Genomic DNA, 67,098 nt, shown 5'->3' on the forward strand with positions numbered 1-67,098 from the left:
TCCCATAGCATTTACTGCATATTTAGTATTAAAAATTATCCAAGGATGATTTAAAACACATGGGAGAACATGGGTACTTTCTATGCAAATACTATGTGATTTCCTAGAAGGAACTAGAGTATCCTTGTATTTTGGTATCCATAGGGGTCCCAGAGCTAGTCCCCCATGGGTACCAAGGGATGGATGTATAGGCCAACTTGGGGTCCCTATTATCAGCCAACCAACCAAGAAAATGTGAGAACCATTCCTAGCCCTTCAGTCTCAAACACTGAATCTCTGCTTGGTGGGTCAATAGCCATAAATTAGCCTGACCCAACTTTATATAATTCTACCTTGATTCAACCATCTTGGTACCCATTTCTACACATTTTCTCCAGTTTTCTGCTGATATAAACTGGAAGCAGAAATTGGTCATTAGTTGGGTGTGTATTTCACCTTCTCATGTGTGTCTCTGTACCTGACCTTTTGGGTTCTCTTGAGCCTTGAATCTAGTTAGGTTTTAGGAACAAGAAGAGGTGGTAGGAATAGGTCACCCAGGAGCATCAACAGTGCCTTGTGAGGCAATTACCTTGGGAAGACCATAAGAGTTTCTTCAGGCAAAGGAAGACTCACTTTGCAGGCAGAGGTAGAAGGGCTGCTTTGATCTGCAAAGAGATGGCAGAAGTTGAGCGATAGCAGAATTTGAGGTTGGAAGTTCAGTGTTTGTTGTAATCACACCCGCAGAATTAGACTTGGGGTTTGATTTTCAGAAAGCTTAACCCTGTGACTATGGGAAATGAGAGTTTCTTTCAAGGCAGACACAGAAGCTTTCAAGTTTCTTATCCAGAACTTGAGCTGGGAATTTGAAACTCTGAGCTCATTACTTTCTTTCCCCACATTTTCCAGCATGGTTAGAAACAAAGAGCCAATCCCACTATCCATCTGATTTTCACAAAAATGTGCTATGGAAGCAGATGCTCAGTCATTCCAACACAGGAAGCTCCAGGTGATGATCTGAGCAACTCTTTTGCCACTTCGTGCCATGGGCTCTCAGCGTCCCCTTTTATCACTAGAAAGGTCATTAATGACTTCAAATCTAATTAGGTCTGAAAACCAGTTCCAGAAAACCCAGAATTCATGATAGGATTCTATTCTTCTGGAACACCACCCTACGTATTAAATTCGGTATCAGCAAAGATGAACATTTTTTAATTTTTTTGGTGCTGGGGATTGAACCCAGGCACACTTTACCACTGAGCCACGTCCCCTCTTTCAGTTTTATTTTGAGACAGTGTCTTGCTAAGTTGTTTAGGGCCTGGCTAAATTGCTGAGGCTGGTCTTGAACTTGCAATCCTCCTGCCTCAGCCTCTCGAGTTGCTGGGATTATAGACATGCATCACCACACCCAGCAAAGCTGAACTTCTAACTTACACACACACACACACACACACACACACACAATCTAACAATCCAAGCTTTAACAACTGTGGGAATCTGTCCCTATAAAGCTGCTGTTGCTATGCTTGATGCTAAAGCCCACACGGAAGGAAATCAAGAACAGAACATGGAGGCAAGTTCTGGGAGAGGAAGGAACCAGCTGGAGCCCACCAGGATAAACAATCCCATGTTGGTTTTTGTGGCCTCTGTCCTTGGTGGTACACTGTCCTACCAGAAAAACAGCCCTTTTTCACAGGGCTAATCATACCCACATGGCCCAGGAGTTGGATAAGCTGAAGAAGGAATGAAGAAGGTAAAACAATTGAGTCTTGGTTGCTGCCTTACACCTACAAGATGAGCTGGCAGAAAATTGGCAAGTGGTATCATCTACAGAATGGCTGCCACTTCACCTCTACCCCACAAAGATGTCTCCTGTGGCCCACCATAACCAGAGATGGGTAGCCATGTAGGGAAGGGAATTCTGGGAAATGTAGTTTAACAAAGCTAAGTTAACACAATACAGAGCCATCTCAGACCGTGTTTAATCAATCTCCCACCATCAGGAGCTGGAGTCAGCAATTCCCCAACCCCCTTAAAAGCAAATATACCTCGCAGCTTTGGAGGTCCCTCCCAACACCCTGCACAATCGAGTTTCGTATGAAAAATCGGGTTCCTTCCAGCTAATATGATTTGGCCTCAATTCATCCAAAACAAGACAGAATTATACTCAGGAGCCTGGCTGAATTATAAGAGCCTCTCCATTAGCTCTTGGCAAGAAATTTCTCCCCTCATGTCAGAGTGGAGGAGGAGAAGGCTTCATTGCAGAACATGATGCAACAGAAAGTGTCCTGGGCCAGGAAGGGTTTGAGCAGCCAAGAAGCAGGCCTTGGGAAGCACAGGAGGTCCTGCTGGAGAGACTTCTCCCAAGTGGGAGATTCAGGGTTGCTGTGCCCTGCAAGTCTGAATACCCCCCAGTCTTAAGTCTTTTCCTTTCAGATTGGGGTATCATTGGCTTGAGCCGCCATCTCCTAACTTGGGGGAAGCTCAGTGCCCTCCTCAACAAATTCCTAGAGCCTGTGGTTTTCTCTGATGTCAGCCAGGTTGTCATGGACTCAGCCAAAGGACATTTCTTAGTTTCCTTTGCAGATAAAGGTGACCAATCAGAAGTAAGTGGAAGTTTGGGGGGAGGAGATCTTTTTAAGAGGAGCAGAACCACCTCGTGTTACCTTTGCTGCCCCACAGTTTTTGCCCCTGGAGTTGGCATGATGGCTGAGACTCCTGCAGCTCTTTTGTGGCCAATGAACAGGTGAGCCGAAGTGACGTGTTTTCCTTCCCACAGAGGCTACAAGGGCCAGTGTGTGCCTCTTTTTGTTCTCTTACGTTTCTGTTAGTGGCTTCTGCATCATCTTGAGTCCCCCCGAAAGTTCCATTGGTGCAGTGGGAGAGGGAAACAAGCCCTTGTTGGAAGCCACTGAGATTTGGTGACTGTCAGATTTAAGCAAAAAACGATCTGGTCGGATCCGGGGATTAGAGTCCATGACATCTCTGGAAAGGCTAGTGGAGTGGGCACGAGACTGAGATCCTGGAAATGATCCCCAAGATATGACCCAACTGACTCACCAGGGGCGTTTCTCCCTGAATCCTAATCAGGAGCCGCCACTGGACACGTCACCTTCAGGATCCTGTTGCTCTGCCTGAGATCAGGGATCAGGAAGTCACCACCACCCAGAACAGAACTGCCTTTTGGGTTTTGATTTCTTTGTGTCTAACTTCCACGTGGTGCAGATCTCAATTGGACAGTTGGATCCACTCTGACGGGTGGATAAGGAGGGGTAACCCACACCACTGTGAGGGTACAGGACATCTCAATCCTTCAAGAGGTTGCCCTAATGCCTCTTGGCAGTCACCCCGTTCCGTTGCTGTGGACATAAGAGAGCCAACATCATAATAGTAGAGGCAACCACTACCCTGGCTTTTGTCACCATTGATTTGTTTTGACTTTTTTTTTTTTTAATGGTCTTGCTTTTTGTCCAGGCTGCCCTTGAATTCCTGGGCAATCCTGAGTGGTTGCCACGGTGCCCAGCTTCTGTCTATCCGTTAGTTCTGCTGATTCCAGAACTTCAGGTCCATGGATTGATACGGTCTGTGCTCTTTTTTATGGGGCTTCCTTCCTGCAGATGAATGTTTCTGAGAGGCATCCTTGTGATCGTGTGGATCCGTGTTTCTTCCTTTCACACTTGGTACCCAGAGACATGAAAAATTGTGCTCTATATGTGTAATAAGAATTGTAATGCCTCCCACTGTCATAAATAAATAAATAAATTAATTAATTAAATACCAGCTTTCTGAAATTATTATAATCAATTTATTCTCCTGGGGAAAATCCAGTGCGAAAATTCCAATTGTTCCATATCCCCTTCAGCACTTAGAATCATTAGTCTTTTTAATCATAGGGTGTATGTGGTGCTGGTTCATTGTGATTGTCATTTATCTTTTACTGATGGTTAACAAAATTGAATATCTTTCACATTTATATTGGCCATTTAGATATTCTTTTTGTGGGCATAATTGCCTTTTTCATTTTTTAATTTGATCTTTTTAGATGTTCATGACAGGAGAGTGTCTTTTGACATATTATACATACGTGGAGTGTAACTCTTTTTTTTTTTTTTTTGGTACTGGGGATTGAACTCAGGGACACTGAACCACTGAACCACATCCCCAGCCCTTTTTTGTATTTCATTTAGAGACAAGGTCTCACCAAGTTGCTTAGGGCCTTGATAAGTTGCTGAGGCTGGCTTTGAACTTGCAATCCTCCTGCCTCAGCCTCCTGAGCCCCTGGAATTACAAGCGTGCACCACTGCAGTTGGCTAACTTCCCATTCTGGGGGTTGCACATGATGTCGAGCCACACTGGTCGTAGTATTCACATATGAACACAGGAAACAATTGCCTTTTTATGACCACAAGGCAAATGACTGGACGCTGGAGTGGTGTAGTAAAAAACAAAACAACAACAAACAACAACAACAAAAAAAAAAACCCAAAACAAAAAAAACTCAGTCCCTTTCCAATCATGCTAGACTGCAGAAAAGAGCCAATTATGGAGAAAGGTTCTCTCTTGGTCTTTCAAATCTTCCAGGAGGGACTCTATTTAGAAGAGCTAGATCCACGTTCTGAACCCCAACTCAGGATGCCTCTGGGAAACATAGCTTTGTCATCTCCATCCCATGGGGAGCTGGGATGAGGGGGGTCTGGTCCCTGAGCCCCGCTTCCAGTTGTCCACAGGTGAGCTGGTGTCTCCCACATTGCCGGGCATTCTCCTGAGCTGAGGTGGTAGCAGTGAGCTAATTTCAGGTCCCAGACGATATTAAATCACATTGCATTGTGTCACCAGAGAATCAGTCACATTGCATCACCAGAAACTAGTTTGTATGCAGTTCATGGTCCACTTTACTGATTTAATCCACCAAATGATACAAAGGAGAAAGTGTCTATAGAGAGAAGAGCCCACTGTACCCTGACTTTGAATTAACCACACCTTGGCTTTGCCCTTGGCTGCTGGAAGGTGATTGCTGGGCCCTGGAAAACCTCTGTCTGGTGTGTGGCTTTCTTTATATGGGGGCCTCGGTTCACATCAGCTGGTTTCTAACAATGCAATTTATGGTGGGGGCTTTGGGTCACATGGATCAGCAACACCCCTGAAAGGGCTGGACACTCAGGTCAGCCAGATGGGAAGTCAATCACGTCTATATGACTGAGCCCAGAGTTTGTACACTCTTGACCTAAGGCTTGAGTGAATGGGCAGTACCCCTGGGGAAGTTAGCATCGTCCACAACGCTCCACTCTGGGAGGGGACAGGGAAGATTTGTGCTGGGCACACTCCCAGGTCCTTCCCCATGTGTCTCTCTCCCTGGTTGATTTGAATGCGCGTCTTTTCATCGTTGTCAACCGTGACCATGAACCTAACAGCAATCATTGCGCTCTGAACCCTTCTGGCAAATCATCCAACTCAAGGATGATCTTGGGGGTCCTCAGACCCACATGGGTACCAGAGATGAGGGCAGTCTCAGGCCTCCCAACCTTGCAGTGTCTGGGTGGTGGGTACTGACCACACCCGAGACTCGATGGTCTCCCTGGCCCAGCCCTCGATCAGCATCTTCGTATCCAGTTAGGACACAGCGAGACTCTGACTTCATTAGTTTTCATGAGATTCATCTTTATGGGTGTCTTCTATTTATATCAAGCTATATTGATTTCCTATATATGATTGTGCCTTTTAAAATAAATTTATTTAAGTTAAAAAGGGAATTGGTCTTTTTTTAAAAAGTGATGAATAATACAGGGGGTGTGTGAAAATTGGCAAAAGAACATGCAACAACTGAAGATTGGGAAATAATACCTCACAAACATCCCACACGCTGGTGTGGCCGCCCAGCTGGGGGCACATGTGCTGCCAGCAATTCCTGGGGTCAGAAGCGGTTTTCCCTTCCCCCCCCCACAACCTGCAGCAAGCCCTTCTCTGGTGATTTTCATCTATTTATTTATTATTATTATTATTTGTATCATGGATCGAACCCACTGAGCCACATCCCCAGCCCTTTTTATATTTTATTTTGAGACAAGGTCTCCCTGAGTTGCTTAGGGCCTCACTAAGTTGCTGAGGCTGGCTTTGGATTCCTGATCCTCCTGCCTCAGCCTCCGAAGCTGCTGGGATTACAGGTGGGAGCCACTGTACCTGGTGTTGCTTTTCAGTGTTTTTAAAAAGCAACCTGTGATTAGAAAATACACTTTATATCATCACCATGATGTATATCGTTAGGTTAAGTCATATGAAATCACTCTTTCTGCATATCAAAACTATTTGAATGGTGACATTTTCAAATGGTTCAGTTTAATATGTATATGACTATAAATAGATCCAGATAGATAGATAGATAGACAGATGACATTCCCTACTGACTGGGGTAGGCATCTATTCTGATTAGTAGGTGGTGGATGTCAATTACAAAATATTTTTAGTATCTCTCATACTACCTGTGTAGTCTTCCCTTGGTATTCAAAGGGGGTGGTTCCAGGACCCTCTGAGGATTTGAAATCTGTGGATGCTCAGATTCCTTATATAAAATGGTCTGCAAATATATATTATGTATATATTATTTGCATATAAATATATTTTGCAAACATATTATTTGCATATAATCTATGGATACTCCCACCCTAAATCATCTCTGCACTACTCATAATTCCTAATGCAATATAAATGCTGTGTAAATAGTAGGTAGCTACACTATATTTTTGAGGAAGATCATGAAAAGAAAAAGTCGGATATTTTATTTTCTGTGACTTCTTTCTCTCCCGTCTGCAGCTCGCGGCTCAGTAAACTGACTTGGTGGCTGAGCCGTCTGGGACCTGGATCTCTTTCCTCTCTTGACTTTGGCTGGGGCCGGATCCGGAGCCCGGGGTGGAGGCGCCTGCCTGCCGGCCGCACCTCCGAGGCCCGCCCTGGCCTGACGGCTGAGCCCCTCCCCAGGCTTCGGAGGCCGCGAGCCTTCAGGAAATCCTGCTGCAGATTGTGTGCCTGGTCCACCGGCTCTGGGTCCCCAGGGGAGCCCCCTCCAGGGCCTGCAGGGCACTCGGGGCAGACTCAGCCCTGCGTGCAGAGGTCATTGCGCCCAGGGGAGAGTGGACAGAGTGCAGGGGCAGGCGGAGGAGTCCCCACTCGCGTGTGAGCCTCCTCGAGGTGCAAGAGGGAGGCACAGGGGGTCGCCAGGTGTGGGGGTGTGCATTTGTGTGGGGGGGAGCTGGCCCTGGACACCTGGACCAGGACAGGGGTGTTACATGGATCCTGTGGGACTCACTGGCACGGTCACCCACCACCTGCATCTCCCCCGGGCCACGCCCCTCCCTCCCTTCCCAGCCTCGACTCCGGAGCCCGGAGCCCCCGCCCACCCCTTACTTTCCCTCCAGAGTCCCCAAGGCCAGCCTCGCTTCTCACTCCCGCTGCCCAGTGGCACGATCGGAGGCCGCGGGGGTGGACCACGTGCTTTATTTTTGTCCCAACAGAGCGGGTCACTTCAGGGGCGGTGCCCAGGGAGCCGGCAGCCCCCGGGGCGGCAGCGAGCAGGTGGGACTCGGGGGTCAGCCCAGGTCTGGCTCCGTCCATCGGGGTCTTCCCTCTCAGGCGGGGCTTCTTCTACTGACCACTCTGTAGGCTCTTGGAGGGGAGGGAGGGAGGAGGCTGGGTGCCAGGCACTGGTCGGGGCTCGCTCCTGGAGTCCCCGTGGGGTTGGTGGCCCCCACTTGTTTTGGACTCACCTGCGTTGATGCCGGCACAATTGGGACAGCTGCCTGCACTTGCCACCTGTGAAGGCAAAGGAAACGCGCCATATTGATCCTGTGTGTGCTCTGGGGACCGGGGAGAGGCTGGCGGATCCTCCTCGCAGGAAGCACCCAGGTAGCTCCATAAATAAGCGACAGAGACAGGCATGGGAACAGCCCAGGGAGGAGCTCCCCCCAGCCCCCAAATGGACAGGCCCTTGGAAAATGCAGACTATTTTGTGCATTAGGGATTCATTTACCTACTGTGTTCCAGGTACTGATCAGGGCGCTGGAAATATAGTGGGGAACAAGAAAGGAAGAAAAAAAAATCCCTGACCATATAGAGCTGGCTTTTCTAGTAGGGGAGACCAGCAAAGAAAAAAATCACTAAGTCAAATGTATAGATGGTGCTATAAAGTAAAAAAAAAAAGGACTCAGTGAGGCCCAGGAGTTGGGTACATCCACATGGACCTCCCTGAAGATGGCATGGCCACCAAGGAGGTGACATCTGGGCAAAGACTTGAAGGAGGTGAGGGGGAGCCAGTTGGATATGTGAACAGTGTTCCAGGCAGAGAGAACAGTCAGTGCAAAGGCCCTGTGGTAGGACCGCTTGGATAGGCTCAAGGAACAGGAAGGAGGCCAGAGTGAGTAAAGGGGGGATCTTAGCAGCCAAGGATGACATGAAAAAAGAAACCTGCTCCCAGCTGCCACTTTGCCTCCCCCAATCCTCCCTTGCCTCCTTTCCTCTCTCTGGCTCACTCTGCCCCAGTGCCACCGACCTCCTCCTGCTATTACTGCAACAGGCTCCCTCAGTCCTGCCCCCGGGACTTTACACCTGATGCTCCCTCTACCTGGGTTTTTTTTTTTTTTTAAATCATCTTCTCATCATTAGGACTCAGTTCCAGTTCCTCCTCCTCAGAGGTGCTCCTCCCTGGCTCTCCATCTTGGTGCTTGATAGACATCTTTTTCTCTTTGCACTCTGCTCATTCCGGCATCTACTTGCTTATCGTCTCCCCATCAGCCTTGAGCTCCCAAGGACAGGGGTCAGGGCTGCTTGTCACCACTCTGCCCCCAACATCATCCAGCCCAGATCGGGCATAGAGAAGATACCCCAAAATATTTGTCAGTGGAAAAAAAATATGTGGCCCCAAATCCAACACCCAGTCTCTGCCCTCGCAGACCTGGGTCCGGGCCTTCCCTGATTCCCATGTGCTGTGCGGCCCTGGACAGAGGCCAATTCTGCCTTTTCTTTTTCTTTTTGGTACCTGGGATGGAAACCGGGGCACTTAACCACTGAGCCACATCCCCCAGCCCATTTTTGGATTTTATTTGGAGACAGGGTCTCACTGAGTTGCTTAGGTCCTTGCTAAGTTGCTGAGGCTGGCTTTGGATTCCTGATCCTCCTGCCTCAGCCTCCTGAGCCGCCAGGATGATAGGCGTGTGCCACCGTGCCCGGCTCTGTTTATTCTTATTAGTGTCCTGCCGCCCAACTTCAGGCAAAAACGGTGTGTCTGTGTCCATCTTCCTGATGAGCAAGGTGGATGCGAGAGGCCTTTGGCATGGGTCCTAGAGCTCAGCTGAGAGACTATAAAAGGAGCAGCCCTTGTGTTTTATTGCACACACAGAATTAAAAAAAAAAAATTTAAATCAGCCTCTCTCTTTATTAGCCCCCCTTTGCCCCCCTTCCTCACCCAGCCTGGGGCCCCAGGAGGCGCATCTGACAGGCCACCTCCCCGGGGCCGGCACCCTCAACCTCAGCACTAGCAGAGGATGGGGTGGGGTTGGTTGCCGCATCCCTCCACCTGTTACAGGGAGGCCGTGGCTGGGCCCTCTCCCTGGGGCCACTGCTCCTGCCAGAGTCCCTTGCTGTGTGCTTTGGACATGTTCTGAGGTGTCCCTGGAAAGGTTCATGTGTCAGAAGCGCGGTCCTTGGTGAGCCAGTATTGAGAGGCTTCGGGACCTTTAAGAGGTGGGTCCCTGGGGGTGTCACCTTCAGAAGGGGTGAAGTGACGCTGATCTCTCGGGGGTCAGCAGTTCTCCAGAGAGTGGGTTGTAATAAAGAGACGAGAAGGGCCCTCCCACCCTCACTTCCTGTTCTATCATGTGATCTCTCTTCTCACCCACACTCCCATCATGATACTGTCCACCATGATGGGATGCAGCCAAGTGGCCCTCACCAGAGGCCAAACCCATGTGGCTGCCTGATCTGGGATTCAGCCTCTAAAACTGTGATAAAAATAAACCCCTTTTCTTTGTAAGTACCCCCACTCAGGTATTTTGTTATGGCAAAGGAAAATAGATGAATACCTCTTCTTTTAAACCTTCAGTTAACCTTGTGAGGGTCCATCTGTCACTTGTCATGACCCTGACTGTCACAGCTGCCAACGGGTAAGCATGGGAAGATTTTATAGAAACAATAAGCTCTTGAAAAGGTCACTACTCTGCAGCTCCAGGCCCCTATTCTAGTTCCACTGGGTGGCTGTGGTTGCTTTGGGGGTCATCTGGTCCTCCTCCACCTTCTCCCTACCCAGTCTTGTTCACCCCTTGTTCCCTTCCAGGTCTGTGCATGGCTATGTTGACTAAATGGCCCCAGTTTCCTAACCCTCCCTCTCCACGTCCCTCTTCCCTGCAATCTGACTCTGTCTCTCCCTCCCATCAACAAGGGAAGCCTATTTTCTGACCTCTCAATGAAGCCAGCCCTTGTGACATGCTTTGATCCACAGAATGTGGCAGAAGTGACAGTGGCCAGTTCTGAGCCTGCAAGCCGTCACCTCACAGAGTCTAAGAACACGAGGTGAAGGATCAAGGGGTCCCTAGAAACACTGCTCCCAGCTCCCAGTAAACAGGCACCACATGCATGAGTCAATACAGCCAGAAGAACCGCCCAGCTGAGCCCAGCCCACATTGCCCCGTGGCAGCCACGGGAGCCAAACAGATGCTCCTCTCTACACCTTGCTCTCCAGGGAGGCTCAGAGAGCTGCCTGGTCCGGAGCAGCCATTTCCAGGGACCTTCAGGAACCTGACCTTCAGGTGCAGTGCGGGTCAAAGCCTCCCCCAGCCCGTCTTGGTGCCCTCCTGCCATGCCCCGTGCTCACTGGTGAGGATGATAATGCCCGTGATGAACAGCACAGCTGCCACCAGGAGTCCCCGCCTCCGGAGAGTGGCCTCATCTACAGAGAGAGAGGTGGAGGTGGACGATCAGAGGGGCCTCTGGCTTTCCTTCTCCCACATCTTCCCAGGGCGGACTTACCGTAGTAGAAGGGGTTGTCCTCATCCAAACCTGGAAGAGACAGACAAGGCACACGTCATAGTCTGGCGGAGGCTTGTGGAGTGAAGAATGAATGGCAGAGTCAGGGAGCAGATCCACCTGGGTCTCTCACTCAGCCCTTCTGTCCTCACAATGAAACCCACAGTCCTCACCAGGCACACGATCTGGCTCCCACCACCTCTCTGAGTACCCTCAGTTTTCTCCTGAACCTGCTTTATTTTTCTGGATAGCAAAGTAAAACCACCTGCTATGTATTATTACGATTATTATTTGCTGTCTTCCCCCGCCCCCAGAATGTCAGCCCCCTGAGGTGGAGATTCTGTCTGTCTTGTTAGCTGCTATACCCCCAGCTCCCAGAACGGTGCCTGCCACACACAAGTTTCTCAATGAACCTCTGCTGAATTAACAGAGGAATGGGCTGAGTGGGCCCAGCCTTTCCATGTGGGTTGAGTGGGCAGGAAGTGGAGGACAAGATTGCCAAGAACCAGAGCTTCCTGTGGACCCGAAACTGATCTCAGTCATGTGAGCAAGCTCAGCGGAGACCAGAAGAACCAGCCGGCTGAGCCCAGCCTGTCTCTCAAATTGCACCATCGGGAGCTAAATAATCGATTGCCTTTTCAGCCACTGCGTTTTGGCGTAGTTTGGATGCACACACCTTCATCCGTTGGTTCAGACATGACCGTGCCCCCCCCCCCCCCGCCCAGGCTGGGAGTCATTCACTACCCCCACAGGTGTGTACTGAGGACGCCTCTGTCCTGAGCTCGCTTTAGAGACAGGAAATGCATAGTAACTGGGAACCGACCGTCTCTGGTCTGGGAAGGGAGTTACTGACCTGATGAGCTGGGGGTCAGGGGGTCCATCATGACATCTTTGCTTGGGGATGGCCTCCCAGTGAGCTCTGTGGTGCCTTTGGTGGGAGACAGACAGATGGACATCACTGCAGGCCCCAGATGGGGAGAAAGCTCTGCCCCAGTCTCTGCACCTGGTGTAGGGGCACAGGTGTCCCACCCTCCACTGCAGGGACCATAGCATCGGTCTGCACTTGCTGGTCAAAAACAGCTGCCCCAACCCCCTGCAAGACACCATGAGGCAAGAACCACCCCTGAAGCCTTGGCCCTGCCTTTGACGTTCCCTTTAAATGAATGAATGGAGCCACTTTCCAACTGTGTGGCTCCGGCTTCCGAGGGGCTGGACTGTCAGGTGCTCTGCTTCAAAACTACTTTTCTGACTCTGCGTCTTATTTCTTCCCTGATCATTTCTGACTTGTCTTCTCAGGTGGGTTATACCCTCCTGGGCAGGATAAAGGACCCCCCGTGAGGCACTGGCAGCCCTGTGATAGCCCAGGACCCTGGCTCAGCCACCCTGCACACACAACATCTCCAACATCCCCCAGAGTCCAGTAGGTTCTCAGACACAAAGTCAATCCCCCAAAGAAAAGGCCTGCGTCCCCACCCTAGTTATATATGGACCCAGCACCTTTATTTTGTGTATTATTTTTACGTGGTGCTGAGACTCGAACCCAGTGCCTCCCATGTGCGAGGCAAGTGCTCTACCGCTGAGCCACACCCCTAGCCCCCACCCTGGCTCTAGGAAGCACCCACCACCCCACGGTTCCCCCAGCTTTTCAGCACCTCGCCCCTTCAACATGGCCTGACAGATGATGAGGGGATCCTGGGGAAAGCCTGGTCCAGGGGAAGATGTGAGCAATAGAGAGCCCCCTCCCCCTCCATCTAGTCCCACGGTCCTGACCCGTGCCTGCTTGTGACCTGGGTTATGACTAGGGGACCCCCATCTGGTTCCTCCCTGAGAGTGACGACTCTGAGGGACAGCAAGCCCCTGACCCCCAAGGTCGCGGCAGTGCAGCCTCCGGGAGGTAATTAGGGTTTGATGAGATCCCGAGGGTGGGACCGGAGGCCGCTGGCTTCCACCTGCACAGACCTGGGAAAGACACGGCTAGAAGGTGGCCATCTGTGACCCACACGGACCCTGCTGCCACCTCCATCTGGGACTCCCGCCTCCAGGACCGTGAGAGAGAAATTCCTGCGGCTCAGGCCCCCCAGTCTGTCATCCTTTGTCATGGCCACCAAAGCAGACTAAGTCACAAGGGGAGCTAGGAAGCTGGGGGCTGGACTCGGGCAGAAGCCATGTCCCCACGAGGTGCAAGAGAGAGGCCAGGATGGAGGAGGGAGAGGCCCTGGGCAACCCTGGACTTGATGACCCCGTCATTGCTGCTGACTTCTGTCCCATGTCCCAGGGTGGAGGACTAATACCCGGAGGAACCCAGCCCAGCGAAGGCTCCAGAGTAAATTAAATGATCAGCTGGGAAATGCAGGCGCAGCTGCGGTCTCCCAGAGGGGCCCTTTGGTGCAAAATGGAAAAGCTTCATTTCCCAAGAGACTTTATTTTTGTCTGTGGTGAAAGTATTTCCATAGATTCTGTAGGAATGAGATATTCTACTGTCACCACTAGAAAATCAGAATATTTATGAAGATGGACAAGGGAAATGAGGTGACCCGGGAGGTGGTGCTCTTGTGCAATGCTCAATCTGTACAACTGTGTGCCTCTCAGCCCGAGTGGCCTAGGCTAACCCTAACCCTAACCCTAACCCGAATGAGGGTCAATTCTGGGCTTTGGGCTGGAGTTAAGGAGAAAGAAATTCTCTGTAGATACCGAATTATGAGACCAAAAGGAAAAAAAGAAGGAGGACAACACAGTCAAGAGCAGGAGCGATTCAGTCTTAATGACCGTGCTTAAGCCCCTTGATCCAGCTATGCCTGAAACTGTTGACCTCCAGATTTCATAGAACTTACATAGCTAATAAACCTCTTTGTTTTAATTGGGTGTTCTATATTTTGCAACCGAAAAGTTCCTTCCCTCACAGGGGGAGAGTGCACACAAAGGGAGCATCGACAGTCAGTCATATCCCAGCACCAGCCTGTGAGGGGGTGCACAAAGGAGGGTCACCAGCTCCACTGTTTTGGGGAAATGCTGCCTTCCAGAGGCTGCCTCGCGGGACGTTTGGTGCAAATGAGCTTTTATGGAGGTGCTGAGAAGTCTTGCCATCAAGATCCGTGTTTAAATTTAACTCAGAGTTCCCTAAATATCTTTGACTACACACCAAAAAAAAAAAAAAAATTTCCTTTCCTTAAAATTAATTAGCAATTCCCCAAACAGGTGCTTGAGACTCGTACCGTGGGAGATGCTGACCTAGATAGGGAATTAAGCAAGAGCTGGAAGTTGCTGCTCCCAGTCCCGGGCTCTACCTTCCTTGCTGCTCGTGAGCGTCCCTGGGTCTGTCACGTCCATTCCTGTCCCTGGGTCTGTCACGTCCATTCCTGTTGGCTTCTGGGTCTCGGTCCTGTTCTGGCTTTGTGTTGTTTCTACTCAGGTCAGAAGAACAAAGAGGGGAGGATAAGAACTGAGTGAGCCGGGTGTGGTGGTGCACGCCTCTAATCCCAGCAGCTCAGGAGGCCGAGGCAGGAGGATCACAAGTTTGAGGCCAGCCTCAGCAGCTTAGCAATGCCTATGTGGTTCAGTGGTTAAGCACCCCTGGGTTCAATCCCCAGTATGAAAGAAAGAAAGGAAGGAAAGAGAGAGGGAGGAGGGAGGGAGGGAGAGAAAGGAAGACCTCAGTGAGCCCGCGACATGCAGGTCTATAGAATTGTATCTCCTTCCCTCCATCAATTTGGCAAAAATCAAAGGTGTCAATATAGAGTGTCACTGTGGGGCCAGGCAAGGGGAGCTGTCTCTGCATGTAGCCAATGGTGTGGCCATTTGAGGATGCAACTTTTAAAACAAATTTAAATGTTCATGACCTTTACTCCATAGCATCCTGGATCAAAGCCCTGGCTCTGGAGCCAGATTTCTGGACTCCAATCTCAGCTGTGGGTCTGTCTTGCTGTGAGACCTTGAGCAAGTTGCTCTGAGCCTCTGTTTCATTATCGGTAAGGTAGAGATAATGGCACTTTCTACCTCAGGGTTCAGTGAGGATGGTGCATGTAAATGCTGTGTTTGCTCAAAGGTAAGAGACAAGGCTGCTCATTGTGGCACCATATGTGGCATAAAAAAACGGGAGCAAACAATGTGAGCATCGGGAGGTGTGTGCCTATATTCACTGCAGCCCCGGCACACTGGAATACTAGACAGCAGAGAAGAAGGGCAGCATGAGTTTTTACGATGTGAGAACAACTTCCAAACATACTATTGCTTTAAAAAGACAAAGCAAGGCTGGGTACGGTGGTGCATGCCTGTAATCCCAGCAGCTCAGGAGGCTGAGAAGGAGGATTGCGAGTTCAAAGCCAGCCTCAGCAATGATGAGGCGCTAAGCAACTCAGTGAGACCCTGTCTCTAAATAAAATACAAAATAGGGCTGAGGATGTGGCTCAGTGCCCCTGAGTTCAATCCCCAATACTCCCTGCCACAAAAAAGACAAAGCAAGTTGCAGGACATTCATGTGATATACTTTAACTCATAGAAATACACCAACAGTATATTTTCTGTAGTAATTTCCATGTGATATCATAGGATCAGGGAATCACCCCTAAAGTTAGCTGTGGGGCCTCCCAGAGATGGAAAAAGAACAAGGACGGGTTGGGACGGGTTGGGGCAAGTTGGCAAAGGGATTTAGTCTCACGTCCTCTATTTTTATTCTTTCCAAGGATAATGTGTTTAGGTACTACGTGTCAATAATCATTCACCAAAAAAATTCAGGGGCACTCTTTGAATTATGTTATACTCCAAGAAAAAGTATAAATAGTTTTTGAAAAAATTTAAAAAATAGATAAAGAGAGGAATAGAAGAAATGAATCGGGTTGGCATACAGGGAGCGTCTGTGGGGCCCTGGTGGGGCTCTGTTCTTTGGTCTGCCTGGGAAGCCATGCAGGGGTTCAGCTGGCCACGGCGTACCTCTCTAGGTGGGTGCTTTGCTTGGTACACGTAAGACTTCACAATGTCCAAAGTTCCCTTTGTTTTGTCTTTAAAAAGTGGATGGATGGGAGGCTGAGGCAGGAGGATGGGAAGTTCAAAGCCAACCTCAGCCACAGAGGGAGACCGGCTCAGGGAAAATAAAAGGGGGGTGCTGGGGACGCGGCTGCGTGGTTAAGGGCCCCTGTCTCCCGTCACTCACCTTCAGTAGGCTGGGTCCAGGTCTGAGGGGTGGACTGGACTTCCAGGTGGACTGAACCTGGAGTTAGGAAAGCAGGAGTCAGAGCAGAAGAGGAGGAGGAGTGAAGGAGGCCAGGAGCCAGATCCGGTTCCCGCAGCAACTGCGTCTCGATGTCAGGGAGCGGCCTGAGTCTCCTGCAGTGCTTTGGAGGTGCCCGGGTCTCCCCGGATCCCAGCACCCCTCCTCCTGCACCAGCCACCCGAGTGGTTCTTCAGGGGACGAATGCTGCTAGTTGGCTTTATTGGGACTCCCAGGTCCTGTCTAAAGAAATTTCCCAAATACCTCTGACCACCAACCAGCACCCAGCTGCCTCGATCAAAGCCCTCTGGAACTTTCTTTGGGGACCATCCTTCCCGGACTTTTGGACCACTTTTTTCAGAGGTGCTGCCATCAGTCATGGTGGCCATTGACCAGGGGATGCAGGCCCACCAGTCAGCTTCCTGTGCCTGCAGCCATGATGATCAGCTCATAGTTGGGCACATGACCTGAGTCTGACCAATGACAGTTCTGGGACATCTGGTAGATTGGGGAGGTGGAAATTCTCTTGTCTTTGGATTCTTAGCAGTCCTCTCAGGGCCATGTTGGCCCGTAAGAAGATAAGCTGATGGAGAATGGAGCCAACCCAGAGAAAACAGAACCAAGAGGTAAGTTCTCGATGGCAACATTTGAGCACCTAGACCAAGCCATGCCTGAAGGTCTATCCTTAGTCTTTTGAGTCACATGAATCCATAAATTCCTATTTGGTCTAAGTTTGAGATTTGTGTTGCTGGGGTTATTGGCACTGATGGGGTGTTGACCGATCTGTCCTCTTTCCTCACCTGGGACTTGCGTCGGGCCATGGGTGCCCAAAATAGTTGGGTCCACTGTAGAAATGGATGTGGTCTCTTCCAACGTCTGTCCTGGGGAACCAAGGAGAGGTCAGAAGGGAACCTCGGGTCCCCCTTTTCTCATCTTTGCTTCCACCCTGCCCGACCTTCCCAGACCTTGGGGCCGACTCCAGAGGTCCTGGGTGTTGGAAGAGCCATCCAGCTGTGGCTCCTGGACGTTTTCAAGCTGTGTCAATGTCCCAGGACCCTCCCTCCACCCCGACTCCTCACCCAGGCCTGTAGGACGCTCTAGTAAGCCAGGAGCTAGAGGCACAGGTCCTGGATTCAGGACTCCCAACGCCTCGACGCTGTGTGACTTACAACCAGCGAACCCTCAGGGGTCTAGTCTGCAGGGCGGGGATAATGGTGAGATCTGCCTCACGGGGCTGCAAGGAATGAGACGGTGCCAGGCAAGTGCCCCCCACCGCCTGCATGTAGTTGGCACTACACGTGTCCACTGCCCTTGCCCGGCTCCAGCCTCTGCCCCTCCCTGGGTGACCTCTATTATCCAACATCCCCTCCTCCTGTGACCTAGATGTCACAGGAGACTCTCCCTGGCTCCTGCTCCTACGGTCTGTTCCCACCCACAGTCAGGGGGAGCCGGGGACCTCCTGAGTCAGATCACGATGCTCCCGGGCCTGAGCCCTGCACCTCACTCTGGGTAAAAGCCAAAGCCCTCACCTGGCCCATCATTCTCCACTCCCTCCGGCCCCCCAGCACCCCCTGAGCTCTTCTAGCAACTCTGCCTCTGCTCACCCCAACTCAGCCACTGACTCTTCCTGCTTCTCCCAAACTCCCCAGAGAACGTTCATCCCCAGAAACCTGCACGGCTCCCCCTGCTCTTCCAGCACCCGACCTCCCCTCTCCATGACCCCCTCTTCCTCTCTCCAACCTCAACCTGTGGCTGAGGTTGGCTTTGAACTTGCCATCCTCCTGACTCAGCCTCCACTCCATCCACTTTTTAACACCTTAGCACCCTCCTCTCTTTTCCCCAGAGCACTGTCACCTCCCAGCACATCATACAATTTACTGATTAGCCGGTTATTGTCTGTCTTTGCCCCCAGAAGCTTGCATGCAATGTCTTGTTGCACTCACAGCCATTCCCTCCATGCATAGAAGACCTGGTGCACAGTAAGTGCTCAACAAATGGCTGTGGTCTGGTTGGAAGAATACATGCTCATCCAGGAGAAGCGGGGCTCCTTTGGTGAAGCAAATGATCTGGATTCTGGCAGCGGTGGGGCCGTGGCAACCCCAGGTCCTCCACCCAGTAGCCTCTGGCACAAGGCACTTCTGCCCACTGTGCCTCAGTTTCCCCATCCATAAAAGGGGCACAGCAACATGTATAAGCAGAGTAGAAGTAAGGCCTCCATCAGCCCAGGTGGAGGCACCTGCCACACAGGAAGCATCGGCCATGGCTACTGCCCTGGAGACCCTTCTCAGGCAAGGCTGAGTGTTCTCCTGGCCCCAGCGTGACCCCTTTGCCTGGGAGCTCATTGTTAGGGGACCAGGGATCTGCTTTACTGGGAGCCCAGGTTTTCTGGCTGCCAAATAGAAAACGGATATCAATCTCCAGGCCAAATCCAACTCAGCGAGTTCTTCTTGGAGGTGAGGTGGAGGATGCTCAGCAGGACGGGCTCTGGCCAGACTCTCTGGAAGCAACCACCCAGGTCTGAGGTGCCCAAAGAAGGTGTAACCCCAGAGTGCCCAGGGATCTCTACTTCCTGATGCCAACTCAGGGGAGGGGGCACCATGAGGTGACAGGAGAGAGCAGCCACACTCTCGGGCCACCCACCCACCCACCCACCCAGCAACACACTGGGGGCTCCAGGGCAGGGTCTTACCTCTGGTGGGGAGAAAGAGGCCGAGGACGGTGAGGAGACACAAGCGGCCAGAGGGCGACATCTACGGGGTGAGTGGGAACCGGGGTCAGAGAAGCACGTCCTGCGGGGCAGCCCCGTTCTCTCCCTGGATCAGGACCCCTGGCTTCCAGGACCCCTGCCAGGGCTGACAGCAGCCACTGGGAGAAGTGGGAGGATCTAGAACGTGGAAGTACCAAGCGACACCCTCCAAAGAAAACAAGAAGCACCGGGCCAACCTGGTGTCCCAGCAGCACACAGGGCACAGGGACACCCCCAGAGCAGAGAAGCCCCTCCGTGCGTCTGCAGGCCGGCAGCGATCCTCACTGGAATGGATGGCAAAGGCGCAGGGCGGGCCGGGGTCTGGGGCAGGGTGATGGGGCCACTCTCTGAGGCCCAGGAGCCCGCAAGTAGTGGAAAGAGGAAGAGTGAGTAATGCCTCCTGATCGCAGGGGAAAAAGTGAGTTGGTGTTGGGCTGCGCTGCGGCCCGGGCGACCGAGTGCTGGGGGGATCTGAGAGGGACCGGTCTGCGAGCGATGGAGGCGAGCTGGGGAGACTGAGGCCGGAGGAGAGGAGGGAGCGGGCGTCTCGCTGGGAGAGGAGGTGAGAGGCGAGGGCGTGAACGGGACGCGGGGAGGCACCGCCAGGCCGGTCTGCTACCCACCTGAGCCCGGCGCTGGGCAGAGGGGCAGCGGCTGGAGGTGGATCGAAGGAGGGACTTACGTCAGCGCCGGGGGTCGGGAGCCCGCAGCCTGGAGGATGAGGACCGCGGCGGGAGAGGCGTCCGGGCGGAGGGTGTGGCCAGGGGAGCGCGGGCGGGCGGGGATCGAGAGGCCCAGTCATTTCCTCTTGGGTTTCCTGACTTCAGAGCCGGGTGGGAGCAGGAGGGGCAGGCTCAGGGCGACGTGGGGCTGGGTGGGCGGCGGGGCCGGGTCTCCGCCCACCCGCGCTGGCCTCGCGCGGGGACCGATGCGGGACCAGATGCGGGACCAGCTGCCGGACAGGGGCTGGCAGGTCGCGCGGGTGGGTGGGGCGTCTGGCAGAGGCGGGAGGACCCGGACGGCCCCTCCCGGGGTGTGAGGGAGGGTGCGAGGCGGAGGAGGAGGTGTCTGGGGCCGGGGGTGGGGCGCAGGGGGACCCCTGTAGGCGCGCAGGGGACAGCTGGCCCAGGTGCGCTCAGCCCCACCTTGTGCGCCCACAGATGAGGACACGCAGACAGAACAGGGGACACCAAGTGCACATTTATTAAGCTCGAGACGTGGACGTTGAGGGGCCCCGGGGAGCGGATCCCCGGGGAGGAGACGAGGAGGCGCAGAGGGGCGGCACACGGGGGTTGGGGGGCGCTGGGGTGGACTCCCGGATCCCAGGAGCTGGAGGCCTGAGTCCCTGGGGCTGGGATGCAGACGGGCTCTTTGGGGGATCGTCATTGCCAAGGCCTGGGGAGGGACAGCGGGGTGCAGCGGCTCCAGCCTTGGGGTGGGTGGGGCGGCTCATTCGGGGGAGCGCTCCCCGGCGTGAGGCTGGGCTCCCCACCGCCTTCACCCGGTCCTCAGGCGCCCGCGCGCAGGCAGGGACAGCTGTGGAGGCTCCCGGAGCTGCTCTTACACGCCGCCGCCGCCAGGGGCTGGGAAGAGGAGGGGCCGCGTTAGCAGGGGGCGGGCAGGGAGACTGGGGGTCGCAGCGAGTGTAGACTGGGGGAGGTCACCCTTCCCACGGCCAGAGCCAGGGGGCCCCCATCGACCGCCACCATGGAAGTCAGACCCCCAGGATTCTCACCCCGACCTGGCACCCCGCCCCTCCCCACCCCCCACACACCCTAATATCTGATCCCTATGGGGACACCTTCGTGGCTGTCAAAGCTAACCTGAGCTTCTGTGGGGAGTCCCCCTACCAGCAGGGAGTCCCACCCCTTCTACACCCCCATTCTCCTCCTACACGCTCGCTCCGCTCCTGTACACCGCATCCCCAACATTTGGATGCAACAGGAATGTCCCCAGTTCCCACCTACTCCGGGTCAGTGTCCTGCAGGGTTCTTACATTATTCCCCAAGTACCAGGGCCCAGACACCCTGCAACACCGGTGTCCACAGAGCAGGCTACCGATGCTCTTAAGTATCATTAACAGAACATGAAACAGGCATGAAATCCTACCCGCAATAATTCCCTCCCAACACGGGATCTTCCTAGCCCCTCCCCTTCTTTTAGTTCTAAGAATTTTTTAAGAGGCAGAGAGATTCCCGGCTCTGATTTTTTTTTTTTAACAGTCCCTGGAAAGGACGCGATTCCACTAAAAACAGGTCAAGATATTTTTACATAATTAAAATTAACACCCCCAAGGGGTCACACTCTTCCATCTGCATGTTTATCTCCCTCGTCATCCTCCACCCCTCCCCATCTCCCCTTCCACCTTCACGGCACCCCTCCTCCAGCCTCCAGCCTCCAGCCTCCAGTCTCCACTTCTCTCTCTCTCTCCCCCTGGGGCCTCCCCTCATCTTCTCCTTCCTATACTCCCCCTTCCTGACACCCCACACCCTGGGATGCCTCCATCCTCTTCATGATTTACCCCTCTTCCATCCGCCTGTCTTTCTCCTTCAGCCTCATGTGCCCAATCCCACAGGTCTTCCCCCCCCCCCCCCCGCCAGTGAATTTTTCTTTTTTTTTTTTTTTTGTACTGGGAATTGAACCAACAGGCGCTTAACCACTGAGCCACCTCCCCAGCCCTTCTTCTTATTCTTTTTTTTTTTTTTTTTTCATTTTGAGACATGTCTCACTAAGTTGCTCAGGGCCTAGCTAAGCTGCTGAGGCTGGCCTCTAACTTTCGATCCTCCTGCCTGGGCCTCCTAAGCTGCTGGGATTGCAGGCTAGTGCCACCCACCTCCACAGCTCTTTTTGTCATTTGATACATTATTCCCAAACCCATCCTCTCTCCTCCCTCCTTCTCTTTCCTTCCTTTCCCATCTTTTCCTGAGTCATTTCATCCTAGGTCTGCCCAGCTGAACAAGTAAGTCTGGACCGCATTCTATTCTCTTATCTTCCCCGTGCTCTGACTTCCTTCATGTCTAAGGCCTGAAATCCTCCCCCACCTGGGGTCCCTCTCTTTGCAGGTGTGGCTTTCTTCCCTGGGAAATGAGCTCCTCCTTGCTTTGGGGGACGTATGCGTTTGTTTCTGGCAGTTTTTTGTGGCCCCTTTAGGACACAGGGAATCCCACGGACCCCTGTGGTCTAGCATCTGCCATCTCAGAGACCCAGTCTCCTATGGGACTGTCCCAGGTGCGACCACCAGGCCCCACCCCGGGACCTTGCAAGGACTTCTCTGGCTGCTGTCACTCAACAGCCTCCCGCGGCCTCACCTGAGGAGGGGAGCTCCGACTTACAGGATTTGCATGTTGGGCTGTGGAGGCAAAGGGAGAGGGAGGAGCGTGAGGAGGACCTGCAGCCCCGGCCTCGGCCACGCCCTCTCCCGCCCCGCCAACCGGCCCGCCACGCCACGCCCACCATCCTGCCACGCCCCCGTCCGCCACGCCACGCCCACCAGTCTGCCACGCCCCCGCCCGCCACAACACGCCCACCCGCGGGGTGGGGGCCAGACCTCTCCGACCTGGAGTCCGCCTTCCTGCACTTCACCTTCTTGCCTGTTAGGAGAGGGAGCGACACAGACAGGACACAGGACATAAGGATGGGGACAAAGGCTAACCCGGGGCAGCAGGCAGCCCACGGAGGACAGACTTACTGAGGATGATGATGATGCCCAGCACGAACATGATGGTGGCCAGAGTCATGCCCACGGTCTGCACGGTGGCATAGTCTAGGGGAGATGCGGGACGTCAGGGCATGCAGGGGACACACCCCAGCCCCGGGGCCTCGGGCCTGGGTTTAGGCCGCCCGGCCAGGGGCCTGGAACCCGGGGGTGCTGGATGCTCCTCCAGGAGATTGGGGAGACACAGAGCATGGGCTTGGGGAGCTCCCCTGGGCCTCCCTCCCCTCCTCTCCTGCCCTCACCCTCTGTGTCGCCTTCTCTCTGCCCCCACCCCACCCACAGGCACAGAGTCAGATCCCAGCTCTCCCCAGCCTTCCCCTGGCCCCCAGGGCTCTCCAGGTAAAAGCCAAGGCTCACCACAGCCCTGGAGACCCTGCATGATCCCATCCTGTTCCTCCTCAGTTCTTCACCCCCGCCATGCTGGCTTCCCTGTAGCTCCTGGAGTAGATCCGGTTGTCCTGCCTCAGGGCCTTTACACTTGCTGCTCCCCTACTTGGAAAACCCTCCCTCTGAATATCCACAGGGCTTCCTCCCTCCAAGCTTCAGGAATGTCAGTGAAACCTCTGGTTGTCCTGTTTAGAATTTTCCCAGCCTCTCCTCGACCCTTTCTAGTAAATGACGGAATTCTGGTTTCCCTCTGTAAGAAACACTCTGGCTTTATATTCTTGTCTAAAAAATAACTTTGATTTTTGAGTGTGCGTCTCCCTCCCACGGAGGGCAGGGTCAAGGAGGGCAGGAAACCTTGGCTGTATTGCTCACTGCAGTCCTCCAAGGGCCTGGAACATTGCCCACACAGAGCCAGTAACCAGCAAATATTGGCTGAAGTGTGAATTTGTGGGGCCCCTGGTCCATCCCCGCAGCGGCCAGGCCTCTGCCCTCCAGCAGGGGACGCTCATGCTTGATTAAGCACTCATCAATGAACCAACCAAACAAAACCATCCAGTAAAAATCCAAGTCATGGCAGGGTGTGGTGTGGCTCCTTCTGCCAGGGAGTCAGAGGAGGCCTGTCTTACAGAGCAGTCATTATTTGATCTGAGGCCAGAAAAAGGGAAGGGGACTTGGCCAGCTATGTGGTGAGCTAGGGGACGAGTACTCCTGGCAGAAGGACCAGTACGTGCAAAGGCCCTGTGGTGAGAAGGAAATTGACATATTGGAGGAACAGCAAAAATGTTGGCAGGGAGGGGAGATCAGGAGGGTATACAGAAAGGGAACTGGAGCCAGGCCTGCCAGACCTGGGGGCGACTTCTTTGTGCCCCAGTGCCATCAGTATGATTGTCCAGGTGAATCCTTCCCATAGCCCGCGCAGGTGGGAGTTATTACTATCTCCTGTTTACAGAAGGGCTCAGGGAGGCAAAGCCACACAGTAGGGAGAGGAGAGTCTGATCCAGGTGACCTGGACTGAGTTGTTACTGTGAAGACTTCCCCTGTCTGCTGCTCTGATAACTTGAGGGACCAGCTCAGAGTCCTGCGGAAGCCTGAAGGAGACTCAGAACCACCCTAATCTGGTTCTGCTCTCCACAAACCCAGCTGATGTGAACTGTACCCGCGTGGTCACATGGGTTGGTGGCCCATGAACCACAGAGCCGAAGCCAACTGGCTGTGGGAACACACACAGCCACCCCTCCATCCAGCCCTGGGTACCACTATTAAAAAATCCGGCACTCACCATAATAAAATGGGTCGGGTTCCTCGGGAACTGTGGGAAGGAAGAGGGGGAAAGTATTTCAATGCTTGTTCCTCAACATTTCCGAGGACCTTGTTGGGGCCATTGGTCTAATGGTTTCTGAGTGGAAATTAGATGAAAAGGTCCCTTGTTCTGGATTATGTAGCTCCAGGGCAGGACACAGTCCTGAAGAATGGGGCATAGGATAGATTCCGACCCCCACTCATTCCATCGCTTGGTACCATCCCCTGTGCAGTGTACCATCCACCCAACTGTACATGGCTGTCGCTGTCCTAGACCCCTATGGAGGTCTGGGGCAAGCTATGGACTGACTCCCTGAAAAATACACACACTCCCATTTAAATATAAAGCCAAGGGTCAACCATGCCACTGGCAGACCACTGAGCTATCCGCTTCCCCGGCGCACACTGCCTACAACTTCCCAGTCATCCAAGCGCTCCCAAGGGTAGGTGCTACCGCTATGGTCCTCATCTCCTGGCTCCTGACACCAAATCCATTACAGGGAGCTATGTCGTTGTTATTCTATATCACTTAAGACACCAGCCAGTTTACAATCCAAAGTCGATTTTGTGATAGTGTCCCAGGCAGGACGCATATGCCTATGGATCTCTACCACAGGAAGCGTGCGCCTCGGTTAGAAGACTGGCCCTGACTTCAGAGATGTTAACATGGGGATGGGAATCTGCCTTTTCCTCTCCATCTCCCTGTCCATCTCCCTGTCCCAGACCATATTCCCCTGGGGGGAGCTCAGAACATCTTTCCATTCCAGAAGTCCATCCTGATGGCCCCTCCTGGAGCAGAGTTCTGCAGCGTGTGTGCCACTAGGGAAGGGGGCCAGGGGTACATCAGGCAATGTCAGGAGTGTTCTATTCCCCCTTTGAAGGGACAGGGAAGGATGTCTCCCTTGAGGTTGGTTGGAGCCGTGGGATGAATTCCGGCCCATGAACTGTGAGCGGAAGTGTCACTTGTAGGCTGGAACATTTCAATGACCATTGTAAAGAGCTCTGGTTTGCCTGTGGCCTGGGGACCTGAATGTTCAAGATAATAGTGGCTGCTCTAGTTTTTTTAGATGAGTACAAAATGCCCCCCACCCCGGTCAACCTGTGATGGACATGGAGCATAAGTGAGAAATAAAAATCTCAGCAGATGATCATCACCGTCACCATCTGCTGACACTTTTGGTACTGCTTTTTATCAAAGCAAGCTGTTGCCTAAAGTGACAGGTACAGGAAACAGAGGCAAGACCCTGACTCAGTGTGTAAGTTTGCTCCTTCCAGGTCTCTTCTAGTCTCCAAGGAGGAAATCTTCATTGGTGCTGATGTGGCTTTAATTGCCTACCAAACCTTGTTAATCCCCCTCTTACCCAAGAAAAAAACAAAACTGTGCTCAGAGTCTTTGTCAGGTAATAATAACATCCAGTAGAATTTTGTGACATTATCGAGTTTTCTCCTTTTATTTAGCGATCTAGTCAGAAGTGGATAGCACTAACTCCATGCCAGAGCCACTTCTAAGCCCTTTACAGATGTTGACACATTTAATCTTGGAGGAACTCGCCCATACAGGTGCTATCTTCGTCTCCCTTTCACAAAAAGGAGACACTGGACCCAGAAAAGCAATGTCACTTGCTTTAGATTGTTTGTATGTTTACTCTCCATTTAGAGCAAAAACAAAAAACAAAAACAAAAACAAAACCCAAAAACTCATTTTCCATTTATGGTGATGATATAAAATGATGCTAATTAATTTTTTTAAAAAGTGAATCCTTCCAAGGAAAAAAATATTAAATAAATAGCACTGTGGGGAACATTTGAATAAGTCAAAAATCTGGAAGGTGGTACTTCAAAGTGTCCCCATCAGGACACAGTGTTTTAGTCACCTTTAGTCACTTTAGCTCCTGGACCAGAGTGAGTCGATTTGTTTCGCTCATCTCTGCTGTTAATCCTGTCACTTAGGTAAGGTTCTCAAAGAAGTTTTCTGGAACAAATGAAGGAATGTCAGGCCCTCCTAGGCTGCAGGAGTCGGAATCAAGGTGGAACAGTTGGATTATCTTCTTTTGTCTCCCAGTTTTCCAAGCATCCTCCTCCAAAGTGCTCAGGGACCCTTTGGGTGAGCATCTGTTCCCAAATCTTCTTTGCTTTGCACCTGAGTGCACAGTGCTTCACGCAGAAGATCCTGGTCTGGATCCTGGTCTGGATCCTGCTGGCCCAGCAATCTGGTTCCCCAGGGTGTGGCTGGGCTCAGGGTGGAGCCAGGAGACGGAGAAGGAATGTGCACTACTCCTGGCCAGTTGCCAAGGAGAGATCAGGAAGGAGGTGGTTGCTATGGCAACAGGGGCATCTTGAGAGGTGATGGGTCCGGGTCCTCCAGGCTGGCTGAGGTCCTGTTTGAAGCTTGGAGGTTGGGCCAAATTTTAACTCCCTCTCCTCCTTTGCATCTCCCTTTAATGCCCCTGCAGGGCTGGCTTCTGGCCAAGTTGAGGGTCCCTCTCAGTTGTGCTCACACATCCCCCTTTTCTGTTGCCCCTAATTCTCCTTTCTTTTCTCTAACAGGGTGGGAAGAGACTCCTCTCCCTCCCCCTGCTCTCCCCAGCAATTCATTAATTCATTTCCTCAAGCAGTTTGCAATTCACAGCGGGGGTTTTTTCCTCCCCAGGGAATTCCAGAGACCTGTGGTCCCCTCTCACGCTGTGACCGGCGGGCGGGGGAGGGGGGGAAGGGGGAGGGTGTTGAGGCATCTGCCCTCCCACCTCTGCGCGTCTGCTGCCATCGATCCTGCTAACCGCCACCTCTGCAAAAAGAAACCCTGGGCTCCCGCCAGACTTGCTGGCTCAGCCCCGCCCCCTCTCCCTAGGGTGGCTCCAGCCTCTGCAGCCCCCCTTCCCCCCGCCCTGCTTCAGATTCTGCAGATATGGCTCAGCGCAGCAGCCCCTGCCTGATGGGAAAGGGGGAAGGGAAGGAGAGAACCGGGTGGAATTGGGGTTCCCTTCACCGCCAGGGGCTCCTCCGCCTCCGCCCTGGAAACACTTCCCAGGCCCCCTCCCCCACTAAAGCACCCCCCCCCCGCCTTGCTTTTCTGCAGACCGAGGCTCAGCAGGGGGATGCTGGGGCTGGAGTGAGGACGCGTTTAAGTGGGAGCATATCTGGGTTAACGGGTGTGAAATGTAACTGTGCGCGGCTGCAAGGTGTGGGGGGACACGGGTGTGGGGGAACAGCGATGTGCACCTCCGAGGATGGAAACCACAAGTAGGTGCGCGCTGGGAAGGAGGGTCCCCTCACCCTAGTCCCACCCTTGGGGTTCACTGCAGTGGTTGCAGCCCCACCCTATGCTGCCCCCCCCTTTCTATTCCTCTGCCTGTGGCTCGGTGTCTCGAGTCCCTGTGCATGGCTGTCTCCATCCGTCTATCTCTGTGTCTCTCTGACTTCCTCTCCCTCTCTTTTTCCTGCATTCTCCCTGAGCCTCTCGGAGCCTCGCACCTACCTGCCGGTCCCCCCATGTCTCTGACTCTGTGTCTCTTCTATCTGTTTTAGGTTCAGTCTCAGATGGATTTCCCCCTTCCCTTCTCTCTTTTTCAGCTGACCCTCCTTCCCTCTGAACCTGCCTGTCAGGAATTTCAGGAAACACCTACGGTAGGAGACGGTGCTGGAAAGAAAAGGGACATGGACCCTTTCTCCCTGCCAATCCAGGGTCCTGAAATCTTCCAGAACCTCCCTGGCCACAGACCTGCTGCTTCCCACCCTCAAAGCCCATCTCTTCCCGTCTGCTTCCACCACTGCGCTGGACCAGTCACCCAGTTGCCATAGCAACCGGTCCGAGCATCCTTTCTCCGGGGATTGGCACTCTCTCATCGTAGGTCCGGCACAGGGACGATATCGCAGGGGAGCAGGTGTCCGAGACACCACAAGGAGGGACAAGGGGTGCGCGACAGGGGCCTCCGCCCATCCCCTCTTCGCTCCTTTCCCTTTCAGAGCCGGAATCTTCCCACATCCTCTCTCCTAAGCTCTCAGATCCCGGAGCCTCCCCGGCGCCCACTCCCCGGGGCGAGGCTCACCGTTCGTGGGGGTCTGGGTTGGGGTCGCCATGCTGAGCCAGAGCAGGGGGCTGCTGGATGCTGAGGCAGCGAGGACACGGCTGCAGCAGCTGGAAGCAGGACAGGCTGATGTGGGGGGGGGGAGATGGGGGGAGCCCTGGTGTTGGGGGGGGGCCTGTAGCCAATGGGGGCCCGGGGAGCCTGCCCCCGTCCAGGCCACCCCCGCCCCCGCCCCCGCCCACTGCCGTCGTCCCCGCCCCTTCCCGAAGGGTGGGGGCGCCCCCTGCCGGGGCCAAGGGGGCTCCCAGGCTTCGGCGCAGAGGGACTGACAGATCAACAAAGCGCCGTCAAGAGAGAAAAGCACGTTTTATTGGAAATCTGAGAGGCTTGGGGACTCAGTGGGGCAGGGCTGGGAAAGGGGGCAGTCTAGGTGGCAGGTGAGCAGGAGGTGGGTGGGACGCATCAGGTGCCAGGGGAATCCTGTGGGGGGAAAAAGGTGAGAGGCGAGGAAGGACCTCAAGCCCTCTCCTCCTCCCCCTCTTAGCCACCTGCCCAGGCTGGTACATCACCCCCTCTTCCTCCCTCCCGTGCCCACTCCCCAAGCCCAGGCGGGGCTGCAGGACCTGGCCGAGTTCCATGGCACCAGGTGTTTCTACCGCCTGCGGGTGGACAGACCTGACGGGGACACAGAAAGTTGGGGTGTCAGGAGGGGCGTCCCTGAGGAGGAAGGGCAACTCCCTGCCCACTGGCTTCAGCTCAAGTTCTCCCTTTATGCTGCCAGAGAGGGCCAGGAAAACGGCTCTTGGAACCAGCTTTCACCCCCAAACACCCGCAGTCTCCCCAAACTCACGGCGGATGGAGCTGCGGAAAGTTCCCTCCTCTTCATCCGGTTCCCCAGTTCTGGGAAGGGAGAGCAAGGGGTGGGGGTGGGGCACAGGATGGAAAAGGGGAGGCAGTGGCTTCCAGAAAACCCCCAATGAAGGCCTCATCTCCCAGACTTCACGGAGTCCCACGTACCCCAACGAGCGCGCTCAGGGTACGCCCCGAAAGGAGGAGCACCCAGGAGCAGTTTGTATGGCAGAAGGCGGTCCAAACAGGTAACAGTGAGTACCACCGGGGATGCTGGGGAAGGGACTTGAAGTTGCGGGGGAGGGGTGGTCGGAGGAACTTGGTAGACTGCCAGGAGGTGATGTGAGTTGGAAACCCCAGAATCCTTATCTCCCAGTGAGTGAGCTTGAATAAGTGACTTTATCTCCCTATACCTCGGTTTAATCATCTGTACAATGGGGGCTGGTAACAGCGCCTACCTGAAGAGGTGGTATGAGGGCCAAATAAAATAATATGCAAGGAAAGAGCGTCTGGCACGTGGTGTAACAGTCAATACGTATTCGTTATTACTTATAGTGACATCCATCATTGTTTTAACACGAAGGTGTTCGTTCCATGGTATTCCTATGTTGGTTGTGCTTTAAACTTTTTATTTAAAGATGAATCAAAGCGCAAGGAATCAGACTCTGAGCTAAACTGGGCCGCCGTGTGAGATGATCTCATTTCGGCTCGCTCTCTATCAGCACTTTTGATATCGTGCTTGTGATTTTAATCGGTGGGGCTCTTGGAACCACAGCCACCGCCTTCACTGGGCCAGGAGCTTGACCAAGCAAGTCAGGACGTTTACTCATCGCTTGGTCCCAGGACTTGGTTTGGGGCTTGGCACATGGGAGGTGCTTCACACATATTCTTTGAGGGGTTCCTGGCTTCGGGTTGGCAAGACTTGCCGTCTCACCCCCAGCGCCCCTCTAAGAGCAGGCGAGGGGCGAGTCGGGGCTGGGAGGGCCTTCTTACCTCTGTTGCTGGTTGAACTTGCATCGGCATCTCTTGCCTGTGGGGGTGGGGAGAGGGTCGCAGAGACTGAGATTGCGTCCCCCTACGCGGGCGCCCAGCCCAACTGCGTTCTGGCAGCAGCTGGCCCGGGTGAGGGGCGGGGCCGCGAAGGCAGGGGCGGGGTCGGGGCGGGGCGTGGGCGGGGCGAGGCGCAGCACTCACTGAGAATGATGAGGATGCCCAGGATGAAGAGGATTCCGGCGATGGTGAGGCCTCCGATCCGCAGGGATTGGTAGTCTGAGGGCGGCAAGGAGCAGGGTGAGGATGGGGGGGGGGGGCGGGGAGAGAAGGAGAGAGAAGGAGAGCAGGGGGCAGGGCAGGGAGGAGGAAGGAGAAGAGGAGTGGGAGAAAGGGCCGGAGGCAGCAGCGGAGGGGCCTGAGACCCGGAAAGGGATCCCACAGAGGCAGGGAGAGGAGCAGAGAGGACAGGCACGCCCCGGCAGCCCTCTGACTCCCGGAATAGATGCCGCCCCTCACCATAGGTGAATGGGTCGTGTTCCTGTGGCGCTTCTGCAAAGAGAGAGAGAGAAAGAGATCCGGGTTTGGATGCTTCCCAGGACTCTGAACAGGGAGAGGCGTCAAAAGACCCTGTGGGGGCTCCACCTTCCTGGGCTGAGAGTTGGGGGGCTGTTGGACCTGGGCAGATTGCCCACCCACTCTGGGCCCTAGACACCCACCCCCTCTGTTCTGTACTGGGCAGGGGGTTTCTGTCGCTGCCCCAGCACCCCCTGTACTGCAGCCTGTCAATCTGGAGGGGAGCCAACCCCCATCCCTCCCCACCTTTGCCTGACCCGGCGTATCCACCCTCTCCCTTCCTCCAGTGCCAGCCTGTGAGCGGACCCCAAGCAGGAGATCCCCAGTTTCCTGGAACTCTAGCTGATTCCATTTCAGTAGGGGTCTCCCACTTGTTTCTCTCTAGGTTTCTGCCACCCGGGTCATTCGAGAGGCTGGGGTGAGCAGTGGGCTGCCCCCGTGACTCACCTGCATTGGCTCTGGCAAGAAGACCCACGCAGAGAAGCAAGATGTGGCCGACAGATGCCATTGTCCTGAGGGCACAAAAGGGCCAGGAAACGTGTACCCTCATCCTCCCCATACGGGGGCCTGAACCCACAGGGTTAAGTCAGAGACCGTCAGGGACTTCATCACAAAAGTGTCAGTCGGCTAGCTTAGTGGCACCCTCTGCTTCACCAGGCCGTGCCACCAAAACAGCTCACACAAACAGAGCCCAACCCAGCCAGGGCAGAGCCACAGGTCTCCCGCGGGCCTCTGCCTCCCCGCAGCTGGCCCCAGATTCCTCAAATCTACCCTCACAGGGGAGGCAGGATTCGGCCTCACCCCGGTGGAGAGACAGACACTCTGCAAGACAGTGGGACACACCCCAGTCCCACCTGCCTGCGCACCACAGCCTCCAGAACGAGCCCAGCCAGCGTCCCTGCCCTCTGCGCCCGCCCGCCTCCCCGCTCTGTCCGCTCTCAGCCTGACCCTGGGTATAAATATCTCCCACTTCACCCTGGAAGAATCCGCCTCACAAGGCCACCATGGAAACCGCCTTCCACCCCCCCATTTGGGGGTCACGCATAATCCTGGTGGGGCGAGGCCTGGCGGCCACTTCGCCACACAGTAAGGCCACCCCTTATCCTCCCCTGGAAACCAGCAGAAGAGGGAGAAACACCCGTTCCACCCGCCCCTGGGTGACATCTTTCATAACCAGTCAACACCAGACAAGTGACATGAGGCCCAAGCTAGTGGGCCTGAGAGAAGACAGCGACCAGGGGCAGGGACACACACACAGGCGTGCACACACGGTGGGTGGCGCTGCCCTGGAGATGGACAACACCCTCCCAGCTGCTGGTGGGAAGAATGTGGGGTGTAGACAACCTCACGCACCCCCCCTTCCTCCTCCAGGCCCCCAGGGCCCCAGACAGTGTTCCAAGCAGACGCCACACCCAGCCAGGGGGCTCAAGCGGCAGGGGGAGGAGTCGCACCCTGACTCCCAGCCTGCGGAACCCCACGGTCCCCACACTCTCCTCCCTCTGGGGTATGGCCTGCCTGGGAAGCCACCCGGCTGGCCACTCCTGCTCCCAAAATAGGCCGCCCGGTGGGAGTGTGAAGATGTCTAGAGGGGAGGGGTGGGGGACGCTCACCCCAATCAGGCTGTCCCCTGCTGAAAGAAGGCCCCCAAATGTCCGGCTGTGCCCTGGGGGCTGAGCACTTTGGACCCCGGGCCCAGAGCTGGACGCTCCGCCCCCCCCGCAGGCTCCCCTCCTGGCCCCACCCCGCCCTCCCCTGGCTGTAACTGGAGCCGGGGCTGGAGGGGGGCCAGGGGGCGGCCCCCAGCCCAGACCGCGCTGGCCGCTAGGTTAACTCTCTCAACTCAGAGGAGGGAGCAGCAGGCGGCCGGCATGGGGACTGCACGGGCTCACAGACACAGACACACGTGCACACACACATTCACATGTGGCATGGAGCTTCTGGCACAGAGCTGGGGCCAGAGAGGGATCTCTGTGCTGCTTCCTGGGAATCGGGCCCAGCGGGGACCAGGGTCACTCAGTCCCAGTGCTTAGGAGCCTGTGTCCCCTGACCCAGCGCCTGTATTGTCCATGACAGAGCCACAGGACGGTGGAGGGGGGGCTTTGCTTGCATGTTTGCGAGTGCGTGTGTGGGTGCTGTGTGCTGGCGACTGTGAGCTGCTCCAGGACACACACCCCACACGACACACAGCCACGGAGAAACCCACGGACACACACCCCAGCCAGCACCTCCTACAGTCGCCCCTGAACACCCCAACAAACACGGCGCAGACACACACCATCCACGTGACACCCGCAAAGAGACAGAGTCAAGACACAGTCAAGACACAGCCACACCTCTGTCCGCTGGCACAAAGGGAAACAGAGATCCGCACCTTGTGAGACACTCTCCCAAATGGCCTTACAGCGACACACCAGCACACACACAGCACACGTAACCAAGACCTGAAGGCCCATAGACTTGGGTCCACACACACCTCATTTCCATGGGCACACAGGGAAGCAGATGGCCAAGGACCTGCCATAGGGCCAGCCACTCCTCCACGCGGCCAGCACAGATGCACACAGTGTGCACAGCCCAAGCAGGGGCTGTAGGGTGGACTGCTGGCTCCGCGTGTTTGCAGACACACTGTGCTCACATACTCCAAAACCACAGCCACGTGCTTCATCCTGAACTGTCCTTTCCCTGAGAGCATGTCCTCTGGTGTCCTCATGGGCAGGCCAGGTTCACAGACCCTGAGTACAGAGAAACCTGGAGTCAGGTCTAGGCTGCACTCCTAGCTGTGTGACTTTGGGCCTCCCTCATGACCTCTCTGTGCCTCAATTTCCCACATACAAAATGGTGAAACCACTAAGGTCGTCCACGTCACCTTCTCTGCAGGCTCAGAGGTTTCTGGACCTGACATGTCTCATCTTCAACTCCACTTTACAGATTAAGAAAACCAAGGTGGTGGAGCTAATTCTCCTGAGGACCCCTGGCGGCTGAGGACAGAAATGCCCCTACCCTCAAGCAGTCAGACACCAGCGGGGACCCCACCAGGCTCCACAGGATGGGAGCATTTGTATGTGCTCGCATCCAGCACAAGTGTAGCCCTGACACACGCACGTGAGTGTTCACACACACATACACACACCCCTGGCTTCAGAGGACCCAGGAGACTTCAAAAGGCTCCCTCAGCCCTGTTAGCCCTCTTAGCCTCTGCCCCTGTGGCCCTGCATCCCAGGTCATCAGCTGGCCCTGGTTAATGATAACCCTGGTGTTTATGCAGCACCGAGGAGGAGGGACAGGCGAGCAAGGGGCAATAGGGACGGATACCTGGCCCACTGCTGGCCAGCCCAGCTTCCCTCTCTCCTTCCTTCCCTTGACACTTTCTAGCTGTGTGATATTGGGCAAATGACTTAACCTCTCTGTGGCTATAATAATATTCATGTCAGAGGGAAGTTGGGATAACCATGTAGAACAATGAGAAAAAGCCGGGCACATAGTAAGTGATCAACAAAAAACATAGTTAGCTGTTGTTATTGTTGCCAATGTCACTTCTTCTCATCTTAAAGTGGAGCGAGAGCCCAGCTGGGCTGGCACACTGTGTGTGGGCGCAGGCCTGCCTTTGTCCCCTGTGTGTCCCTGGCACTAAGCTCTTTACCTGCACTTTCCAAGTCCCAGTCGTGAGGGCTAGCATATTTGCTTTTCAGCAAAGGAAACCAAGTGCAGGACCAAGACCGAGCCAGAGCTCCTCCCCAAGCCTGCACCACTGTGGGCGCCCACCTGGAGCTGAGCCCTGGAGGGTGAGTGGCCTCCGTCTTCTCACTGAGTCCTCTCCTCTGTAGGAAGTGGGTGTCCTGAAGGTTCCCACTTGACAGATGGGAGAAATGAGGAGCCGGGAGGTGAACTGACTGGCCCCGAGGCCACTGTGTGACCTTAGGCTGGTGCTGTCGAGGCCCCTGTCCTTCAACAAGACTGCTGGGTGCGTCCCCCAGGGGCAAGAGAGGAAGTCTGTTCCTCCGTCACGAGGGTGAGTCTCTTGCCTGGTCCTAGGCGAGGCCGTGGTACAGACTGGCGGTCAGGCTTGGAGCTGACTGGCACCATGAAACTAATCGCTCACCCTCCCTGTTGGTCAGTCTTCCTGTCTGTAAAGTGGGGATAGCAAACCTGCCCACCTCGAAGGGTTACGGGGAGAGCTGAGTCAAATCATGGAAGGAACGGCACATAGTAAGTGCTCAGTAAACATCGTTGCTGTGTCCCCTTAGGCAACAAGTATCGTTTATGAATCTTTATCAGTGGACAGACTCTATCCACATCACTAAAAGCTTAGTCCAAATTAAAAGAGTCTGTTATCCACATACCCAGGAATTTGGATCTCTGAAGACAGAATCCAACATGGAGCTAGCTGCCAGCTGGGCTGGACTCCTGGTCCGGCCTCTGACTCGGACACCCAGAGCTCAGGTTGCTTGAGGGCTGTCCTCAGTTCCTCTAGCTATGCACTAACCCCAGAGGGCTGGGGCCAGATGAAAGTAGTAGATGAACTCTTAGGTTGAGGCTAGTTGCAGAGTAAGTGTTAAAAGGAGGTGGCATTGTCCTCGTTATGTCCATGGGTCAAGTCTCTGCCTGGAATGGTGGTGGGTATCTAAAGGGTTAATTTCCGGGGGGGGGAGGGGGAGGGAGGTCTTGGGTTTGGGATAAGGCAACTGTCCTACCAAGTGTGGCCACCAGAGGGCGCAGCTGGACCTGAGCTGCCCCTGGGCCTCAGTGACAGGGACCACCACGCCCTCCTGGGGCCAGAAGGGGGCTGGCTGGGAGTGGCCAGGACCTCCCCCAGCTCTCAGGAGTGGCCTGTCCTCCACTCCCCCTCCAGTCTGCCGGGTCATTCAGTCCCCACCCGGGTGACATCCTCCTCACAGTCCCTGGGTGAGGTTGAGTGGGGGATTCTGGGGAGGGGGCTGGCTGGGAGTGGCCAGGGCAGCTCCATCCTTGGTGGCCCCACCCCCTCCCAAAGGCCTTTCAGTCCCTTCCCCAGGCCGCTCTTCCTATGGCCTCTGACCCCCTCCTTCTCTCTACCCTGCTCAGCGCGTCCCTTCCCAAAACCTTCAGGGAGAAGCAGGGAGCAGGCAGAGGGACAATAGGCCACCAGAAAGACAGGGCCCTGCAGAGACAGACAGACACACAAAGACATAAGGAGGGACGGAAGTGGGCAATGGACTGATACAGACAAAGACAGGGAGAGGCAGAGAGAGTCACAGAAAGTCAGAGACCTCAGGACACAGGGAGAAGGGACGGCGAGGGACCGAGGACGAGGTCAGGGTGCGGAGCCCAGCAGGCAGCTGCAGGGGCCTCTGGCAGAGGAGATGTAGTGGCCTGGGCCAGGCTGGCCGCCAGACAAGTGGTGCCTCGGCCCGGGGGCAGGGGGCATGGGACGCTCGGGCATCCTGCTGCTGCTGCTGCTGCTGGCTGGGCCAGGGGTGGGGGTGGCCTGGAGGCCCCCAAAGGGCAAGTGTCCTCCACGCTGCTCCTGCTCCAAAGACAGCGCCCTGTGCGAGGGCTCCCAGGACCTGCCAGAGAGCTTCTCCCCGACGCTGCTGTCACTGTGAGTGTCGTGGGCCTCAAGGTGGGCGCCGGATCCTGGGCCTCCAGGGCAGGGGGGGTAGGCGGGGCCCACCTGATCCTGGGCAGCAGAGGCTGTCGGGATGCCTGCCCAGGGGCTGCTGGGGCCTGGGATGGGGCAGGAGGTGTATGGGGACCTGGAAGGAGGGATGGCCAGGGACTGGGCTGAGCGCTTGCCAGGACCCTCACCACCCAAAGGGGAAGCACACCCGGGGTCAGGTGCAGGCCAAGGCGCGGGACAGCGGTGGGCTCTGGGTTGGGGACCAGAGCGTCGGAGTGGTTTTCTCCTCACCGCCACTGCCACGTCCCCAGCTCACTCGTGAGGACTGGAGTCACCCAGCTGAAGGCCGGCAGCTTCCTGAGGGTGCCATCCCTGCACCTGCTGTGAGTGGGCCCAGCCGAGCGGCAGGGAGGGAGTGGGCGTCTTGCACGTGCGTGTGGGGTGTGGGCACATGTGGCCACGGGGGTGTCCATGCACAGGAGAGGGTGTGTGCGCACCCGTGTGTCCCTGTCAAAGTCCCTCTGTCCCTGCACGTAGTCACCCATGTGCATGTGAGTGTTCCTGTGCCTGATGGGGCTGATGGAGGGGGATAAGGCCAAAATGTCAGAGAGGGGTCCTCGTCAGCAAGGGGTCCTGAACCCCGGCAACCGCCTTCTCGCCCCCTGCAGCCTCTTCACGTCCAACTCCTTCTCTGTGATCGAGGATGACGCATTTGCAGGGTTGTCCCACCTGCAGTACCTGTGAGTGAGGCCGGGCTGGGGGCAGGTAGGCTGGGAGGAGGAGCAGGGGCTTCTAGTGGCGCCCAGAGTTGGAGGCGGTAGGGACTGTGGGTCTGCAGAGGAGGTGTCTGGACAAGGGCCCTCAGACCTGCTCCTGGGGCCGTGTGAGGACTCCAGATCAGCTGTGTCGTCTCAGGCTGCTCTCTGTGCACCCAGATAGCCAGGCTCCGTTTCTGGCCCCTCCTGACTCGAGGGCACTCGGGAGGATGCCAGTGGGAGGAAATAAGTGAGCAGGAAACAGCTCCGAGTAAGGAGTTGGCGACAGCATGATGGCCGTACTGATTGGTGATGGCAGGGGTGAAGGGAGGGATGCCGTTGCTGTCGCCAGTGGAAGTGGTGGCCTTGTCACTGACGACGGAGTGTCAGTGCTGTTGACAAAACACGGCAAACCTCGTGGTGATGGTTCTGTTAGTGGAACTGATGATCAAAGCCTGCGGGGCTGTGCTAGAGACGGTCACCAGGCCCATGGGCACTGGTCAGTACGCACTGATGCTGGTGTCAGTGGTGGCCTGGAGCAGGACGCTGGCGTCAGTGTTCATGACAGTGTTGTTGGTACTGGGGTTTTCACCGATGACAGAGGTGTCGTTACGTATACAAGCTGTGACAGCGATGGCACTGGCGGTGCGTGACCGGAGTGTTGGGGATATTGGCCACGCTGGTGCTGATGCTGGATCATGGAGGCAGCGTTGGTGAGGGTGGTGGCAGGATGTGGGGTGTTGGTCGTGAAGCCTGGTTGCTGGTGAGGTTCATCGGTGTCATCTGCCTGGGGTTCCACGATGGACGTTGACGGTGGACGTTGTGTGGCGATATCGGTGGCCTGTGTGGTGCTGGGGACGATGGCAGTTATTGGTGGTAGGGTAGGTGATGGTGATGGTGTCATGGGTGTTGAGATGCAGGCACTGGTACTGGTCATAAGGGATGATAGTGGGACCAGTGCTGATGTCGGTGACCATGGCGACAGCGTCCATGGTGAGGCTGGCTCCGGTGTGGATCAGGTCCTCAGGGGGGACAGGTTTCTCGGGAGGCTTTCCCTGGGACTGCCCGAGATGCTGGGGAGAATGCAGCACCCGCGTGGCCTCTGAGTCCCCTGCCCTGTGGGCCTCCCCTCACCCTGCCTCCCCTCCACAGCTTCATTGAGGACAATGAGATCGGCTCCATCTCCAAGAACGCGCTCCGCGGACTCCGCTCGCTCACACACCTGTACGTGCCCGTCCCGCCTCCTCCACTGCACCCCCTCCCCGGCACCCCCCTCCACGGGAACCCCCTCCTCCGCGGCACCCCACCCTCCTCTATGGCACCCCCCTCCATGGCACCCCTCCCCCTCCATGGCACCCCTCCTCCTCCATGGCACCCCGCTCCTCCACGGCACCCCCACCCCGACACAGCGCCTCCTGGCAGCTGCGCATGGCTCCTTCTTCTGTCCCCTCCAGAAGCCTGGCCAACAATCACCTCGAGGTCCTGCCCAGATTCCTGTTCCGGGGCCTGGAAACCCTGACTCATGTGTGAGGCTCCGGGGTGTGGGGGGCGGGGGAGGGCTGGGGGCGGGGCCTGGCGCTGTGGAGGCGGGGCTGGGTTGGCAATGGTTGCAATGGTTCTGACGTATTTTCCATGCCATCTGGGGACCCCAGGGGAGGGGGCAGGGTACGTGGCCTCCGAGGGTCGCAGCCCCTTCCTGGCCTCTTGCACCAGGGACCTCCGTGGGAACCCGTTCCAGTGCGACTGCCGCATCCTTTGGCTACTTCAGTGGATGCCGACCGTGAACGCCAGCGTGGGGACGGGGACCTGTGCAGGCCCCGCTGCCCTGACTCACATGCAGCTCCGCCACCTCGACCCAAAGACCTTCAAGTGCAGAGCCATAGGTGGGGGCTTTCCCAGTGGGGAGGGAGGGACTGCAGGGTTCCCAGGAGAAGGCAGGAGACGGCGGGAATGGCTGCCGGGCTGAGGAGCTGACCTCACTCCCTGCCCTGCCATTTCCTGGCTGCGAGACCCCGAGCACATGGCATCACCACCCTGAGCCTCAGGCTCCTTGTCTGTAGAATGGGGATAATAAACAGTGACATAGGATTGCTGCGAGGATTCCATGATATGTCTCCACCTACCCAGCACTGGACCCAAGGCCTGGGGCAAGAGCTCTCAAATGATCACTCTCATCGTCCTTAATATAAAGTCACTTACTTGTAAAACACTTTCTTTCTTTCTTTCTTTTTTCTTTCTTTCTTTTTTTGGTGGTGGTGCTGGGGCTTGAACCCAGGGCCTGTCATGCGAGGCAAGCGCTCTACCACCTGAGCTACACCCCAGCCCAACATTTTCTTTCTATTGTGCTAAAAACTGCATATGCCACATCCCCTCACTTCTATTTCCTTTTGCTTTTCCATAAATACATTTTGGTGACTCTGTGGGTACCGGCCAAGGCAGAAAGCACAGCAGGGACAAGACAGCCCGGGTCTTGGCTTCCCAGAGCCCACGCCCAGCCCCACACAGTGACCGCCCAGAATGATAGGGCCAGGGTGGGCAGTCAGAGGCAGTGGGGCCTGGGGTGGGATGGGGGAGCACAGTCAGAGAAATAAGGCCAGGACCGAGGCCATGGGGACTGAGGGAGTCCAGAGCCAGGGCCGGGGTCACACAGAGCTGAGCGGGAGTCAGGAAGGGCTTCCTCCAGGAGTGGACATTTGAAGTGTCCTTACACAGATGCTATTAATATAACAACAGTGATCATAACATTATCTACTGTGAGACATGTTGGTGGTGAGTGGGACTCACAGAGAAAGGGGGCTGAGCTCAGCGATTATTATTATTATTATTATTTTGAAGGGGAAGGGGGTGCCTCGGATGCAACCCAGGGCTTCCCGCCTGCTAGGCAAGCGCTGTACCACTGAGCCCCACCCCCAGCCCATCGTTCACTCTTGATTCAGTTATTCGACGAATACTTAGTGAGATCCACTGAAGTATGGCGCAAACAAACAGATGACACATTCTGATCACACAGGGAGTCGTGAGGGAGGCGAGCTCTTTCTGTCTTATAGAGTGGAGTCACAGAAGCCTTCTCTGAAGACGGACACTAGATCTGAATTTAGCTACTGGAAAAGGAGAGGGAAGGGCACTGTATGGAGAGGGGACAGCATAAATGGTGGCCCCGAGGCAGCCTAGAACTGTTTGAGGATCAAAAGACCAGTGTGGCTCGGGTGGTGCCTGAAGGGAGAGACTAGAGACGAGGTCAAAGCTGGCAGGGACCCCACCATGGAGGACTTTGAAAGGCACAGAGAGTACGATCAAGGGGGAGCCATGGAGGATGTGGCCCAGGCATGGACATGATTTGATGGGCATTTTTATAGGAACCCTCTTTGGCTGGGCATCACTGCTTCCACTTTGGCACCTGGGATCTGGATGTGTAGGGTGACGTAGTATATGCTGGAGTCACAGCATGGCACCCACTAATGACCAGTACCTTGCTAGGCCAGATACCATTAAAGCTAAGCGGTTGTCACAAAAAGCCCAAAATACCACGAATTGAAGAGGTGAGCGGAGGTGAGCGGAGGTGAGCTGCCCAGGTGGGTGCAGCAGCTCCTGGGTGCTGTCCTTGTTTCCATGGTTGAACTCAGGTTTGACGCTTCCATGTGCTAGCTCACGAGAAGGAGGGGAATGAGGTTTGCGCGCAAGTGAAGCATGCATCACGCTTCTGCACCTGTCCATCGGGACTTGGTCCTGACATGACCACACCTAACCTCCAGGGAGAGTGCTCCTGGGGGGTGCCAGGATAATGTGGCTTCCAGCTGGGCAGCCCACAGGCTGCCTGGACCATTGAACCTCCATTGCTTCATCTCTAGGGATCGTAACAGAGCGTACCTCACTGGAATGTCGTGAAGGCCAGTGAATGACTAAGTAGCCATTTCCGAGGGATCATTTGATGAGGCCACTCAGCTTAGAAAATCAGGACGCAGCCCGAGTTAACCCTGCCATAGATAAGAGGACTCCACTCTCCATGTCCCTGTGGGTGAACGCCATGAATGGGGCCCTCCTTTCAGAGCTGTGCAAATCAAGGCTCAGCAATGAGGACCCTGGGGTCCCCGGGCCACCTGACTCTCTCCTGCCACCCCCAGAGCTGTCCTGGTTCCAGATGGTGGGGGAGTCAGCGCTGGGCGTGGAGTCCTTCTCCTACCAGGGGGAGCCCCACATCATCCTGGCCCAGCCCTTCGCTGGCCGCTGCCTGATCCTCTCCTGGGACTATGGCCTGCAGCGCTTCCGGACGGAGGATGAGCTGCCGGGTGAGTGCTCACCCTGTCCCTGTCCCCGGACTACCTGGCCCTCTGCCCCTGGACCTGACAGCCTGCTTGCTCCCCCTCAGCGCCCTCCGTGGTGTCCTGCAAGCCCCTGGTGCTGGGCCCGCGCCTCTTCGTGCTGGCTGCCCGACTGTGGGGAGGATCCCAGCTGTGGGCACGGCCGGGCCCCGACCTGCGCCTGGCCCCGATGCAGGCACTGGCCCCCCGGCGGCTGCTGAGGCCCAATGATGCAGAGCTGCTCTGGCTGGATGGGCAGCCCTGCTTCGTGGTGGCCGATGCCTCCAAAGCGGGCAGCACCACATTGCTGTGTCGGGACGGGCCCGGCTTCTACCCACGCCAGAGCCTGCACGCCTGGCACCGGGACACGGACGCCGAGGCCCTGGAGCTAGATGGCCGGCCCCACCTGCTGCTGGCCTCGGCCTCACAGAGGCCGGTGCTCTTCCACTGGTTCGGTGGCCGCTTCGAGAGGCGCACGGACATCCCAGAGGCTGAGGATGTCTATGCCACACGTCACTTCCAAGCTGGGGGGGATGTGTTCCTGTGCCTGACACGATACATCGGGGACTCTATGGTGAGGCTGGGCCCAGTGTGGGGGTGGGGGGGCTATAAACTGATCTGGCCTCACATGCTGGCCTTTGAACTCTGTCCCAACGGTGACTGCAAGACTGTGACCCCTCAAGGCTATCTGTGTCCAAATCACTCCCCAAGATTGTGATTCTACCCCCTAAATTTGGCTCTGCATCTTGGAACCCTTCAGGACTGACTTTAGCCCCAGCCCCTGTCCCCCGCATCCTGACAAGGCTCCTTTGAGCCTGATGTAGATGTGGGTCCTGCCCTCCCTCTCTAGCACTGTCTTTCCAGAGCAAGGGTCTCTGGTGGGGAACAGACTGGAAACGAGGTCAGGAACTAGGGCCCAGGAAGGAGGCTGGAGAGGGTGGAGGCTCGGCCAAGGTGCGTTAACAGGAGTGGACAGCATATACATCTATTATAGGTAAAACTCACAGGTAGCCTTGCTGATCCGTGCAGTGTGGGGCCAAGGGAAAGCGCAGGGTCAGCTCACAGCTCACAACTCTGACTTAGCAGCTCGAGCAGCTGGGCGAACACTGATAGGATTAAGCAGCTGTGGGAATTTGAGGACGTACGGGCCTGTTTCCAAGCGTTCCAAGTTCTCTAGACCCTCAGGATGACAGGAAGACCTGCCCCTCCCAAGGCCCCAGGCCCTAACTGGCCACCTTCTCCCCAGGTCATGCGCTGGGATGGCTCCATGTTTCGCCTGCTGCACCAGCTCCCTTCCCGGGGCGCCCACGTCTTCCAGCCTCTGCTCATCGCCAGGGACCAGCTGGCCATCCTAGGCAGCGACTTTGCCTTCAGCCAGGTGCTTCGCTTTGATCCCGACAAGGGGCTCCTAGAGCCACTGCAGGAGCTGGGGCCTCCTGCCTTGGTGGCCCCCCGTGCCTTTGCCCACGTCACCTTAGCGGGCAGACGCTTCCTATTCGCGGCTTGCTTCAAGGGTCCCACGCAGATCTACCAGCATCATGAGCTGGACCTGAGTGCCTGAGACTGGGCAGGACTCTAGACATGGCCGAGGGCTGGCGTGGGGAGCCTTGGGCATCTGGATGACCCGTTAGCTGGCCTTCCCGGCCCCACTTGGGGTAATGACCAAACCTGTGAGATGCTGACCACAGGCCAAGTTCATCAGCTCCAGGTCCAAGCCCTAGCCCACCTCTTGGAGGAACTGCCACTGGGAGACATGGAAGTCCCAGCCTGAACTGCCCTCCCAGTTGGAAGCAATATCTGGCGGGAGAGAGATGCCCCGCTCTTGGTGACTTGGCAGCTCAGGCTGGGGCACTGCTTGGAGCCCAAACACCGAAGTCAAGGGGGGATGCGCAGAGCCCCCAGAGGTCTGGAAGTTCTCCCTCAACGACTCCCACCCAATCTGCTCCCTGCGAAAGCTCCAAAGACAGAATTCCTTTCCCTTCCAAATTCAATCCTGCCAATCACTTTCATGGAGTCCTGCCCGGCCCCATGACGTCACAGTTGTTGGGCAGTTTTTCCTGCCAGATCCCTTCCTTCTCTCAGCTGCTTAGGCGCACGACTGCTACCAGTGGCGGTGACCTCGCGTTTCGTTCCTCTTGCGCGTGCGCGCGCAGGCGGGGGCGGTGTGGGGAGGGGGAGAAGTTGGGATTGGAGAGGTGCACTTGAAGCGCGGGTACCCCTCCCCGAAGGGCGACAGGGGAAAGGACAGAAGGTACGAGTTCAATAAATGCGCTGGGCACTAACTACCCTGCCCGTTGTTGTGGGGTCATTGGGAGAGGGGGTCTTGTGAATGGCATGGGGACTGCGGGTGACCCTAGAGTCCCGTCATGGCCAGGGGGAAGGCATTTTGGCTCTTCACGGGGTCTCTAAGGAGAGTGGGCTCATGGAATGTTCAAGAGACAGAAGGGCATGATCAGAGGGCAGGTCACTAGTTTACTGCGGTCTCTATTTAGAGGTCATGTCCCAGGGCATTGTAGGAGATATTTTTGGATGTTTTGAAGGGTTTGGGGTATTTTGTGGGAACATTTAGGTTAGATACTGGGGAGACTCCTAGGAGTTTAAGGCTCAGAGAAGATTCTCACATCGTGTGGCCATTAGATACTATTAAGGGTGTTATAGGGAATCATTTAAAGGTCTCATTGGGACATTTGGAAAGTTCTCCAGTGAGGAGACCCTAGGGGTCTTACTGTTACAATCATAAAATTGAGCACTCCCTGGTGGTGGGATAATTCCTTATCCTTGTTTTCCTGGGATGGTCCCAGTGTTCACCTGAGCGCCCAGCATCCAGGGGTTAGGGCTCTCTTGCATCACAAAGTGTCCCCCATTAACACTGGAACATCTTAAAGTGCACACAAGGCTCCCACGGCCTGGAGGCAGAGAGCAGGCCCCGTGCCCTCTAGCAGGCTATGAGAAAGAGCAGAGGACAGGCTTTCCCAGCTAAGATCCACCCGCCAGCTGCCTGCCAACCCGCAGCCACCTCCCCCAGGCCCCGCCCCGCCCTCTCCAGGCCCCGCCCCGCCATCTCCAGGCCCCGCCCCGCCCAGTCCCCGCCCTCTCCAGGCCCCGCCCGGGCCCCGCCCTCGTCCAGGCACACACGGTGAGTCTGCAGGCTGCCCGGGCGGCAGGCCGGAAGGTTTTGTATTAAAACATTCAACAAAGAGCGGTGAGGCGAGGCCCCAGCAAGGCAGCCTGGGGAGGGGCGGGAAGATGTTACCCTGGAGTTCAGGCTCCTGTGGACAGCCAGGACTTGGGGACAAAGACAGGCCCTCGTGTTCCTTCAGCTGGTCCAACCTCAGCAGTTGTGGGCAGAGCCTAGGAGAGGGGATGGGATTAGCCTGGAGGGGTGGATGGAGTTCTTTGTCCCCAGGGTACATGTATGTGCACAGCCCCTCCTTGACCCCTGTTCCCCCCAGTCCACGCGGATCCTGTCTTACCTGGAGTGATGAGAGGTGGGGCATCCCCTGGCCGGTGACTAGGGGGGAAAAAAGGTGGTGAGATTCACGTCCACCCCTGTTTGTCCTCTCCCTCAGGTGAGAGGAGTCTCTGCTCAGCCAGACCTGGCTTCCTGGCTATTTTCCAGGAACTAAAGCATTTCAGAATTTGGGACCCTTTGGGGAATTATTAGCTATGAACCATGAACCTTAGAAATAGGCGTGGCAGAACCCTGAGTCTTATCCTCTTGGGGGAGACTTGAGAGGCTCTTTCCCCCAGAAGAGTGTTTATTCTGCAAGAGGCGAGCAGGCAGGAAACGCCTTACCTGGGCTTTGGGCTGAATCTGCATTTGCATTTTCCACCTGTTGGGAGAGTGAGCAGTCAAGGGAGGGGACTCTAGGCTTCGCCCCGCCCACCGCCCCGTCAGCCCCTGCGCTCACTCATGAGGACAATGATGCCGATGGCGCACAGGACCCCTGCACAGATGAGTCCTCCGACCCGAAGGCTGTACCAATCTGGGAGAAAATCAGAGGAGACCTCAAGGCCAACCCGGGTCCTTTCTATCCATCGCCCAATCCACTTAACAAATAGATACTGATCACCCACCACGTGCAGGACACTGGGGATAGAGAACAGAACAGAACCCAAGCCTGACGGTGCACACCTTCTAGTTTACACCCAGGCAAACAAGATATTTCTTGTCAGGTCAGGTGGAGATAAAAGGATCTGAAGGAAAATAGCCAGGGCGGGGAACTGTGAGTCAGAGGGCAGCTGTTTTAGAGACAGTGGTTAGGGAAGGGCTCTTTGAGGAGGACACAACTGAGCAGCCATCTGCAGGAGGTGAAGAAAAGAGCGTGTGGACATATGATAGGAAGTCTCCAGGCAGGGGGATCCACAGGTGCAAAGGTCCTGTGGCTGGCAGTTCTATGTCTGAGGACCAGCAGGAGGCCAGTGTGGCTGGAGCAGGAATGAGGGACAGTGGAGGAGGTGAGGGCAGAAGGACAAGGGGGAGCAGAACAGTGGAACCTGGTGGGGGAATGCTGAGGTGGGTAGAGTCCCTCACTTCTTCCAGGAAGTGTTTCATGTAAGCCCTTCTCCTAACAGTTGGTTTGAACCTAATGGCTTCTTGTGGTCTGCCCTTGATTTCTGAGTGTATCTAACTACCTTGCTGGATGAGAATCTTCCCCCAGGCCATGCTGCTGCCTCTTGTTCCTGTGACCCACATCTGACCCTCCACCCACCCTGTGTGGGGACTTGGACACAAAATAGCATGGGGGGTTGGGAGGAGACCAAGAAGCCAGGCACCAGCTCTCACCATAGTAGAAAGGACTGTTTTTATCTGCAAGGAAAGAAAAAAAAGAACATAAATCAAGGACAACAGCAGTTCGCAGGGGTCCCAGGGGTGGATGGGGGACCTCTGACTCACCTTCCGGGTCGTTGGCGTCCAGTGCAGGCAGACCTGGTGGGGACCAGAAGGAAGGAGGGAGATGGTGATGTGTGGAAGGTCCAGGGGGCCTTGGGAGAGGGTCCCTGGGGCACAGGGAGTCCCAACCCAGTCTCGCTGCTTTGGCGTCCCATCATGGAGACATGGACTCGCTCACTCACCCCCACACCTCTGAGTCACACCAGCCACTTGTCACCTGAAATAGGTTCTACTCTGGGTGGTTTTGGGCCACCATTCAGTTGCATGTTTCCAGACACATGGCTAATCCACACCTCCCGCAGAGGTGGGGGGGCTTTTCTTATCAAGATGACATATGGCTTTGGTTCCCAAGGCTCGGTTCCCCCCAAGCCAGCCATATCCATCACCTCCCTTCCTGATTCTGCCACATCCCCCCCACACCTGGGCTGGCATCTGCTCACCATCCCCTGCAAAGTGACTCCCTATTACTGACTTAAATACACTCGAATGCGACTTTCCATGCCTACCCTGAACGGAATGCCAGCCCTTCCCAAAGCAACAGAGAAAGAAAAATGCAAAAGAAAGCAAAGGACCAGGATTAAATTCTGTTCCAAGCAGCCGACTGCCCCAGCTCTGGACCTCAAACTCGCTGCTGAAGGGAGATGAATTATTTTTAATCATATTTGAAGCACACGCCCCGTGCATGCTGTACCGCGCACGGTTCTAAGTGCTTTTCAAATATTAACTCGCTTAATCCTTGAAATGACTCTGCCAGCGGGTGCTCTTACTCTCCTCATTTTGACAGATGGGGAGACTGAGGCGCGGAGTGTTCTGGTCATTTCTACTGCTTGGCTCGGCTGCCAGCAGCCTCTTGGAATAGTTTAGGGGTACCTTAGCGACACAGCCGGAGGCCCTGTCTCCTCAGAAGGTTGACAGTTGACAGGGGAATAGGGAAGACGGTGGCTTTCTAGCTGTGTGAGCTGCTGCTAAGAGAGACCTTGACCTTCCTTGTGTGTCCCTTGAAATCATGAATATGACCCTACGTCCCTAACAGTGACCAGCTCCCCAGGGGAGGTAGAAAAATGCAGACCCGCGTATACCCACAGGCTTGGCACCACCTGGCTGGGGTCCAGGGCAAAAGACGACTCAGGGGCCCGGGACTCACCTGCCAGGAGGACGAGCAGCCTGAGAACCACCTCTCGCATGTCGAGGACGGACCTACAGGAGGCCAGGAAGCAGGCGCAGCATTAGCAGGGCCACGGGGGTGCCCGTCCCGTGCCTCTGGCTCCTAGCGCCCTCCTCCCCGGCCTTCCGCCCAGAGAAGCCTGGCCCTGAGACTGGCCGGGCTGAGACAGGAAGGAGACCCAAAGTCAAGTGGGGGTTGGGGACGGTCTCAGGCCCGATGAGGAAACAGCTCCTCAACCCACCGGGCAGGGACTAAAGGCCCTCAGTGAGTCACTCTGGCAACCGAGCAAGGGAGCCCAGCCTGCTCTCTCTCCTCCTTCCAGGTGGGGAAACTGAGGCTCTGAGAGGTGACCGCTGGTGCCCAAGGTCACTTGGCCAGGAAGCAGGATTGCAACCAGGCCTGGCTCCCTGGTGACTGTTCCTAACTCCGGGCTGTCAGGGCCTTGGGGTGTTTGGGAAAGCGGGTGTCAGGAGCCAGGTGGCAGCAGGCCCGGGTGCTGGGGAGTGTCTCCCGTAGACAGCGTGGAGCCTGCCCGGCTCTGCCCAGACTTTGCAGGCCTCAGACCGGGGCTGAGCTTCCCCTTGGCTGCAGGGCAGGGTGGAGGGAGGAGAGAAGCCAGGCTGGGACAGGGGGCTGGGGAGGACAGACTGGGCTGGCACTGGGGCAGCCCAGCTCCACCCTCTGTCCCACGGTACCCTGCCCGCCTTGGCCCCCACTTAGCCCCATCTTCGATCCCCGTCCCCCCCCAGCCTTGGCCTCCTGGCCCTTCCCAGCCCTGCTCCCTGGCCCATACCTTCCTCCCCGTCCCTGGCAGCGGGCCCCTCTTCCCCAGGTAGGCCTGCCCAGCACCTGGGACACTTTCCCTCCCTCCCTGGCCCAGTGTCAATCTTGTGCCCACCGTGGGTACCTGCAGTAAGCCCTGTCCGCTCTACCACCCCCGCACGTGTCATGGGAATCCTGATGGCAGGAGCAGAACCCCCCCACACCCCCCGACCACCCTGCGCTGGACACTGCCCAGAGACCTCGCTGTGCTCTTAACCCCCAGCAACCCCTGAGGCCAACCGTCATCTCACTGATGACATGCTCAGAGAAGACGTGCTCCACGGCTGGGGATGCGGGTCTGTCCTGCATGTTCACAGGCTCTTCTATCTCCCTCTCCACCTCCCTGGCCTGGGAATGTCGCACGCAGCTCCCCTGTGACGCGGGCTCACAGTCATTTTAGCAGGAGCATTCATTGCTTGCCGGAAGAGAGACTGTAGCTTTGGGGAGCGCTATTCAAACATCTAGACCCCAGAAAGCATCTGCGGGGAGCTGGAGTGGCAGGGCTTCAGATGGCTGGGGAGCCAATCTGCGTGTTGTCTAACGCTGCCTCACGAGGTTCTGTCACTCCTTGATGACACAAACACTGGCAATGATAGCTGGTGCTTGCTGAGCGCCCGCCCCACGTGGCGCGGTCCTCGGCTCTTGATATGGTTCATTTAGATCACCTTCACAGCTTGACGGAGCTGGCACTATCATGATCCCACGCTGCTGTCACAAACCCTGTCACCCCTGAGAATTCCACTTGATACCATATGCTTCGCATCCTGGGACTGCTGGGGCTCTCCTCTTCCTCTCACCACGGACCTCTCTCCAAGCACCCCCTGGCCTGCCAGGCTCCACGGTCCCCCCATACCCATGAAATCACCCTGCACCCAAGACTGGGGAGGGGGAGCTGATGGATCCCTCAGCTGCACCCTCCCGGCCATGGAGGTCCCACACCAGCTGGAGGGCTGCATCTGCCACCTGCCCGCTGTTGTCCCCTCTGTTCTTCCGAGCTGATGGCCAACAACCACAATTTCAGGGGTGTGCAGAAAGACCCCTCCTCTCTGTGTCCCTGTTTTCCGGCATCCCATGGTGGCATCCTCTCCTTTTCCTGGAGGCCTGTAGATCCACACGCCTCCGGCCATGCCCTGAAATACCCCCCATCTACTTAACTACCCCGGCCACCCCGACACCCCAATCCTGACACTTCTGTTCCGCTCAGACGTCCCCAGGTCCCACAGACCCCGCCAGTCTTTCCAGACCCCACCTACAGGTCTCACCCTGCCCCAGCTGCCTGGCTCAGTCCCTGCGAGGAGAATGAAGGGGGACGGTCACAGGAAGGGAGGGGGCTTCCTCCAATCTCTGGCCATCAGAAAAGGACCTTGGAGGGGGAAGGTCCTCAGGGGTCCTGGCGGGAGAGGGCCCTGGTGCTCACCTGGTGCTGGCTCCTCTGGCAGAGCTGAGGTTCCGGGAGAAAGCCAGTTGCCAGTGGAGTCCTAGTTCTGCCTCTATCTGCAACTGCCACACCCTGAGCAAACCTGGGCAGGTAGAGAACCAGCCGGTCTCCCTAAGGCTGGGGGCTCCCCCACCCCACTCCTGCTCTTAAAGAGACAGCTCCACCCCCTCCCCTGTCATGGCCACAGATCACCAAGTGTTCAGCAACCTCAGGTGAGGTGCAGGGAGAGCAGGATGGGCTGGGAACTTGGTCCCTTGAATTAGGGGTGGGACTTTCTCTAATCTCCTGAAACCAGAAAGAGATCTTGGAGGGGGAAGGTTCTGGGGTCTCTGATGGCAGAGCCCCTGTCTGGCAAGGCTGGGGAGAGAGGTGACCCATCCACCTAGCAACCCAACTTCTTTGGCTTGGATGGTGTGTTTTGCTTGGGGGAGGGATTACTGGTCACTATGGGGGGTTTAAAGTCCCTTCCAGGCCACATGTCTTTGTTGACACCATTTGAGGGTCAGTAGAAGATGCTGATATGACCAAGGTCATGATGTGAAGGAGACACTGGAACACCAAATAAGGGTGCCCGGACCAGGCCACCACCCCCAGCCTGCCCTGGGAGACTAGGCTCCCTGGCCCTTGCTTCTCCCAAGGTGCTGGGAGCAAGGTTCCTGGGTCCACAGCCCAGTGCTAGGTTGGGGGCTGCCTCCCACTCCAGAAGGTCCCCTGCCCTGTGCAAGGCCCTGTCCTTCTCTCTCTGGTCACCCCGCCTCACAGCATTCCTTCCGGCTGGGGTCTGTAGAGGCCCCCACATGGTCCCTGTTGGGGGTGCCCCCTCCCCCTAATTCCGCCTTCTTAGACAGAGGGACTTTTGTCTGGGGGCTGGAGAGAGAACAAGGCACCATTGAGCGGCTGGCAGAGGATTGGGGTCACGGGGAGGGGCAGGGCCAGGAAAGGGTGGCTCTGCACTGGCCACCAGCTGGACTCCAGGCGACCCCCAACACCCCCGTGGGGGAGGGGAGGAGGCGGCAGGCCCCAGGCCAGGGAGCGGGTGTTCTTGGGAGTGTGCAAAGCAGGGCAGGAAAAGGGTATTTGGGGTCGACTCAGGGAAATGGGGGCAGGGAGAGGAACACCCCCCCCCCTTCTCATCAGGGAGGGGCAAGCCTTGCTGTTCCAGATACAAGCCTTCTGTTAGGATTTTCCCTCCAGCAGTTTCTCAATTCCGGGCCCCAGACTAAACCAAGCTCCCGCCACCCCCGTGAGGGAGGGGCCGTCCGCACAGGAGGGAGGGACAGTCAGGGCGCAGCTCAAAACAGAGGAGTGCGGGGAGATAGAAGCAGAGGAACAAGGACAGGGGCAGGACAGGGGTGGTGGCGGGAGGATCTGAGTCCAGCTAAGGGAGGCTTTGTGTCCAGTAAGAGAGCATCTCTTCCCTGGACGTCGAGTCTGGACCTCCTGGAGGCTGGACCTCCTTGAGAAAACCCCTTGGTGGGCTTGGGAGCAAGGTGGTGTCGCCCTCTGCCGGAAAGTGTAGGAACTGCAGGCATCAGAGAGTGGCGGCAAGTGGGTGGGGACCGGAAGGACGCTCTGCTCTGTCCTTCATCTCTACCCGTCTGCGGGCTCAGATGCTAGAGGCCAGGCAAGAATCCCGAAGGAGTGAAGCAGAACAGGTGTGAAACCGTAAAGCACCATGGCCACTGGGCAAACTGGAGACCCCTGTCATATCCAAAAATGTCAGAGCAAGTCCCAGTGGATGGAGGACTATCTCTCAGGGACCTAGCTAAGGGAAAAAGCTAGTACAGGGAAACTGCAGAGTGTGCCATCACTGTAAGGAGAAAACCGTTTTCATGCATACACTTGTAAGGCATCTTTGGAAATCTGCCCCCATGGCTTTTCGGGGGACATGGGAGGCAGGAGGACATTATGGAAGAGACTCCTCATCATATATGCTCCTTGTACCTTTAGAATTTTATGTTTGGAAATGTGCATCTCAAAAAAAAAAAAAAAAGGTTAATTAAAACCATTAGAAGTTTGCATCTACAGTTCCAGCCAATGACCCAATGACCACCGTATTTTCCATAGATGTCAGAAATTTGGCCAGGTTCAGGGTTGTGCATCTGTAATCCCAGTGACTCAGGAAGCTGAGGCAGAAGATCACAAGTTTGAGACCAATGTCAGCAACTTAGCAAGGCCCTACGCAACTGAGTGAGACCCTGTCTCTAAATAAAATAAAATTTAAAAAAAAGAAGGGCTGAGGATACGGTTCGGTGGTTAAGCTCCCCTGGTTCAATCCCTGGTACAAAAGAGGAAGGAAGGAAGGGAGGGAGGGAATCAATTTGAATCTTGTGGGTGAATTCTCAATATTAAAAGCGAGCTAAGATTTATGTTAAATTATGAAGTTCATTCAAGACACAGTTAAGAGCAGGTTTCAGTCTGGGGGACCCTACCCATCAGCGACTTCTGTCAAGCCCATATTCTGAATCTTTCATTGCCGTGGCCTCAGGTTCTGTTGTGCATGTGTTTATAGGGCTTTTTGCTCAACTTAGGCCAATCATAAAACTCTTCCTAGGCTGGAGCTGAACATGCCACAGCCACATGGGCATTGGGCCAGAGCTGGGATTGTGGCCAGGAGAATGCTGAGACCCTGTGCACACAGACATCCGGGTCCCCGGCAAAGCCCATGGGGAGTGGAGTTAGGTGTGGTCAGTTCCCTCCTGTCGGGGTTGGGTCTCTTTGGGAGAGAGTATTCCGGGCTCATTTGACTTCAGACATATTTAACGAGCACACAGACATCCCTGAGCATCTGTGCCTAACAAGCCAGAAGCCCCTTGGGTACCAGAATGCACAGATGCTCAAGTTCCTAAATATAAAATCCAGTAGTATTTGCACAGAACCCATGAGATTCTTCCCACATGCTTTAAATCATCTCTAGATTCCTTACAATATCTAATACAATGTAAATGCTGTGTGAATGGTTGTTGTACTGTTTTGTTTAGGGAATAAATGACCAGAAAAAAAGTCTGTACCTGTTCGATACAAATGCAATTTTTTTCCTGAACACTTTCACTCTGTGGTTGGTTGAATCCGTGGATGTAGCACGGCAGACACGAACAGCTGACTGTACATATAACGTATTTTATATATGGATGTATATTATGTAGATAACAAAAGGACTTCAAGTGTTTCCCTCCATTTTGCTTTTGAAATCATTTGGTTCCCGAAGGACCTATGGAGACTCTGCTAGCTTATAATTACTCAGAATCCTGGAAATTCTTGCAAATGAGAAAAAACAAATCTTCATGCAGTTTTTGAACATTGCAAAGTTTTCGGGGACTAGAGACTAAAGCAGAGAATCAAAGTTATCCGGTGTAGGCAGTCATGGATTTCAAAATTTTACTAATTTTCATTCAGTAATTTGGTGGGTCCTTGTTTAGGGCCGATTGCTTGTGTGGGCTCTTGGTCCTGGACGGGCCAGCCTCAGGGGTGGAGCCAGAGATGCCCCCACCCAGGACAGGCAGGGGCTGAGAGGCCCAGTAATACTCCAAGTTCCCACTTCCTGGGCCGGAAGGGGACACAGAGACAGATGGACAGGCGAATGTGGCTTGTCAGGCTCTATGCAGCTGACCCCTGTGGTCTCAGGAGTCAGCACCTCTGGGAGAAGAGTAGGAGCCGCAGGTGGCTCTGTCCTGCCACCTGAGGCTGGTGTGGCGATGGCTACTCCAGCCTGGCTTCTGTAAGCCATGCACGAGGTGTCCCATGAGGTGACCAAGCATCTATGGACCTCCTTGAGACCCACCCACCCCCATGTTGCATAGAGATCAGAACCTGACAAAACAAGCTAGAAATGTAAAATTTTATGATGAAAATCTCTGGATTTTTAAATATTGGTAGCTGACTTTGAATTTTCTTAACACTTTGTAGGACAAACGAAATGTGTCATCTGGTCGGAAAAGGCCCTGGGGCCACTGCTCTGAGCTCCCCAGCTGAAGGGGTAGGCCAACTGGGGAGAGGCTCAGCGTCCCCCTCCCCCATTGTCATTCATCCTGCTCCAGACACCTCCCGGCGAGTTCTAGAACATTCCACAGAATGTCTGTGGTGTTTCCGCCCCAGAGATTGGCAGCTTTGGCTCCCTCTGCCTGGGATTCCCCCTGGGGTCTGCTTGGTTCATTGCTTCACTTCTTCAATTCCTCAATTCCAGGCACCGATGCCACCTTCTCCTGCCGCCTGCTCTGACCACCCTACGTACAGCCCCCACCTCCACCGGGCCCCATAACTGAATCCAGTTATCAGGCTTCTTTTAACTCGCAAGTTGTTGTGGTTTGACTGTGTCCCCCGAAGTTCATGGAGTTGGGATTTATTCCCGGAGGCAGCTGTGCTGAGGGAGGAGAATCTTTTTTTTTTTTTAAAGAGAGAGTGAGAGAGGAGAGAGAGAGAGAGAGAGAGAGAGAGAGAGAGAGAGAGAGAGAATTTTTTAATATTTATTATTTTTTAGTTCTCGGCGGACACAACATCTTTGTTGGTATGTGGTGCTGAGGATCGAACCCGGGCCGCACGCATGCCAGGCGAGCACGCTACCGCTTGAGCCACATCCCCAGCCCAAGGGAGGAGAATCTTAAGAGCTGATGAGGTCATGAGAGATGGATGCGTTTCACCATTATGGGAGTGGGTTAGTTATTGTGAGGACCGGTTATTCTAAAAGCAAGGTTGTACCCCTGTTCACTTTTTCTCACCCTCTCCTGCCCTTCCACCTTCTGCCATGGGATGATGCAACAAGAAGCCCTCACCAGATGCCGGTGCCATGCTCTTGGACTTCCCAGCCTCCAGAACTGTAGGCTGAATCCATTTCTGTTCATTATAAATTATAAACATTCCCATTTGGTGGCAGTAGTTGAAGGGTCAAGTCTGTCTCCCTAGTGACCCTGGCCCCATCTTTTCTTAGTTTGAGACTTCACAAGAGAGAGTAAGGAAGAAGGAGACTCAAGGGTCATTCTGGCCCCAGGACTGCGCCTGTCATCTCCAATCTTAATCCCATCTGCACCTGGATGGCCGCCATGACAGATCCAGCCTCAGGGAGGCATCTGGGGGTGGTTTGCACAGCAAAGACTCCCAGGGGCTGGTGTCCTGTGTCCAGGAAGAGAGGGTATATCTGCCCACTTGAGGTGAGATGGTACCACTGAGGACATGCCTGCTCATGTTTTATGATTCCCTTCTGAAAAAAATCTCTGTTTGTCAACTGAGTATAAGAAAAAATGATTTTTTTTTTTTTTTTGGTACCAGGGATTGAACTCGGGCACTCAACCACTCAACCACTGAGCCACATCCCCAGCCCTATTTTGTATTTTATTTAGAGACTCAAGGTCTCACTGAGTGGCTTAGCACCTTCCCATTGCTGAGGCTGGCTTTGAACTCGAGATCCTCCTGTCTCAGCCTCCCAAGCTGCCTGGATTACAGGCTTGCACCACTGTGCCTGGCTGAATCTCTTGTAAATGGCCAGGTAAGTGGGCAGGAAAAGATTTCTGAGATAGAAGAATCTAGAAACAAACAAGCAAACAAAACAAAACACCTTATATATAAATAGAAATAAAGCCAAGGAGGCAAGATATTAAGAATTGGTGAAGCTATGAAGGGCCTCTAAGTTTGTTATATGGCTTATGTAACTTTTCTGTAGTCAAAAATATTCAAACTCAGCATTGAGAAAAAAATCAATAAAAATATAAAGTAATAAAACCACAAGATAAAAAATAATTCCGAGAGAATGGAGGGAAAAGGAAATTTAGAATCTGGTACCTAAAAGTTAAACAGAATTTAATTGAATGTAAGAAATTACGCATTTATGCATGTTATACACCTACCAAATATTACACACGGGTTGTTTTCCTTGTGGATAAAAGTCTGTTGTGTTGTGTCCGCGCCTCCCCAACATAATATCTTATTTCCTCCTGGATCAATTCACAGGCCGTGACCCCTCAGTGCCCGGGTCCACCCCTTCCTCGCTGGGGGTGACAATCCCGCTCTGGGCTGCCCAGCATTGTTCTCCCGGGGTCCCTGAGGCTCGGAGGCCTGAGCAAGTCAGAAGGGCAGGAAAAGGTTTCTGCGCGTTCAGGCTGAGGCTGGCAGGCTCCGCTGGCTGCAGAGGCCGGGCCGTGAGTCTGCAGTTCCGGGAGCTGCCTGGCACCCTCCGCCAGGGGAGGCGCTGGCTCCTGGGCCACTGGCATCTTGGGGGCGTCCAGCTCAGCGGCCCCTTCCCCTGGTGCTGCCTTGGCGTGCAGGTGCTGCACCCAGAGAGCCAGGAGCCCTACCGTGCCCTGAGAGACCCTTCCTAGATTCGCCCATTCTTAACGTTTTGGGGGTGCCAACTGGGACACCAGATCCTGGCACACGCGCTATTCTCCCTGCAGAGGAGACTGTGGCCCTTAAGGCTCTGTCACTTGGGGGCAAATCACACCCTTCAGGAAAGGTCAGAGCGAGGATTCCCACCCAGGATCCCTGTGCGGTGGGGGGTGGGGGGCATAAAGGGACAACGAGGGCCCCAGGAACTGTCAGGGTCCCCAGAACAGACAGCAAGGTTCAAAGAGCAGATAAGACCTCCGAGAGGATTTCCAGAACAGCCCCTGCCTCCACCCGGACCAGCCGCCATCCCCTCCTCCCTGCCCCCTGCCTCCCTGCCCCCTGCTCCTCCTGTTCCCAGGACCCTCCCAGGTGGGAGCCCCGCCCTGGCTGCACCTCACTCCCAGAGAAGGCAAAAGCCCTGGGCACAGCAGTGACTTCCCAGCGCTCTCCGACCTGTCACCTGCTGCCCTCCTCCCCTCACTCACCGGCTTGCTGGGGGGCGGGAGGGGCTGCACGGCCACCTGCTCCGCCCTTCACGCCGCCCACCCAGCCTCCTGGCCCTCGCTGTCCACACCCCCGGTTCATAGCTCCCGGGTGTGCACCGGGTCCCTCATCTCTTCCTGGCTTTGCTCAATCGTCCCCTTCTCAGTGAGGCATCCCTCGGCCACGAAACTTAGGACCATTTTTCTCTTTGGACCCCAGCGCCTGCTCTCATTCTTGCCTTTTTAAATTTATTTTTTAAATAAAATTTTAAATTTATTTTTAAAATTATACATGGGTTTTAAATGTATTTTTTCTGTAGCACTAATAAACTGACTAATAAACATGCACTGCTTGTGTTATTGTCTCTCCCTCTGGAGTGTAGCTCTTTGCAGAAGGGACCTGTGCCATCCCACACCCTGCTATTTCCCCAGCATCAGAGCATAGGGCTTGGCGCATAGTAGGTGCTCAGAAAACGTTTACTGAGCGAATTGGTGAAAAGCCATACTTGAAAGTTACTGTATCCCAAGCCCCATAATACACCACTCAGACTCCCCATCCTCCTTAAGTCTAGCACAGGTTTGGGAGCACACAGTAGGCCCACAGGTGGAGAGGAAAAGAACTCCGAGCCAGACAACCTGAGTACACATGCTCGCTTTGGTATTTTCTCACTGTGTGATCTCAAAAAAAAAAAAAAAGCCCGGCTCCCTTCCTGGGCCTCGATTTCCCCGTCTGCACAATTGAGATAATAATAGCAGTCCCCCTGCAGAGCTGCCCTTTGGATTCAATGGGATTGTTGTGTGGGAGGCTGACAGTGTGACTAATTCCCAAAGCTGGTGCCCTTCCTGGAAGCGGGTGGAGTGGGAGGGGTGCGGCTGTGTGTTTTCCAACAGCCAACAAAGGAACGCTTGTAGGCAGGGGCCCTCGGGCGTGGAAAACACAGCCACCCCGTGGGTCCAGACAAAAGTGTCAGGTCTCAGAGGAAAGGTTTACCAGGGCCTTTATGTTCTGTGAAGACTGTTACAACAAGCAGGACTGGTTTGGGGACAGAGGACACCATAGAGGGCTCCCGTTTTGCCCACCTGCAAAGGGCATCTGTGAGTGTTGGTGGGGGATCTCTACCACCTGCAGCTCCTGAGAATAGACTGGGACAGGCCTAAGGTGACCTCTGGGCCACAGAGATTGGTTCAGGGGAGTCCCTTGAAAGTGAAATATAAGAATTTTGTTCAATACTTGGTTTCAGAAAAGATTTGGATTTTGGACAGTGAAGAGTATACATTTGAGGCCTGGTAATTCTACAGTTGTTTTTCCACCAGATGAAAAGCCATCCTACAGCCAAAGCTACTATTATAAAAGACCACCATCCAGTAAAAAAGAGTCTGAGAAATCAAGTTAATACCTTGATCAAACCATACCTGATCTCATAATCCTTCTGGAATTTTTAGTTATGTAATCTAAAAGTTTAACTTAGTTTAAATGAAATTTTCTGTTACTTGTAACCAAAACAATTAAGACTGTATAGAGAGGGATTTTGTGGACCTAGAATCACTGCGTTTTCACTAGGATAGATTGTGATTTTTACTTAGTTTGAGCAGATGCTTTGTTGTTGTTGTTATTGTTGTTGTTAGTACCAGGGATTGAACTCAGGGGCACTCAACCACTGAGCCACATCCCAGCCCTTTTTTATATTTTATTTAGAGACAGGGTCTCACTGAGTTGCTTAATGCCACACTTTGCTGAGGCTGGCTTTGAATTTGTGATCCTCCTGCCTCAGCCTCCGGAGCCTCTGGGATTACAGACATATGCCACCGTGCCTGGCCAGATGCTTTTTTTCTTTTAGCTTAAATCAGGTTGGGAGTCTCTAGAGTGAGGTGGGTGCTCAGCTCAGCCAGGCCAGGCTCTCTGCGCACAGACAACCTGGGTCCTGTGGACTTGGATAGATGTCCTTGAGATGGGTGCAGTGGGGCTGCTGGACCTGTTCCCCTTCCCAAGTTCCTACCTGGGGAAGGGCAGTGAGCTGGGGAGCCCCAGGGCTTGGCCCAAACAGGGGAGAGGTGCCTGGGAACTTAACTGTCCTCTTGTTGAATGTGGCAATAAGCGAGTGCTCCTTTGTCTGGCAGGTGCCAGGGGAGAGCGGAGGCCCCGAGCATGCCCTGGGGATCCCGCAGCTCCGCCCAGGGCTCAGGGAGAAGGGCAGCGTGGGCAGCGTGGCGGAGCCTGCCCGGCAGACTTTCTCACTGTGTCCTCCGACCCAGGCCTCCCCGGCCAGGGGCACCTGCTGCCCATGGAGCAGCCGCACGGGACGGGAGGACAGGCAGCCGGTCCCGCCAGGTACCAAGCCCGATCCCACGGGCATCCCTGCGGGCAGGGCGTCGGGCAGCAGGCTGGGTGCAGGAGCTGGGGCGCAGGAGCCGCCAAGCCCAGGTGACTGTGGGGAATGCAGGCAGCTCTGGAGGGAGGAGGACGGGGCACATAAGTGGGAAGCGCTACTATTCCAGGACGTTTCCCCCCAGAGGAAGTGGGGGGGGGTGTTGAGAGGGCCTGGGCAGGCCTCGGGGCCAGGGGAAGGGCCATCAGGGAGGTAGCATGGTGATGTGCTGGTGATGATATTGGTGATGATGTTAGTGGGTGGTGGTGATGTTGGTGTGGTGGTGGTGATGTTGGTGTGGTGGTGGTGGTGGTGGCATTGGTGATGATGGTGGTGGTGATGGTGATGGTGGTGGTGATGACGTTGGTGATGGTGGCGATCATGATATTGATGGTGGTGGTGGTGATATTAATGGTGGTGGTGATGATGTTGGTGCTGATGGTGGTGGTGGTGGTGATGGTGGCGATGACTTGGCAGTGGTGTTGATAGTGGTGACGATGTTGATGGTGTTGATGGTGATGATGTTGATGACATTGGTGGTGTTGTGATGATGTTGATGGTGGTGGTGATGGTGGTGGTGATGACGTTGGTGATGGTGGCGATCATGATATTGATGGTGGTGGTGGTGATATTAATGGTGGTGGTGATGATGTTGGTGCTGATGGTGGTGGTGGTGGTGATGACGTTGGTGATGGTGGTGATGATGATATTGGTGGTGGTGGTGATGGTGGTGGGGATAGAGATGGTGAGATGGTGACAGTAAAGACAGTGGCAGTGTGGTGATGCTGCTGGTGGTGGTGGCAATGGAGTTAATAATGGGTGTGAGAGAACATTGCTTGAGCACCAACTGCATGCCAGGCTCTGCTGTATATCCTGCTAGGTATTCTCTCTTTAATTCTCAGTACTTTCTTCCTGAATTCCCTGAGTCAGCTAGAAACCGCAAACGATCGTTATCATCTCAGCAACGGAAAGAACTACCTGCACCTGAGCAGTCACCGGGCACCTGCTTTTCATATGCCACATTAACAAGCCTTTCACCCCCTTTCCTTTACAGATGAGGAAATGAAGACCCAGAGAGGTCAAGTGACTCGCCCGAAGTCACAGAGCCAAGAAATGATGGGCTGGGCTTAAGAACAAGCCTGTGGGCTCCCTGAGGCTAAATTCCCCCTTGGCGCAGTGCCAACCCCATGAGCAGGACACAGTCCCACGTCGCTGCCCACCCCTGGCCCACTCCACCCCTCTGCCTGCCTGGTCCCCCTGCCATGTGGGCTCCTGAGCCCTTACAGAGCAGTGAGAACGTGCCCGGCGGGTGTGGGACTTGCACCCCTCGAGCTCCTGAAGTATAAGAAGGCATCGGTGGGAAGCGCGACTCTGCTGCTCAGCTGAAACACTCAACCGCATCCCAAAGACAGCGGGAGGCACAGTTTCCCACTGACGCTGGGAGGGCTTGCACAAGCTACTGAGCCTGCCTGTGCCTCAGTTTCCTCATCTGTAAAACAAGAATACTAACAGCACTCCTCTGGGCAGGAGGACATGGGACTGAATGACGCCCCTGGCACAATCACTTAGCACCCACACAGTGCCCGTTAGCCTCCTCACTTTCCGATCCCTAACCCACCCTGGCTGGGATGATGGCTATGAGCAGAAGTGACATGGGGGACTTTGAAGGTGAGGAATTGGAGAGCTGAGGTGCCCATGTTGCTAGGGTGGCATCACAGGGTGGAAGTGAACTTGACGGGTGCCCAGGAGAATACTGTGAGATCCGCAGATGAGAAAAACACCCCTGGTCACTCACAGCCGAGTTGTTACTGCAGCACAACCCAGCCTATCCTGACTGCTTCAACAGTGCTCAGTCGTTATTGTTGAAGGGTTTGAAGTTAAGGTGGGATTTTCTGAGGGACAGTTAGCCAGCAGGGTGTACAGTGACTTCACTTGGGTGTCCTTGACCTAGGAGGACAACAGGAGGTGGCTTTGGGCCAGCTGGTGCCATCAGGCTGGGAAGGACCCTCCCCCGGGAACACCCACTCACCACAGGCCACAAGAGGTCTCCAGGGCTGCACGGGGAGGTCATAGGATGCACCAAGTGTCCCTCCATCCCCTGGTGGCACGGGGGTAGTGGATGCAGTTCTCCAAGGGCACGGAGGCTCCAGATCTCCACCCCAGGCCCTGTAGGGCCCTTCATGGGCACCCAGCCATTCACAGAAGGCTGGTACAGGGCTGCCTTGTCCAGTGGGCACAGAGGGGCTAGGCTCATGGGCACAGAGCGCCATGTGCGTCAGAGACACCCAAGTCATCTTGAGGATCCATGCTAAAGTCCCCACCCAGGCCACAGAGGACGTTCATATAGCTCTCAGACACAGTCACCCTAGGGCCTGGGGTTCAGGCTCCTCTGCCCCCCTGAGCACTAGGTCTTACCCCAAGCCCTCTCCCCCCTCCCCACCCCCAGCGGGGGCAGCTGGAACCTTCAGCTTGCTGAGGCCACACAGCGAGCCACACCCACCCTGCCTCTCACCCCACACCTGGGCCCTTGAGAACGTTCCCGAGTCTGACCGTTTCTCCCCTCCTCTATTTCCTCCCTGATTCTGACCACTGCCACTTCCTGCCCCAACTACCCCATTGGCCTCCTCTCCAGCCTTCCTGCTCCCCAGTCACCAAGAGTGTCCCCTTCAGGAAGCCAGAGGGTTCTTGGTAACATCAAGTCAGACCGCACACCCCCTCAGCCCAGCGCCTCTCCAAATCTCACCTCTTTCTAGGTAAAAGCTCCAATCTTTTTTTTTTTTAAATCCTGGGGATTGAACTCAGGGGCACTCGACCCCCGAGCCACATCCCAGCCCTTTTTTGTATTTTATTTAGACACAGGGTCTCACTGAGTTGCTTAGCGCCTTGCTAAGTTGCTGAGGCTGGCTTTGAACACCATCCTCCTGCCTCAGCCTCCCGAGCCGCTGGGATTACAGGTGAGAACCACCGTTCCCTGCAAAACCCAGGTCTTTACAGAGACTCACAAAGCCTTTAAGACCTGTCCCCTCCACGACTCCCTGAGCTCACCTGTCACTCCTCCTGCCCACTCCACTCCAGCCACGCGGCCCCTGGCCTATTCTTTCTCATGGAGATCAAGGGCATTTCCACACCTGGGCTTTGCACCCATGGCCCCCTCTGCCTGGGCGGCTCTTCCCTCAGGCACCGTCAGGCTCCTCTGCCCTCTAGCATCCTCTACCCAGTGTCGCTTCTCCAGCTACTTCTGTTCAAGGGATGACCCGACCCTCTACACCAGTCTCCCCCCATTCTCCTCTCTAGCTTACTTTTCTGGCCCTGTAACGGCCATCTTACTATCTGAGATGTCAGACACTTGTTTTTGGCTGTCTGTCTCCTAGTTATGCCGCGGGCTCCAGGAGGGAAGGGGCCTCTGCTTGGATCTTTGCTCTGAGGCCTAGAACAGGGCTGGACAGAAGACAGACGAGGTTTGTTGGCTGCATGGATGACAGACGTTGGACCAATTTAAAGATGGATGCATAGAGGGGCAGGTGGATGGACGTAAAGATGGGTGGATGGGTGGACGGTGGGTGAGCTGATAGGGGATAGAGGGATGGGGGAGGGATGGAGGGAGGGGTGGCTGGCGGCACTGACGGCTATACCAAGCGTTGTGTTGGGGAGATGGTTTGATGCGGGGGAGGCTCCAGGAAGGGATGGGTCGACAGGGAAGTAGGCCATCTGAGGAATAGGGGACAGGGAGGGGAGGGATGGTGGGGTCAGTGTGCGACGGGAGGTGGAGCATGGAAGGACGGGGGAGGCAGGGATGATGGATGGGGCAGTGGGCAGCTGCCGCCTGGGCAATCATGGGTACGTCTAAGGCTTTGGCCTGGATAGGTCTGCAGCTGGACCTTCGCCCTTCTGCCCCTCACCTGGACCTGCTGCCCTTGTTTCAGGATCACATGTGTCTTCGGTCCCGGCTGCTGAGCTCCACCTCCACGTGGTACAAGGACACACACTGACTCCTGTTGGCAGCCTCCACTCTGGAGGAGAAGCCCCCAGCGGTGGGTGTGGCCCTCAGGAATGGACCAGGTGGTAGGTGCAGGTGCCTGGGATGTGGGCTATGGCCCCATCGAAGGTGAGGTAGCCAGGGTCTCTGATGGTCACGCAGGTACCCCAGGGGCTCCGGCAGCCCACTCACCCACCCCACAGACCACAGATCTCCCCAACAGGACCGTGGGCTGGGCTGCAGGGGCAGGGGCCACGTCTGTCACAGCTGCAGCTACAGGTGCACTGGTGCAGCCAGGTTGCTCTCCCAACTCAGACTGGCATCTTCTGCCTGCGCACAGACTTGAACTGGCAGACCTGGGGGTGGGTCCAAAACAGTAGAGGCGGAGGGCTGCTTAGCTTGGGGCTGGGCAAGAACACAGGGATGCTCAATCAACAACGGCGGGCTGGACCCTGTGGTCACCTCCTTGCCGAGAAGGCAGCAAACTTGTGAAGACCATTTTCCCTCAGCTGAAAGCACAGCCCCGTGGTGAAGGGTCCAGAACTGGCTCTGTCCCCAGAGGCTCTGGGCATCCTGTAGCCTCAGTTTCTCTCTCTCTCCAATCGGAGCAATGAGCACTGTGTTGAGGGCCAGTGTGATCAACGTGTGGGAGGCGCTCAGCAGCCGCTGGCCCACAGCAAGCACGCCCTTGACTTACGTCAGCTGATACTGTGGCGAATGTGCTGGCCCAGTGCCTGGCTCAGGATGAGCTCTCCGAAAATATGACTTGTTACTATGGTGACAGAATCATACACGTAGTAAGTGACCAAAAATGTTTGCTGCTATTATCATTATATAATATATGTGTGTGTGTATAATGATTATTACAGAAACAATATATGCCCAGGACATACTGAGCATTATTATTCTTATCATTATCATTTAATATGCTTACACACAGCAAAGGCCCACCATGCATTATTATTATTTTTATTATTATTATTACTTTAACTACTATTAAAATACTTAGCCTGGACATGGATACCAACTAAAGGCCCAATCCATTTTAATTAGTAGTAGCAGTATAGGAAATGACATAGGGTCAGGGCTCAAATTCCATGATTAAAATAACACAAACAGCCAGGCACGGTGGCGTACGCTGTAATCCCAGAAATTCAGGAGGCTAAGGAAGGAGGATGGCAAGTTTGAAGCCAGCCTCAGCAACTTAGCAAGGCCCTGTCTCAAAATAAAAAATAAAAAGGGCTGGGGATGTGGCGCAGGGGTTGAGCACCACTGAGTTCAATCCCTGGTACCAAAAAACAATAATAAAATAAAATGAAATAATGACAACAATAACAGCAACATAGTAACTCACTTACATCAACATAGTAACTCACTACTATTAAAGCTGTATTATTAATACAGTTTTGTATGTATTAATGCTAAATAATATTAACTGTTGTGATTATTGGTTTTTTTATTGATATTGTTATACCATCACATTGTTGAGTTGGGGGCCAACCATTTAGTAGGAGCCCATTAAATACTAGTTAATTTTTTAAAACCAATGATGCTAACAATAGAAATAATATTAAGCACTCAGCATCTCAGGCTGTGCACTGAGAATGAGCTTAATAAACATCAATAGCAGTAGATCAATAATTCCAGCAACCACAGAGACAACGATCAATTCCCAACGTGCCGTCCTGGATCGGGCAACCTAGCATGTCCTGGGGTTCTGTGATCCCCCAGGACGGCCAGTCCCACTCACTGGAGCAAGGCCCAGCCCTTGGGTCACTTGGCAGGTGTGGCCACCATGTGCACAGGCACACTGTCCATGGTGCACACATCACAAGAACAGCCCTCCATGCAGGCAGGGCCGCCGTGGGGTTGGCACAGCTGGGCAGGCGGAGCCCCTGGTGCACAGAGCTGGTAGCTGCTGTGCTCTGGAAGCTTCGCGGCTGGGCAGGCAGGGAAAACGCAGGCGAGGAGGACAGGGCTCTGGGCTCAGCAGCTCTCAGCTCCCTGCCCCGGGGCTTCCAATCCCTGACCTGTCTGCCACCAGCTCCTGTTGTTGGGGTTTAGTCCCCTCCTCTGGCAAATCGGCTCTTGAATACCGACCTCATACTTGTGTTGAGGGTTAAGTTAAATTAGGTGACTGGGGCAGAGGTGCATGCTGAGGGCCCCGGTGAACTTGACTTCTTACTTCACAAAGAGCCCCCGTGTACCTTTCCCGCTGCATGAACCCCATTCTACCCCAACTCCAGCGTCTCTGAGGGGCAAAGGCTGAGTGTCAGACACTCACATTGATCACGGACAGGGCCTGGCTTTAGGGGTGTCCTGACCCCCCAGGATGGCTCTGTGGAGGCTTTTGGTGCCCTGGTTGAGCGAAGTATCTGCCGTCCCCAGAGAACCTGCCCTGCCCCTATTGCCCCAATAATGTTAGAACCTGGGGGCGGGCATCTGCACTGGGGAGCAGCAACAACTCTGGCATTAGGAAGGAAAGAAAGACTTTTGAAGGAGGATCAGAAGGATTTGCATACGGACTAGGTTTTACATGCTACCAGGAAATCATTGCTCCTTCTGTTAGGTGTGAGTAAATCATGGTAATATTTATTCTTTCTGAAGTCCAATCCATTAGAGAATCATGCTGGAATATTTACAGATTGACCCAACATCTGAGGCTTGTTTTATAAAAAGTAAATAAATAAAGCCAGGTGCGGTGGCGCACGCCTGTAATCCAGGCAGTTTAGGAGGCTGAGACAGGAGGATCATGAGTTCAAAGCCAGCCTCAGCAACGGTGAGGCGCTATGCAACTCAGTGAGACCCTGTCTCTAAATAAAATACAAAATAGGGCTGGGGATGTGGCTCAGTGGTTGAGTGCCCCCTGAGTTCAATCCTCAGTACCAGAAAAAAAAAAAGTAAATAAGTTGGGATGGAGCCAAAGTTGGCCCCGACTTGACCGTTGTTGAAGATGCCTGATGGGTCCAGGGTATTCATTATACTCCTCTGTTGAAAACAGCTATAATATGGAACTCAAGTAAACAAGAAGGAAAGAATTGAAAGACAGGACCATAATAAAACTTCTTCCATCCCTAGAGAAAATAGGGCTCAAATGTCAATTTTATTAGCTATGAACAACTGGCTGAGCTCTGTGAGCCTCAGCTTTCCCAGCTGTAAAATGGGGATGATAGCAGTCATCCGTTCTGACTTGCAAGGTGTTCTGGGGAAGCGGACAGCAATAAGTACACAGAACCCTTAGCCCGGTGCCTGGGACACTGCAGGTGTGCAGTAGGTATTAGTGGTTGTTGGCATTATTATTATTTTGTCATCTTTGGGAGGTGAAAGGTAAGCATCTCAGGTCAGGTTTTCCTGAGGGTAGAAAGGACATCCAGTTTCCTTGACAGGCACAAATTGTCAGGTCTGACCAGGGTGGTATTAAAAACATGTAGCAGCCAGGCCTGGTGGCACACACCTATAATCCCAGTGGACCAGAAGGCTGAGGCAGGAGGATCACAAGTTCAAAGCCAGCTTCAGCAACTTAGTGAGGCCCTGAGCAATTCAGTGAGACCCTGTCTCTAAATAAAATATTAAAAAGGGCTGGGGATGTGGCTCAGTAGTAAAAGGACCACTGGGTTCAATCCCTGGTGGCCCCACCAAAAAAAAATGTAGCAATCAGTAGAATATAGGCTCCACCCCTTAGAAGATCTCGAGCTTACCCAGAAGATCTGGGAGCCCCTGTCTTGCCAGGCTTTGGAATGCAGGAAGTGGCTGGTAGCACTTGGGCAACTCAAGGGTCCAGAAGTATTTCAGTCTGTGATCCACTGGCATGACCATATGGAATATCCAGAATATGTCCGGCTCAACCATGACTTACCACAGAAGGAAGAATTTCTCCAGTGCCCAAGGGTGACATTTGTACCCTGGCAGACTACAGCATATGTCTGCAGGGCCAAGCAGCGGATGCGGTCATAGCAAGACACACATCACTGACAGCTGGATCTACATGGATCCAGGTTGATCTCCTGTGGCGGGGACCAAGGAGCCCCTGGGGTTCCTGCAGGAGCCCACACTGCCTCCTCACAGACACAATCTGCTCCTGGTCATTGCAGACTGGAAGGCAGCTCCACAGTCGTCCCCACCAGCCTTGCTCTGCTTCCCCAAGGTGACAAGGGATTCAGCATCGTTGCTGGGTTGCCACAGAAGTTGCTGCAGAGCCCACAGGTGTGACCCTTCTGG

At 54.9% G+C, this 67,098-nt stretch overlaps 5 protein-coding genes across 14 annotated transcripts; 1 reads left to right on the plus strand and 4 right to left on the minus strand.

Annotated features, from left to right (window-relative positions):
* Positions 1 to 7,448: 7,448 nt before the first annotated feature.
* FXYD5 (FXYD domain containing ion transport regulator 5) lies at positions 7,449 to 19,941 on the minus strand. 4 transcript variants are annotated; one of them, XM_081274330.1, is made up of 10 exons: positions 19,556 to 19,931; positions 18,876 to 18,936; positions 16,987 to 17,067; positions 16,130 to 16,186; positions 14,268 to 14,384; positions 11,837 to 11,911; positions 10,987 to 11,016; positions 10,832 to 10,906; positions 7,734 to 7,779; positions 7,449 to 7,632 (listed from the first exon to the last, which is right to left on the minus strand). In XM_081274330.1, the coding sequence occupies exons 2-10, from the start codon at positions 18,934 to 18,936 to the stop codon at positions 7,596 to 7,598; spliced, it is 579 nt and encodes a 192-aa protein (XP_081130456.1). In that variant the 5' UTR covers positions 19,556 to 19,931; the 3' UTR covers positions 7,449 to 7,595. The 4 variants fall into 4 exon arrangements, with proteins under 4 accessions (XP_081130456.1, XP_081130454.1, XP_081130457.1 ...); XM_081274328.1 differs by having other exon boundaries at positions 19,615 to 19,930; XM_081274331.1 differs by lacking the exon at positions 19,556 to 19,931 and adding an exon at positions 19,130 to 19,199.
* Positions 19,942 to 20,112: 171 nt separating this feature from the next.
* On the minus strand, positions 20,113 to 28,559 carry FXYD7 (FXYD domain containing ion transport regulator 7). 2 transcript variants are annotated; one of them, XM_081274341.1, is made up of 6 exons: positions 28,380 to 28,559; positions 24,314 to 24,343; positions 22,621 to 22,695; positions 22,489 to 22,522; positions 22,241 to 22,281; positions 20,113 to 20,515 (listed from the first exon to the last, which is right to left on the minus strand). In XM_081274341.1, exons 1-6 carry the CDS (start codon positions 28,408 to 28,410, stop codon positions 20,493 to 20,495), a joined length of 234 nt encoding a protein of 77 aa, XP_081130467.1. In that variant the 5' UTR covers positions 28,411 to 28,559; the 3' UTR covers positions 20,113 to 20,492. The 2 variants fall into 2 exon arrangements, with proteins under 2 accessions (XP_081130467.1, XP_081130466.1); XM_081274340.1 differs by having other exon boundaries at positions 22,480 to 22,522.
* A 146-nt stretch (positions 28,560 to 28,705) lies between these two features.
* Positions 28,706 to 32,542, minus strand: FXYD1 (FXYD domain containing ion transport regulator 1). Of its 4 annotated transcripts, none has more exons than XM_081274337.1 (8): positions 32,384 to 32,542; positions 31,221 to 31,285; positions 30,717 to 30,749; positions 30,402 to 30,476; positions 30,201 to 30,237; positions 29,209 to 29,258; positions 28,982 to 29,033; positions 28,706 to 28,838 (listed from the first exon to the last, which is right to left on the minus strand). In XM_081274337.1, the coding sequence occupies exons 2-7, from the start codon at positions 31,279 to 31,281 to the stop codon at positions 29,011 to 29,013; spliced, it is 279 nt and encodes a 92-aa protein (XP_081130463.1). In that variant the 5' UTR covers positions 31,282 to 31,285; positions 32,384 to 32,542; the 3' UTR covers positions 28,706 to 28,838; positions 28,982 to 29,010. The 4 variants fall into 4 exon arrangements, with proteins under 4 accessions (XP_081130463.1, XP_081130462.1, XP_081130464.1 ...); XM_081274336.1 differs by having other exon boundaries at positions 31,221 to 31,340; positions 32,384 to 32,502; XM_081274338.1 differs by lacking the exon at positions 32,384 to 32,542 and adding an exon at positions 31,628 to 31,714.
* Positions 32,543 to 35,401: 2,859 nt separating this feature from the next.
* Positions 35,402 to 43,700, plus strand: LGI4 (leucine rich repeat LGI family member 4). 2 transcript variants are annotated; one of them, XM_081274326.1, is made up of 9 exons: positions 35,402 to 36,351; positions 36,681 to 36,752; positions 37,038 to 37,109; positions 38,277 to 38,348; positions 38,579 to 38,650; positions 38,838 to 39,007; positions 41,246 to 41,410; positions 41,491 to 41,996; positions 42,669 to 43,700. In XM_081274326.1, the coding sequence occupies exons 1-9, from the start codon at positions 36,176 to 36,178 to the stop codon at positions 42,981 to 42,983; spliced, it is 1,620 nt and encodes a 539-aa protein (XP_081130452.1). In that variant the 5' UTR covers positions 35,402 to 36,175; the 3' UTR covers positions 42,984 to 43,700. The 2 variants fall into 2 exon arrangements, with proteins under 2 accessions (XP_081130452.1, XP_081130453.1); XM_081274327.1 differs by lacking the exons at positions 35,402 to 36,351; positions 36,681 to 36,752; positions 37,038 to 37,109 and adding an exon at positions 37,982 to 38,002 and having other exon boundaries at positions 38,275 to 38,348.
* An 863-nt stretch (positions 43,701 to 44,563) lies between these two features.
* Positions 44,564 to 49,808, minus strand: FXYD3 (FXYD domain containing ion transport regulator 3). 2 transcript variants are annotated; one of them, XM_081275120.1, is made up of 8 exons: positions 49,721 to 49,808; positions 47,461 to 47,513; positions 46,320 to 46,352; positions 46,209 to 46,232; positions 45,334 to 45,408; positions 45,219 to 45,255; positions 44,896 to 44,933; positions 44,564 to 44,773 (listed from the first exon to the last, which is right to left on the minus strand). In XM_081275120.1, exons 2-8 carry the CDS (start codon positions 47,498 to 47,500, stop codon positions 44,754 to 44,756), a joined length of 267 nt encoding a protein of 88 aa, XP_081131246.1. In that variant the 5' UTR covers positions 47,501 to 47,513; positions 49,721 to 49,808; the 3' UTR covers positions 44,564 to 44,753. The 2 variants fall into 2 exon arrangements, with proteins under 2 accessions (XP_081131246.1, XP_081131245.1); XM_081275119.1 differs by lacking the exon at positions 49,721 to 49,808 and adding an exon at positions 47,723 to 47,928.
* Positions 49,809 to 67,098: the final 17,290 nt, after the last annotated feature.

The sequence above is a fragment of the Spermophilus citellus genome (genome assembly GCF_964194105.1).
Source record: "Spermophilus citellus genome assembly, chromosome: 18".
NCBI classification, from domain to species: Eukaryota; Metazoa; Chordata; class Mammalia; order Rodentia; family Sciuridae; genus Spermophilus; species Spermophilus citellus.

Coding starts and splice junctions, on each gene's coding strand:
- FXYD5 (XM_081274328.1), bottom strand. CDS start 19,734: ATGACTGGGCCTCTCGATCCCCGCCCGCCCGCGCTCCCCTGGCCACAC. Junction 14,385..16,129: donor CTGGACCCAGCCTACTGAAG/GTGAGTGACGGG, acceptor TGACCTGAGTAG/AAACAACACAAAGCCAGAAC. Junction 11,017..11,836: donor CCTGACCCCCAGCTCATCAG/GTCAGTAACTCC, acceptor TGTCTCTTCCAG/GTTTGGATGAGGACAACCCC.
- FXYD7 (XM_081274340.1), bottom strand. CDS start 28,410: ATGGCGACCCCAACCCAGACCCCCACGAACG. Junction 22,696..24,313: donor ACCCGACCCATTTTATTATG/GTGAGTGCCGGA, acceptor CATCTCCCCTAG/ACTATGCCACCGTGCAGACC. Junction 22,282..22,479: donor GCGGACTCCAGGTCGGAGAG/GTCTGGCCCCCA, acceptor TTGCCTCCACAG/CCCAACATGCAAATCCTGTA.
- FXYD1 (XM_081274336.1), bottom strand. CDS start 31,332: ATGGGGAGGATGAGGGTACACGTTTCCTGGCCCTTTTGTGCCCTCAGG. Junction 30,750..31,220: donor TCTTGCCAGAGCCAATGCAG/GTGAGTCACGGG, acceptor CTCTCTTTGCAG/AAGCGCCACAGGAACACGAC. Junction 30,238..30,401: donor GGGCATCCTCATCATTCTCA/GTGAGTGCTGCG, acceptor CCACCCCCACAG/GCAAGAGATGCCGATGCAAG.
- LGI4 (XM_081274326.1), top strand. CDS start 36,176: ATGGGACGCTCGGGCATCCTGCTGCTGCTGCTGCTGCTGGCTGGGCCA. Junction 37,110..38,276: donor TTGTCCCACCTGCAGTACCT/GTGAGTGAGGCC, acceptor TCCCCTCCACAG/CTTCATTGAGGACAATGAGA. Junction 41,997..42,668: donor GATACATCGGGGACTCTATG/GTGAGGCTGGGC, acceptor CCTTCTCCCCAG/GTCATGCGCTGGGATGGCTC.
- FXYD3 (XM_081275120.1), bottom strand. CDS start 47,500: ATGCGAGAGGTGGTTCTCAGGCTGCTCGTCCTCCTGGCAG. Junction 46,233..46,319: donor GGACGCCAACGACCCGGAAG/GTGAGTCAGAGG, acceptor CTTTCCTTGCAG/ATAAAAACAGTCCTTTCTAC. Junction 45,256..45,333: donor CGGCATCATTGTCCTCATGA/GTGAGCGCAGGG, acceptor CTCTCCCAACAG/GTGGAAAATGCAAATGCAGA.